Source organism: Onychomys torridus, chromosome 4 (genome assembly GCF_903995425.1).
Source record: "Onychomys torridus chromosome 4, mOncTor1.1, whole genome shotgun sequence".
NCBI lineage: Eukaryota > Metazoa > Chordata > Mammalia > Rodentia > Cricetidae > Onychomys > Onychomys torridus.
The window spans coordinates 85,889,743-85,961,831 of record NC_050446.1 but is presented as its reverse complement, the minus strand read 5'-3'; the positions used below and the strand labels follow the sequence as shown (position 1 = coordinate 85,961,831).

Genomic DNA, 72,089 nt, shown 5'->3' with positions numbered 1-72,089 from the left:
AAAAAATGAGCCCAGTTAAACCACGAATGTTTCTAAATTCTGAGAAATACATTCAAGTCAAGTCTCAATTTGTGCTTCTTGTCCACCATGTGGTCTGGTTTCTTTTGAAGGATTCAGGCCTCATCTTCTTCCTGAACCCTGCAGCTTGGGAGCTGGCACATTATATAAGCTTTTAGACCTTGGTGGTATATAAGTCTCCTGAAATTTTAAAGTCTCCTGAAAATTAAAGAGTGTATGTCTTTTTCTGTAAATTATGAACTTTGAGGATGACTCCCAGGGCAAGAAAATTATTCTATTATAATAGAAGGATAAGCCATGGGATGGTCTTTTTGTATACTGTGACTATGTGTTGATATGATTGGTTAATAAAGAAGCTGCTCTGGGCTTATGGCAATTCAGGTTGTAGCTAGGCAGGAAATCCAAGAGAGAGACAGGAAGAAGAAAGGCAGAGGTGGGAGCAACATGCAAGCAGACTGGTAATGCCACAGTCATGTGGCAAAACATGTATGAATAGAAATGGGTTAATTTAAGATGACAGAGCTAGCTAGCAAGAAACCTAAGCCATTGGCCATACAGTTTGTTGTAGTTGGAGTTTTCCTCCCTGGCCCAGTCAGGACAAATCTCTCTTACCTGCCAGTCTCACAGTCGCTCAGACCCAACCAAGAAAGCACACAGAAACTTACATTGTTTACAAACTGTATGGCCGTGGCAGGCGTCTTCTTATCTACTTCTTCTATCTTAAATTAACCCATTTCTGTTAGTCTATACTTTGCCACATGGCTTGTGGCTTACCAGTGTCTTTACACGTTGCTTCTCATGGCGGCAGCTGGCAGTCTCTCTCTCCAGCCTTCTACTTCCCAGAATTCTCTTCTCTCTTATCCCGCCTATACTTCCTGCCTAGCCACTGGCCAATCAGAATTTTATTTACACAGAGCGATATCCACAGCACTTCCCCTTTTCTTTTTTTTTTTTAAGGAAGGTTTTAACTTTTACATAGTACAATTACATATAACAAAACAATTATCAAGCAAGAATTATAGTTACATTATTAAAGAAGATATACTATCTATCTTATATTTGTGAGTCCACGGTTTTATATCTAATTTATCTTTTATCATAACTGAGAAAATTATAACTATCTAGTCTTCAACCACATCAAAGACCTCAGAAGGATATAATATTGCCTGAGAACCGGAAGAAGGATGCAAGCATTTTTCGGGAGTCTTGTAAGAGTAGACAGAGACAGCTGGCAGCCTGGACAGTCACCTAATATTCCTTTGTAAAGTTGGGGCATTTGTCTTCAGCCCACAGGGCTAGAGTCTCTTGATCACTTCTCTCAGTGACCTGTAGAATGTCTGGCAGTTTCCTCTGCGAAGCAGGAACCTGAAGGACCATTTTGTCAAGCCAAGTTCAGTGGTCACCTTTCTATGGGTTCTGCATGTCCAGTTGATCAAGCAGTCCAGGCAAGAACAGTTTCTTGCCCAAATGGCTATTTTTGCAAAGGTGAAGATAAGATATGAAATGTCTTCAATGCCCATTCTCCTCTCTGAAGTAAATTGGTGCTGCCAGGAGCAGACATGTCTCACTGTCCAGAAAAAATCTAAATTTTAAAAATATTTTAAATGCCATATTCTGAAGGTCTTTGAAGTATTTGAAGATTACCTATCTATCTGAAATATCTCTATGTATACCTAGAAGACTTAACTAACATGGCTATGAGTATGATTATCACAGATGATTAATTATTAATCTATTTTTAATTATCCATTACAATTTTAAATGAGCTATACAAACACAATACCTTAAACAGGAGTAGAAATATACACACAGTATAACAAAATTAACTTTAAGTTTGTATCAATAAACTAAAATCTATACCAATGTAAAACATTTTAAACAAGTTGTTGCTCTTTAGAAGTAAGTTCCTTAATCTACCCTTTCATCCTATTATATCTGTATCATATCCCCTTTTTTTTTTTAGAAAGAGATCTCATTTATAATTAACCCAATTTAAATAAAAATATTGGTTTTTCTCTGTCTCACATCAGAGGGCTCTTTTGATTTGGGACACGAGAATCTCTTAACCTTTTATTTTAGCAATATGTCTGGGTTTACAGAAGGAGTGAGCCAATTTCATCTCCAAAGCCAGCTTGATAATTTTGGGAATGTGGGCGTAGTTTTTCTTACTACTTCCTGCTGGAGGAGGGCGCTGTATCTTATGGGGATACAAAGAAAATTTTAGGATTATAGAGTAGTCTATTAGGGTGAACCTCTGAGCCAGTTGTCTTGAAACCATTCTGGATGTCAGATCATCTGGGCCATGGTGTCATCGGAGACCTTTCAGGTGGTCTTGGCTGATCAAACCTGATATATCTTAATCTGGAACAAATCCATAGCCTCTGGCTTTCTGTGGAAATAAAAGCAGAGACTCCTTTCTAAATCAACATATCCTTATATCCAAATTTTAAAGTCAAGGTATCTTTAAAATTTACATTTTTGTTTAACTCAACAGCTTTTATGATCAAATATTTTTCTGTGGTTAAAAATCCCAAAGACAACATAAACCAGATTCTCTGTGTAATATCCATCTTTGTAAGACTGAAACGCTGCTGTGGCTGCTGGCTCTGCCCACCTCAGCTTTTCAACATGACGGTGGCACTGTTTACCGCCAGCTCTGTGTCTGGAGCCATGTGTACCATCAGCTATCAGAAGCAGTTCTATCAAAGCAGTGCATAGCCCAGAAACTTTTTTTTTTTTTTAAACTACCAAAGGCTAAATCCACCACGCAGCAGAGTAAAGTGCTGCTTGTAGATTCCTCATTCCCGCCGCAGTACAGGTCAGACGCACACGCCAGGAACCCGCCAGAGTAGCTCAAACTGGCAGGCTGCCGCTAACTTGAGAGAGACAACCAGGAAGCTGTTTTTAGCTCCGTTTAGAATCTTTTTTCTCAGGTTTTAGGTGGAAACTCTTGCCAATACGTTGGGCGCCATTTGTAGTTGGAGTTTTCCTGCCTGGCCCAGTCAGGACAAATCTCTCTTACCTGCCAGTCTCACAGTCGCTCAGACCCAACCAAGAAAGCACACAGAAACTTACATTGTTTACAAACTGTATGGCCGTGGCAGGCGTCTTCTTATCTACTTCTTCTATCTTAAATTAACCCATTTCTGTTAGTCTATACTTTGCCACATGGCTTGTGGCTTACCAGTGTCTTTACACGTTGCTTCTCATGGCGGCAGCTGGCAGTCTCTCTCTCCAGCCTTCTACTTCCCAGAATTCTCTTCTCTCTTATCCCGCCTATACTTCCTGCCTAGCCACTGGCCAATCAGAATTTTATTTACACAGAGCGATATCCACAGCAGTTTGTAATTAATATAAGACTCTGAGTGATTATTTTATAAGTGGCCACAGGACCGCAGGGGGGGGGGCAGGACCTGAAAAAACTTATGGCTACAGGGATTTAAATAGGCATTTCATGATTCAAACTACTACAGTCTATGTCTAAAATGACAATATATAGTATCATAGAAAACCTATGCTAGAAGGGACACATGTAAGTTTTAATATAATTGACTTTCTTACTTAATCTACATTAGTATACGTTTAAGAATATGTTTTTGTCAGTTTCCAAAATTATTGGTTTCCATAAACACATATTTTATGCATTGGATTCACTTAATTTTTATAAGAAATATCTACAAATATTCAGTGTTGTCTCATTTGGATAAGGATGCTGATAAAGTTACACTATGCATATTTTATATATTTTTACAAGCAAAATAATAATAGCTTGTGCAGTAATTGCTGATAATTACAATTTAGGTATGACAATCAGGAAAAAAAAACTATGTAGCACTTTTATTTTGTGATTAGCAGAATTTACTGCAACTCCATCTCAAGTGAAATTGTTTGAAAGATATTCTTCCTAGTTTTCTAAAGCAATAGAAGAAATGTTTGTATTGCATGTAGTTAATATTTGTGAGATCCACTTCATACCTGCCAGTATCACATACAGTTACAGAGCACACTGAACATCCATCATCAGTCATGTGACCAAGATTTGACCCAGTTTATTATGCATTTGAAAATAATTTTCACAGCATGGGTTTTGTTCTGGTCATATTTTACATTTTTATAGTATATGGTTGCATAACTACAAAAAATGATCCATTTTGATTACATTCATACAGTAAGAGACCAGGCAGAAGAAAGCTTCTCCTTAGTCTTTATCTGAAAAGTGAATAATTTTGAAAAGTTGTCTAATTCTAATCATTGCTGGGATGACTAACAGGAGGTTAGTCTCCTCCTGTTTCAATAATTATGTAGCACTCGGTATCACCTTCAATGGAGAAATCCCTAAGAGATGTCCAAAGTAATTATCTCCACCATTCTCATTTGGGTCAGAACACACAACAAGTGAATTTCACCCATGGGGAAATTTCAGGAAGCAAATATAGGTCTAAAAGAGGGAAAGACTGTCTCTACACAACACGGAAATCTTCATAAGCACACATCAGATATGTTTTCTTTCTGATCCAAAAGAAAATTTTGTGTTTGGTAAGTCATTTCATCTCTCTGATATTCTTCTGTAAGGAATTCTTAAAATATTTCTGGTTATCTTTTTTTAACCTAGACCCATTATGTGTGGAATTGAGAATGATTTCTTTGTCCTCTGTCATTATTAAAGGCCAATTAATGTATTTTCCCTACCTCTCTTATTTCATGTGCTCTCATGTCTACACTAGAATGTCATCATTCTCTATCTGATAGTCCATAAAAGTAATATAGAGCTAACAATATTCCTTCCCACTTAACTGAATATAATATTTTTTAAATAAAAGAGTACATAGTAATAAGATAACTTTCAGATTAGAAATAGGAGTAAAACAAGTTAACTGGGGACTGTGAAAATCAGATTAAAGAATTCTGCCAACTATTGTCTTCTAGGAAAAGAAGAATTAGTCTCTACAGGGATGAGCTCCCTCATTTTTTGTCAAATGGGCAGTGATCAGTCCTGACACCATATGTAACAACAAAAATGGACTCAACAGATTGTACTTATATGCATTTGTACATACAGATACGTACATAAGCTATATATGTAGCAATAAAAATAAAAGAAAAATGGGCTAGCCACTTGAGGAGCAGCATGGCAAGAAAATGTTGGGCACTTAGGAGAGGTTTGAGGAATGAAGGAGAAGAGAGAAAATTTTGAGATTACACTTTAATTAAAACATATTCAAAAAGTTGTATATATATACATACATATATATGTATATATGTATATATCTATATCTATATCTATATATACAAACAAAAGAAAACACATACAGAAAAAAAACCCAAAAACCACAACACAACAATCAATCTGCCAGATAATTAAGCTATTAGAAGCTACTAGGATATGTAAAATGTACAAAACATACTGAATAACATCATTAAAACTGGTCTGTTTACACTTTGTCATTCCTATGTATCAGAAAGTAGTTTTTAGCAAACTTTCCATCCACAGAGGTCTGATACAGTAGTATCTTACATCTACAATACTAGAGGACATAATTTAAAAGGCATTACTTTTTTTTTTTTTTTTTTTTTTGAGCTGAAGATGGAACCCAGGGCTTTGCACTTGCTAGGCAAGTGCTCTACCACTGAGCTAAATCTCCAACTTGCTGGGTGGTGGTGGCCCACATCTGTAATCCCAGCACTTCGGTGGCAGAGGCAGGCAGATCTCTATGAGTTTGAGGCCAGCCTGGTCTCCAAAGCGAGTTCCAGGAAAGGCACAAAGCTACACAGAGAAACCCTGTCTCGAAAAAAAAACAAAAAAGAAACAAACAAACAAACAAACAAACAAACAAAAAAAGGCATTACTTGAGACTTGGTTTATTTGCGGCAGAGATCCCAAAGAACAGTCTGACACAGCTCTGTAAATGATTAGTCTCTCTTAGTAAAACCTTTTATGAGTGGCACAGTTCTATCATGATTGCCAAAATTGAGGTCAACAAACCCAACACTAATAGACATGCTGCAATGGATGGTGTAAGCCCAAGAGGCCTCAACAAAGAAGCACTGCCAACCTTAGGAATACTGAGAGTTGGAGAAGTAGACTTCCCATGGAAAAAGCACACTAATTGGTTCTCTAACTCCACATGGTCAACCCTGAAATCATATGTATAAGAAACATAATACACACTGAACAGTTTATATATAGGAACATGTATATATACATACATACACATATAATCACAGTTTTATGAAAAACACACATGCACACACACATATATATTTGTGTGTATGTATGTTAAAATAATCAATGAAAAAAGAAGCCATGAAGAAGCAGGGTGGTGGTGGTGCACGCCTGTAATCCCAGCACTTGGGAGACAGAGCAAGGCAGATCTCTGTGAGTTTGAGGCCAGCCTGGGCTACCAAATGAGTTCCAGGAAAAAGGCGCAAAGCTACAGAGATACCCCGTTTCAAAAAACAAACAAACAAACAAAAGAGAAGCCATGGATATGAAGTAGAACAAAGAAGAGTATTTGGAAGGATCTGAAGAGAAGGAAGAGACAGGAAGGGAAGGGAGAAATGTTGTAATTATATATTAAAAATAAAAAAATAATAAAAAACAAAACCAATTAATTCAGGTTGACCAGAAACTTTTGAAATGTTGAAAAATAAAAAATTTCAAGGAACACAAGAAAATTTCTTTGCTGTATAATCAGTATGTTTTCCTTAGATATTTGTTAAGTCTCTGTAAGTCACATGTGTTTACTTATCTGCCATCATGCTCCTATAGCAGATGGATGTGTTACCTGATACCTTCAGAATATTCTTGGTTTTCATCTTTATTCCACCCTTCTCAGGAAAACAGAAAAGTAAAGTAATTCTGATGATGACTTCAAGGATTTCATTGTTCACCTGACCTAGGATAAAATAAAGTTGAAAAGCACCAAGAGAATAACTGTTGTGAGTTGAAATGTCTGGCTTGAGTATTGTCCATTAGATCAGTATAAGCACCCTGTCTGGGCTTTAATGTGAATAATAGTTGTTTACAGAAAAACATAACATCACACTCATTCAAGGCTGATGGTCAATTAACAGCTATGTTGACATGCGTATGTAATTTATTCTGTTCTTTATAACAACAAAGATGATCAGTAGACAAATGATGTAATAAGGAGATATACTGGTCACAGATTGATGAATATGATATACTAATCTTGTCAGGAAATATAATATTTCAACCTCTACGGGCTCTCTAGATTAGTTTATGCAATTAAGATCAATATTTTCTCTTGCTAAGATTGAACTAATTGTGAGTTTTTAGAGTTTAGGTCTTAATATGCTTTGCTATGTTCTTTATTTTCAGTGGTATGTTGTTAATCAGTTTAGTTGAATAAATAAATTCTGTAATACACATTTGTTTATGAATAACTGTGTACCTGATTTGTACATTTCACTCTGGTACCTATCTATATTTTGTATGATAGTCTGTTTTGTTTGCTTCATACTGAGATTTTCCCATTATTTTCTTTATAATTTTAAGCTAAAATTTTAACTATCTGATGTCACAGAAATAATTCTACTGATGCCCAGTGAAATCATTAAGCATTCTGCCAAAAATGGTAGCATTCTATCAGACCATTTGCACTGATATTCAAATGCAACTCCTCACCAGTTTCCAAATTTAACCCTCATTTCCATCGTGGAATGTTATGATTGCTAATGACAAATTCAGACCACTTATTTAAGAAACCACACACATTTTTTTGTTTTCATAATGCTGTCTTGCCTCCTCATTGCTCTCTTATAAGAGAAATTTGCTGACAGAGCATGCATATAACAGTATAATATCTGATGCTTCTCTTTATGGGGAGTTGCTCTTGGATCATTAGCTTTCACGTGGGCAGCAGTGTCACTTACTGTAGCATGAATCTTAGAAGGTCTTATTGATAAGAACCAACTTAGAGCCAGGTTTTGGTGTGAATGCTGGAAGATCAGAGAGACAGAACAAGCCACAGCTACCTCACCTCATGAGTTCTTCAGCTGATCCTGTTTCCTCAGACTGGAAGCCTCTGAGTCCTTATCCAAATGAATCTCAGCTGAACTGTGTTGCTCAAAGCCTAAAAGCTTAACCAGCTCAAAGCTTCTAGTTTCTGGTCCTCACACCTTATATACCTTTCTGATTACTGTCATCATTTCCTGGGATTAAAGGCTCACTTTCTGGGATTAAAGGCGTGTGTCACCATGCCTGGCTGTTTCCAATGTGTCCTTGAACCCACAGAGATCCAGAGGGATTTCTGCCTCTGGAATACTAGGATTAAAGGTGTGAGTGCCACCATTTTCTAGGCTCTCTATCTAGTGGCTGTTCTGTACCTAGACCCCAGATAAGTTTATTAGGGTGCACAATATTTTAGGGAACACAATACCACTATAACTTACATTTACCTTAGATTTCTCTTTATATTTATGCATTTCTATTCAGGTAAGTTTCAAAGGGAATGTCAAGTTCTACAAAGGAAGTAGAATTCCTTATACTACTAATTCATAGTCTTTCTTCCTTTGCAGGTTACTTTGGAGGACACACTGAGTAAAATGGATGGAGGCAATCAGTCTGTGGTGTCAGAATTTATACTTTGGGGACTTGCTCACTCAAAGAATCTTCAGATCTTACTCTTTGTGATGTTTTTGATACTTTATCTGCTCATTGTGTCTGGAAATATTGTCATCCTTGTTTTAATCACCACTGACCGCCATCTCCACTCTCCTATGTACTTCTTACTGGCCAACCTGTCCTTTGTTGATATGTGGCTTTCCTCTATCACTACTCCTAAGATGATATCAGACTTTCTCAGGGAAAACAAGACCATTTCCTTTGCAGGCTGCATGTCCCAGGTCTTCTTTGCCCATTGCATTGCTGCAGGAGAGATGGTGCTGTTGGTGGTAATGGCTTATGACCGCTATGTGGCCATCTGCAAACCACTCCACTACTTCACCATTATGAACCTGAAAAGATGCACTGGGTTGGTGTTGACTTCCTGGATCACTGGTTTTATACATGGTATAAGTTACGTGGTAGTGATTGTGCAGTTGCCATTTTGTGGCCCCAAAGAAATTGATAGTTTTTTCTGTGACATGCCTTTGGTAATCAAGCTTGCCTGTATGAATTCTCATGATTTAAATACTTTAATGAATGCTGACTGTGGGACTGTGGCTGTTACCTGCTTTATTCTGTTGCTCATTTCCTACACATATATCCTTATTACTGTTCACCAGAGCTCTAAAGCTGGTGCATCAAAGGCTCTGTCCACGTGCAGTGCCCACATCACAGTGGTGATGATCTTTTTTGTACCCTGCTTCTTCATCTATGTGTGGCCCCTCAATATCACCTGGTTGGACAAATTTTTTGCTATATTTTACTCTGTTCTTACACCTCTCCTAAATCCAGCCATTTATACACTGAGAAATAAAGAGATGAAAAATGCTATGAAAAGGTTCATAAGCAGTTTTCTGTATCCCAAATTAAATTCCTTATAGGTGGCCTCTTCTTTTTCACCTGCCAGTTGCCAAATAACCAACCTGGAGATCTAATATTAATTATAAATGCTTGGCTGATAGGTCAGGCTTATTCCTATATAGTTCCTATAACTTAAATTAAATCATTTTTATTAATCTAAATTATGCCACCTTGGGGTCAGAATTTTCACATAGACCTGACAAAGCTTAATAAAGGATTCTAAACATACAAAAGCTGAGTCAAGCACAGCTTCTTGGTACCTGCCTTTTCTTGGGTAGGCTCTATTTGCTAGTGGCAAGCTAAGGTGTGGATCCTTTAAGAGAGGGCTTCCTTGCTGAGTGCTAGCCACAAAAATGGGCATAGCTCGTTTAGGAGGCCCTGCTACCAAACACTTAAACGGGTTTCCGAGCAGCAGGCAGTGCACTATTTGGTGGCGGCGGATCACCAAACTCTCCAGAGTTGGAGTGGTAAAGCGGCTCTTGCTGTTATCTCCACAGCTAGGCTTTCAGGGAACCAAGCAGAGTGGAGCTAGCTGCTACAATAGAGATAGAGGTACTCACCACATTGCTTAGTAGTCTAAAGCCTCATGTGGTCAGACAAAGATTTCAGATATGCAATATCAGATTCAGACAGACAAAAAAAAACACCAAAAAACAAAAACAAAAAAACAAACAAACAAACAAACAAAAAACCAACCCATAAATGGGTTACAATGTGTTTAAAAATGTAGAAAGGCTTGGGAGGGAAAAGAAAAATGTTATAGAAAGTCATAAAAAAACTGTAGTTTTAAAATAATGAAATAAAATCCTTTTTTTAAAAAATATTTTTATTTTATAATTAACTTAATCTCACATATCAGCCACAGATTCCCCTGTCCTCCCTCCTCCCAGCCCCCAGCCCTTCCCCCAATCCACCTCCCATTCCCACCTCTTCCAAGGCAAGGTCTCCCCTGGGGAGTCAGCCCAGCCTGATAGACTCAACCAAGGCAGGTCCACTCCCCTCCTCCCTACACCAAGGCTCAGCAAAGTGTTCCAGCATAGGCCCCAGGTTCCAAAAAGCCAGCCCATGCACCAAGGCAGGTACCGGCTCCACTGCCTGGGGGCCTCCCAAACAGTTCAAGCTAATCAATTGTCTCACTTATCCAGAGGGCCTAGTCTAGTTCCATAGGGGACTAGGAAGAAGCAGATTGCTAGAGAGATCCCCAGAAATCCACGAAGATACCTCCACGGTAGTCTACGGGCAATGGTTGAGGGAGTGTCTGAGCTGACCTGCTCTGGCGATCGGATGACTGAACGAACACCTTGACTGTCATGATAGAACTCTCATCTAGTGTCTGATGGAAGTGGGTGCAGAGATCCAAGCCCAAGCCCCAGGTGGAGTTCTGGGAGTCCAATCGCTGAGCGAGAGGAGGGATTTTTTGAGGAGACCATGATTAAAAAAAGCACAGGGACAAATAAAGTCCTTACAAAGGGACTAAAATAATATAAAAGAAACAAGCCACATAAAGATGGGAAATACACAGAGATTATGGATCCTGTATGTTATTGTATTGCCTTTGAATTTTTGGCTGCGAAGAGACACTGGATTATAAAACCTACTAGATTAAACCAACCTATATATTTTAAGAATATCTTGTTTTCAAAATTTAAGTCAAAATGTGTATTGCTTTGGGAGAGAGGTTATGCTTTTATTTCCATAGGAATGAGAAGCTGTGGGTTCATTCCAGGTTAAAGATGATCAGGTTTGATCAGGAAAGACCCTCTGAAGTCCTGGCTACAGACACTAAAAAAAAAACAACCTTGAAGAACTACAAGATATGTAACCTATATTTTACCTGCTAGAACACAAAACAAAAAAGTAATCATCTTTAACTGACTTGTGCCAACACATATTCCATATTTATAATATATGTTACCTTTAAATTTTTATATGTTTTCAGGACAAGGGGCCAAACACCAATAAAAACAGGTGGCCTAGGTAATCCAGCATTTCAAAATGCTTCTATTACAGTCTCCTCAAAATATCTGCATCCAAAACAGCCTCTAGGCTGCTAGCTGAGATGGAGCAACCTCATGGACTACTTCAGCTCATATTTTATTATTATCCTAATTTTTTCAAGGTTCCCCCCAAAGATACCAGCACTTCCAGACAATAGGAGGTAGTCTAGAGAAAACAACACTCACATTCCCAAAAGAAGGGTTATGAATGTTTATTTTCATTGAAGGGGGTTGGTTATAAATTGTTATTGGTCATAGTCAGGAAAAGGGCTTAACAAAAGAGTTAAATTCAAAGATCTTTTTCTAAAGGAAAAAAGGGAGATATGATATTGAAATACTGAGATGAAAGGGTAGATTATTGAATCTACTTTAGTATAAAAACAACTCTTAATTTCAAAATAGTCTACACTGTTATGGATTTTGGTTTATTAATACAAATATAAAGTTAATTTTGTTTTACTGTATGTATGCTTATACTCTTGTTTGGTGTATTGTTCTTATGCAGCTCATTTAAACATGTAATGTATAATAAAAAATACAGGTTGTAGTTAGTCATCTATAATAAACTTGTCATATTATGTATGTTTTCAAGGTTAAACAGATATATTTAGATAGATATATGGTCTTCAACAACTGCAAAGACCTACAGAATATGGCAATTAAAATATTTTAATAACATAAGGCTTTCCTTGACAGTGAGATACATCTCCTCCTGGCAACACCAATTTATTTCAAAAGATGATGATGGTCATCAAAGAACATCCACATGTAGTTTGCTGTTTTTTTTTTTTTTTTAAATGGCAAAAGCTAACCATTTGGGCAAAGAAACTGCCCTTGCTTCAATTGCTGGCAGTATACTGTCCAAACTAGACCATCAGGATGGAAAAGAAAGTAACTGCCAGACTTTGCTATGACAAGGTAGGATAGGCCAAAATTCCCTGCTTCTCAGAAATGTCTGTCAAATATATCAGGCCTGTAGGCCAAAGTTGGATGCTCCAACATTAAAAAAGAACCTAGAGTAATTGATCAGGCAGCCAGATGTCCCTGTCATTAGGTAGCATTTTACCCTTCTGGGGTCTTTAATGGAGTTAAAGACTAAATAATTAAACTTTAAGTTTTCCTTAGTTATGTTAAAAAGGTAAAATAGACTCTCAAAGATAAGTAATATAATATTTTCTCTGATTTTGCCAAATACCAATGGACTGGATATTGTAACTGTAATTCTTACTTGATAACTGTTTTGTTGTTTATCATTTTGCTATGTCAATGTTAAAACCTTCCTTTTTATTTAGACAAAAAGGGGGAAATGCTGTGGCATAATCTTTCTGAACATTGCACAAATTACACTGTGATTGGTTTAATAAAAAAAATTTGACTGGCCAATAGCTGGACAGGATAAGGTTAGGCAGGAAAATCAAACTAAGGATCCTAGGAAGAAGAAGCAGGGAGTCTGAGGAGTTGCCAGCCAGATATGGAGAGGAAATAGGAGGTGCAAACTGAAAGAGAGGTAATGCCATGCGGCAGAACATAGAATAATATACATAGGCTAATTTGAGTTGAAAGAGCTAGCTAGTAATAAGCCTGAACTATCAGCTGAGCATTTAAGTCTGTTTTGGTTATTTGGGAAATGGCGGGCAGGAAAGAAAAGTCTGTCTACACTTCCTAGTACCCAGCAATGTGAACTAATTATTTCAAATAATGAGACTGACTGTATAAAATAGATTAAAAAAAATCAGGAAATATAGTTAATCTTTTAATATAGAAATAATGTTTTATTTTAAAAGAATATGACATGTACTGATCACACAACTAAGCATTGTGAATCCTTTCTCTTATAATCTAAATGTGAATGATCTGTCCATACAGAAAAGTCATTAAACTATGCTTCTATGTTTTTAATAAAGTTTAACTTACCATTTATTGACAAAACTCATATGTTTATCTTTGTGGGTAACATCTTAGGAGATTTTACTTGAATATTATTCTGTACATCACTAAATACCCCAAGTCATTAACTCCCTTTGCCAAATGTCCAACATCATCATTTTTGCCTTATCATAATTATCTATTAAGACACTAATGGGGTGGACATAAAAAAATTAAGAAAAGATGAAACAAAATCATAAACTACACAAAGAACAGCAGTGAACCTTTCTTAGTTATTTTAATTAGATAAAGTATCATAATAAAATGTATAGATAAAGATTAATTAGATTTCTAATTTATCTCAATCAAGCACCAAAATTTAGCCTTTACATAATTATTTAATACTGTATAATATACTGAAATTTAATCTCTATGAAGACTATGTCCATAAGTCCACTGATTAATTATTTAAACTACTATATTTTATTTTATAAACTCTAGATCCCGATAGGAAAATACAAACTTACCTGGCAAGATGTATCTACTACTGTAATAATGGCATTACTCTGATAGTGTAACTAACTATATTTTGGATGCTTTTCCATGGAAGAGAATTTGTGTTTGATACTGTAATGCTGATTAAACTTAGCCATTTCAACAGTTTAAGAATTTTGGATCTTAGCTAAGTGGTTTGTTTTTTTTTAATTTGGAGTTTTTTTTGTTTTTGTTTTTTTTTTTTCTAGGATGAGATATAAGGTTTTAATATCATTCTTCCTCATGTAGGCATCTAGTTTTCCCAACAATATTTGTTTGATATTCTATCTTTTGTCCACTATACATTTTTGATGAAAATCAGGTCACTGTAATTTTTTGAGTGTATTAAACATCTTATTTTATATTTTCTTTATTGACATCTTGGCAAGCATTTATGCTGTTATTACGGTGCTTTGATCACCATGGCTCTGCAGTGTGATTTGAGCTCATGTCTAATAACCCAAAGAGAATTTTCTTTTTGCCCAAGGAAGCTTCAACTACCTTTTGCTTCCAAATTGTTCTTGTTGGGGACCATTGCTACGTGATTGGTTATTTCTTGGGAAGTATTATTCTAATATTGTTTATGGTTTTATGATAGATTTTGGCTTCTAGAGTTAGGCTGCTGGTTGGATTTTTTAAAGATAAGTTTTTAGACCATTTGGCTGAAGTCCCAAGTAAGGACAGTAGGGTTGGAGGTTTAATGAGATTTTTGGAGCAAACTGAACAGAATAATAAGAGAGGTACAACTGCATCCAGGTCTTGTCATCTGTACTTAAGGCTTAGCAGAGAGGGTCCTGGTGCAGGGTGGGTTGAGCATTGATGGGGCATATGGGACAGACAATTGATGGAGAGTGTCTTGGGTGAAGTCTGTAGAACTTCAAGAGTAAGATTTCTTACCACTTCTGGTCATGTGGGTTGGGGTCTGGAAGAGTTTATTATATAATAGGTATCACTGCAGGAGTCCCATTTCCGTCACATTTAAATAATGCTGTACATTTCAAAATTACTTGAACAGGGGTGGGTTCCAATGAGTTTTCCCTGAATACATATACACAAAATCACTGGTAACTTTAAAAAGTCCAATATGTTCATTAGCTTGATTATGGAGATTATTTCATGGAGCATAAACATATCAAATCATTGTTCTTCTCCTTAAATATACACAATTTAAGTTCACTAATTGTATTTCAATAAAGGTATAAAATTGACTAGAAGAAGAGACAATTCAAATAAACAAACATAAAGAGTCTAACTTTTATCAATAGAAATAAATAAAATGAAAAGTAGATGAGTGAAATAAGGGAACAATATAATAGGGATTTCCCAGAGACAGAAAAACTCTCTCTCTCTTTTCCTGTCTTTCTTTGTCTGTCACTCTCCACCCTACCTCCTGTTATTATTTATTTATTTATTTATTTATTTATTTATTTATTTATTTGTGTGTGTGTGTGTGTGTGTGTGTGTGTGTGTGTGTGTGTGTGTGTATGTGTATTTATTGTTGAAGAACTGGCTCAACTAGTCATGTCAGTTGTGGAAGATGCCACAAATCAGTTGTCAGTTTGAGTAATTGACATAGTTGATGTTTGGAGCTCATGAGTTCCAAGAATATCTCAATGCTGAATTCCACTTTTTTTTTCTCTTAACAAATTCAAGTGACAGACTAAAGATTTTGCTTTATAGATGGTAATGAATTTTATTAAAAAATCTACTGACCAAAATGCTAATTTCACCTAAAAAATCCCAGAGAAATACCAAGGCAAGCATTACAAAATAGACCATTACTGGGGTTTAAAAATATACACACGTAAAATTAGCCAAGTCAAATTTGAATCTTTCCAGAGTTTGATTCAATCAAGAATTTTATTTATAATGGCCAGAAACTGGAAACAATCTAGATGTCCCTCCACTGAATAATGGATAAAGACAATGTGATACATTTACATAATGGAGTATTACTAAGCTGTTAAAAACACGGACATCATGAAATTTGCAAGCAAATAGATGGACCTATAAAAAAATCATCATGAGTGAGGTAACCAGATCAAGAAAGAAAAACATAGTATGTACTCATTTATAAATGGATATTAATTGTACAGTAAAGGGTAATCATGCTATGGTCCACAGACCCAGAGAAGTTAAAAAGGAGGGCTTAAGAGTGGACAAAACAATCTCCCTAGGAAGGGGAAATAGAATAGATTTCAAGTGTGGGCTGGGGGCAGGTGAGGTTCGAAACAGGAGGGATCAATTGAGGGGTGAGGGAGAGAGAAAATACTGGAAGAAATGACTAGAATTGGGGGACATTCCAGGGGCAAGGTGGAAGCCTAGTGTAATGGAAACTCCATGGAATCTATGAGAGTAACCCTAGCAAAGAATCCTAGTAATGCTGGGCACAGAGCCTGAACCAGCTGTCTTCCATAACTAGGCAAGGCCTCAACTGGAGGTATTGAGACACCAAGCCAGCCACAAAACCTTTGTCCTATAGTTTGTCCTGCCTGCACAATATTCTGGGACCAGAGACTAGAGAACTCTCATCAAAGAGACCAGAGAGACTTCATCCAGCAACTGATGGGAGAAGATGCAGTCCCACCAAAAATATTAGGCAGAGCTTGGGAAGTCCTGTGGAAGAGGGGGAGGAAAGATTTGAGAAGCCAGAGGCATCTGGGACACCAAAAGAACAGGGCCCACAGAGTCAACTGACTGGACTCATGGGGTCTCAAAGAGATCAGGGAGCCTCTAGGTCTTCTGCATATATATTATGACTGAGCAGCTTGGTATTCTTGTGAGATTCCTAACAGTGGGAAAGGGGGCTGTTTCTGACTCTTTTGCCTACTTATGGGATACTTTTTCCCTTACTCGATTGCCTTGTCCAGTCTTGATGTGATGGTGTGTGCCTAGTCTTATTGTGTCTTGTTACATGGTATTTGGTTGATGTCTCTGGGAGGCCTACTCTTCTCTGAGCAGTGGTAGAGGGGGAGTAGATCTAGTGGAAAGAGAAGGTTAGAGGAGAGAGATTGGGGGAGGGGAGGAAGGGAAAAATAGAAATCCTGCCTTTATAATACTTTTGACAATAAAAATACCTGTACTTTTGTAAAATCATAAAAACAAAATCTCCATAGGAGAATATGTTAAGTAAGATGTTAGGTCCATCTCAATCTCAATCATTTTTCTCTAAAATCTTCATTCTGTAATTCACTTCTTTCCTCCCTCTTCTTCTTCCTGTCTTTAACTTCTTTCCTTCTACCCCTCTACCATTTGTTTGCTGCTATCTCTGTCTGTCTACATTTGTTGTAATCAAATACTTGTCAGTTACTCAAATTTTATTGATTGTCTAAAAATTTCATTTAAATTGACTTGCACAAATAAGGATCATGATAATGCTCAGTATTGCAGTAGTTTGTCATCAGATTTTTCTTTTGGCCACTAGCTCACAAATAATGAAAAGGAGACTTATTAATTATGAAAGCTCAGCCTTAGCTTAGGCTTTTCCCAACGGCTCTTATAGCTTAAATTAACCCATGTTTTTATTTTGTGTGTGTGTCTGACTTGTTCTGTGTCTTGATGGTATCTCGTGTGCACCTTGATTATCTCCTCTTCCTCTCTCTGCCTGGAACTCCTGCCTATCTCTCTTGCCTAGCTAATGGTTGCTCAGCTTTTTATTACATCAATCACAGCATCTTCACACAGTGTACAACTATTCCACAACATTTCCCCCTTTTTGTCTAAATAAAAAGAAAAGTTTTTTAACTTTAACATAGTAAAACTACATATGATAAGAACAATTATCAGGTAAGAATTACATTCACAATATTTTATCCATTTATATTTGGCATATTCAGAGAAAATACTCTATTATTTATCTCATCTTGATGAATTTATAGTTTTGTACATAAACCATTTTCTATCGTAACTTAAATTACCATTCTAAAAATCTTTCTCAACCTTAAAACATCTTTTTAGATAAACTACTTAAGCTTTTATGTTTTTCAACCTTATAAATTTCACATCTATTATGTAAGATACCTTTCTGAATTTGGTAACAAGGAAAACTACAACTATAACTACCTAGTCTTCAACCCCATCAAAGATATGAGAAGGATATAATATTGCTTGAGTAAGCAGGAAGTGCAGAGAAAACAACTTTGAAAATTATAGGAATGACAGAGACATCTAGCTGCCTGGACAGTCATCCAAGCGTCCTTTGCCAGCAACAAGAAGTGGTCCATATGAGGATTGGTAAGGTAATGATGAGTATAATAAGGTGATGCATCAGTACATAAAAATATCTGATCTCTATTAACTTTGAAGGAATCCACAGCTTTTCTTCATTTCCTATGGAAACAAAGGCAAAAACTCATCCCCAGTGTAATACATATCCTGGCTTCCATTCTGAGGTCAACACGTCTTTAAAGGATATAGACTTGTTTATCAGTAGTTTTTTTTTTCTATTATCCAATGTCTCTTCACAGCTTTTGTTCCTTTCTCATCAACATTTAAAAATTTAAAGTCAACAAAGTAGGATCCAGATGCCCCATGTATTTCCCATTCTTATGAAGCTTTTTCTTTTTCTCTTACTTTACTCTTTAATTAAAAACTTTACCATTATTTTTTAATGATTTATTTTTTTCTATGACTGTCTATACTCATTTTTTACTGTATCTGTTTAAAGTGTTTTCTCAGTTTGGACCATTTTACTGCTTACCTGCAGCCTTCTCTCACAAAATGAATCAAGCCTTAAACCCACCAAGGGGCTCAGGGGCTCCACATATAGTACTAGCTGGTTCAAGCCTACAGGCAGCAGCTGGGAATTGCATTTCTGTATATCATGACCTGCGTGAGAGACTGTAGGACTAGGAAGTTGTGTCTGGCTCCGTGTGTGTTTGGAACTAAAAAAAAAAAAACACTTTCTCAGGTCCTATCTGGAAATATGTGCCCCCACATTGGATGCCATATGTAATTGGACTTTTCTTTGGCCTGCCAGCTTACAAAGGATGACATAGAGACTTATTATTAATTATGAAAGCTCAGCCTTAACTTAGGCATGTCCTACTAGCTCTCATAACTTAAATTAACCCATATGTGTTAATTTAGCTATCTTCTATTATATGGCTTTTATCTTGCTCCTATTTTGTGTGTCTAACTTATTCTACATCTTGATGGTGTCTTCTGTAAATCATAACAGTGGTTAATGACCTTTCAGTCTGTACCAATTCTTCACAACTGCTTTTTCACTCCTTGAATTTGATGAATATTCCAAATTATTTGCCCCTATGACCATTCAACTTCAATGATATGTTATTGAATCTATCTAGTATTTTTCACTTCTCTTTTGTGCATAATTTCTATAGAAGGTCATTAGATAGAGAATCAAAATTCAATATGCTAATTAATACTTACTTTATATATTTTCCTCACATGATAAAGATCATGATCCATGTGTTCAGTTGCCTGCTTATCTATGTCTTGCAAATTTTATTGTAAAACTGTTATCTAATAATTTTAGTTCATATTTTTTAATAGTTATTAATTTTCTAATCTCATGATTACAAATTTGAATTAGGAACTTGAATTTTCCTAAAATATTTATTTCTGAACTATGTAATTACCTCTTCTCAAACTGAAAATATGAAAGAATATATACTTGATTCTTTCTTCCTTTTTAATAATCACATTACAGAATATTTGGGTTATGTTATATTTATTTCAATAACCCAAGAAGTTTCAGAATATTTAATAAGCTTACTAGTTACATTAAAGGAAAGGAAAATGTCATTTTTAACTATTTTTATTATTTTTCTTTAACTTTTATTTATTTATTATTTTATTTTATTGAGACAGGGTCTCTCTGCGTAGCCTTGGCTGTTCTCGAACCCCCTCAGTAGACCAGATTGGCCTGAAACTCACAGAGATCCATTTGCTCTGCCTCCTGAATTCTGAGATTAAAGGTGCATGCCACCACTGCCTGGCTTTCATTGTTTTATTTTGACAATCATTTTGTGAATATTATTATGTACTAATGCTTCAAATTATGTTCATCATTGCCTCACTGATCCTCATATGGATCACTCCTTAGCAGAGTATTTTAGTTCTTTTTCCAGTGTTATTTTAGTTTTATAGTAGGAATTAGTTTCCTTTAACTGTGATAGGAAAAATTGTTTGGATTTTTGCATGGTGGTATATGCCTATGTTCAGCACTTGGGAGTGTGAACTAGGTATATTTTCATAAATTTGAGGCAGCATGGGCTACATGATAAGTTGTAGGCCAGTCTTGATTACATGTTATAATACTCTGTTTCAAAGAGTAAAATACAGAAGTTACAGATTAATCTTGCATGTTTATGCTGCAGACCTAGATTCAATGATTCACCCAAGAATTGAAGTTTTTTTCAGTGATGAATAGTGCTTGATAACAACACAAGGACATTAGATATGATTTTCTTTTATTCAGACTCAATAAATTTTTTGGAGGACACAATTGAGAACTTATATTTTATTAAGATAAAACGATATAATTATAGTTAAAGAAAATTGTTTCATTATTTTAGTTCTGAATATTTTTACTATTAGTATTAATGTATTTACTTATTTATCTTATTCAAATAAGTGTTTTTAGAAAAGCAAACGTAATATTATCAACTTATAGACAGTTTAACTCAGCATGTTTTTTATACATTGAATTGCTACTTTTCATTGATATTGAATCACTTAAGTGAAATATCATTAAATCATGTATTTTTGTTGAAACTTGGTCTTTTAGAGATTGCAAAATGCTTTATATTTTACTTTGAATATTAATTTTTGGAGAATTTCATACAATGATCATTCATAGCCCTTTCTACATGAATACCCCCAGATCCACTCTCCTTTTCTAATCTACCCAAGAAATTGTAGGGTTTTGGTTTTCATATTTTTAAATTATGTGCATGTATATATGACTGTATGTCATTATGTGCTCATGTGGGCAGGTGCATGCAGAGGGCAGAAAAGTATCAAATGGCTGGAGTTGCAGGCCATGAGCTGCCTGACATCAGTTCTGCTATGTGAATCCAGTTCTTCTGGAAAGGAAAAAGCATCCTTAACTTCTGAGCCATCTCTGCATGAGTGAACTTTGTAGTTTTTCAATTGATTTAATTCTGTAGTGGTGTGTGTGTGTGTGTGTGTGTGTGTGTGTGTGTGTGTGTGTGTGTGTGTGTGTGTGCTCAATACAGAGGCTGATGTGTGTGGAACCGTGTATGCATATGTGCATAAGTATGTAGGGGTCATAGGACACATCTGGAGGTATTCAGCTTGGTTTTTAAAACAGTGTCTATTACTCAACTTAGGTTGTCTGGCTAGTGATCTCCAGAGCTGAGAATAGATGCATATACCATTAGGTTCAACCTTTCCACATGGGCTATAGGAGTTGAATTCAGGTAGTTGTGCTTGCTTGGCCAGCATCTCCCTAGTGCCAATCACTATATTTATAATTATGTAAAACAGCTTTGATTCTCAAGTCAAATTATAAAATAAGTTTAGTTAAGACTAGTTTATAAACTCCCTTTTTCTTGCTGATGAAAACAATTTAATCATTTAAAATACTTTATTAAATATTCATGAAATCACACATGTATGTATCTCTGTTTTAACATAAACTATAGAGACCCTTTGACACCTTATTAACATCACCTAATCTATGTCTTGTAGATTGATCCAGTGTAGTATTTGGAGAAAAAAAAATTTGTTTTGTAGTTGTTTACTATTCTATGATTGTAACTTAAGCAAAGAATTGTTACTGATCTTTATTTCAGTATTATTTCATCATTTTTCATTTATTAGTTTATCATTTGATGTGATACTTTTGATATCTGTACTTTTGTAAAGATAGCTTTTGGATAGAAGTAAAACTGCATTACAATGCCAGGCAGTGGTGGAGCACGCCTTTAGTCCCAGCACTCGGGAGGCAGAGGCAGGTGGATCTCTGTGAGTTTGAGGCCAGCCTGTTCTACAAAGCAAGTGCCAGGATAGCCTCCAAAGCTACAGAGAAACCCTGTCTCAAAAAACCAAAATAACAAAACAAAACAAAAAACTACATTACAGATTAGTCACATGTTATTTTTTGGCCATAGACATGAGTTGCTCCATTGTATGTTCTCACCAAGAGTATAATTAGCAATTTTTCTTTCTCTATGGCTCCATCCTTAGTTTGTACTATTAAATATTGAGACCATGTATCTTATAAGCTAGGACTAATATTAACATATAATTTTAGCATGCATATATTTTTAGCATGAAACAATTTAATCATTTTTCTTGTAAATATGGTTTTCATCTTATACACAAACTGTAAGATTATATCTTCATCCAATTTTCTATTAGATTGTTGAGTTCATGAAAGTTTTTTATATATATATATATATAAAATGGCTGTTCTTTAAATAAATTAATTCTCTCATTTATCTTTTTTAGGTATTTTAATCTAACTTTAAAATTAATTATATATATATATATATTGTTATTAGAAAACTATTATATTTATGAATTATAAAGATATTAACTCAATTAAAAATATTTGAACCACTTTTAAACAGATTCATGTCTTGAGCTCATTTAGAAATTATTCTCTGAAAAGAAGACTAGATTTAATAACTCATGTTCCATATTACCCCAGTTATTGCACTAATTTATAAATAGCTCCTTTATTTTACCACTGATTAAGTCATAGGTAAGTCTTTTGATGTGATTAGTATCTTGATGAATATTTGTACTATTGTTTCACTCAAGTAGACATTTTTTCAAACATTTTATTATCTTAAATTCCATTTCTATTCATTCATTCAGATTACAAATCATCCAGCTATGTTGCTAGTTCCACAGAATATGTGACATTCAACTTTAGCCTGCTTCCATGACAACCACTGGAAAGGTAAATGAGTTGGCAGAAACATTTGTTATTTTTTAAAAAACTTACAGTTTCCTTTACTTTTGTCCTGGCCTTTAGAATTCTTCATGAGAATGGAAGAGTATGTGCACATAACTATGCACACAACTATACATATTTGCACATAAAATGTACACATTTTAATTGTAAATACAATGCTCCAAATAAACATCTGCTAAGATCAGAATGTGTAATGTCCCTGGAGAGAGTTGTAAAATACCAAAGTTTGAAAACTCTTGGATATGTTAACATAAAGCAATATTAACATGGATATTATATTCACAAAAATTAACAAAATTCATAAAATTCACATGGATATTATATTCAACAAAATATTAACTTAGTGGTGAATATATAAACATGTTTATATTGTCTTATGCATCTGTATTATGTCATTACTTCTCATAATAACTGCATGTAATACATATCATGATCTCTTTTTTACTAATGTGAAAACCAAGCATTACAAAAGGAAAATCAGTAACCATACTAATGTTTAGTAAGGCTTAAGTGGAAATGAACCTGTGTGTTCTCACTTTAAAATGGAAAATGAAAAATGTAGATAAGTGATATACTTTGTGTCAACATGGTAAGAGGCTGGAAGATTCTTAATTCTTTTTACTGCTTTACAACCAGTTGTATCACAGGTTTTTGAATAACTTGAAGGCAAACAATATTGGGAAGTTCAGTCTTCCTAACATACCTGATAACGAGCTAATAGATTATGGTTTTTTATAGTAGTAGGAGCTATGGTTACTAAGTAGGTATATCATTTATGAATCTCAATAGTTGGTATATAAACACTTGTAACTGAACACCTTGTTTCAGTAAGGTGAGTAATAATTCTTTTTGAATGTTTTTATGGAAAATGAGACAAATAAAATTTTCTTTGTAAAATAGTCTAGCTTATATCTTTTGTTATTTCAAATCCCAAAGTATTCAGAAAGTCTCAGTTGTGCAAAGATAATAACATGATATCTTCAATTGTTCTAAAAATTAGTGAAATGGTAATTTGAATTAGTGTAACTAATTTGGAAACTATATAAAAAATAAGGTATGATCACATAAAATAAATTGAGGCAATATTAAAACCTTCTTTATCAATTATTAAGTGAGGTAAAAGTGGAATGTTAAATCATCACAAGGTTTGCTGAAGAATTTAATAACTTACTTCTCTCATTATCTCAGTCTCATAGCTACAGAGGATCTAAGACTTTACCCAAAGGTTTAAATTCCATTGTCTCAGACGTCTCATTGCAACTTTCATCTCTGTGTTCCTCAATGTGTATATAATGGGGTTCAAGAGAGGAGTGACCACAGAGTAAAACACAGCAAGGAATTTATCTAAGGACTTGATGGGAAAGGGCCAGGCATAAATAAAGATACAGGGCCCAAAAAACAAAAGAACTACTGTGATGTGAGCAGTCAGTGTGGACAGAGCCTTAGACGATCTATCAGAAGGGCGGCGCTGGATGGTCATTAGGATGATAGTATAGGAGATGATTAGGAGAACAAAAGAACACACAGTGAGTATACCACTGTTGGCAACGACCATGATGTCTAACCTGTATGTGTCTGCACAGGCAAGTTTGATTACTCTAGGAAGGTCACAATAAAAGCTGTCAACTTTATTGGGACCACAAAAGGGTAAATTCACTGCAAAGGCCAATTGACTCACTGAGTGTAGGAAGCCGGTTCCCCATGCAGCAGCCACAATGCCAACACATACATTGCCACACATAATTGTAGTATAGCGTAGAGGCTTACAAATTGCTATATATCTGTCAAAGGCCATGGCTATGAGGATCACCAGCTCACTCCCTCCAAAGAAGTGAAGGAGAAATATCTGTGCAAAACAGCCTTTGACAGAGATGACTTTGCGTTTGCTGAAAAAGTCAGCAATCATCTTGGGAGCTGTGACAGATGACAGAGACAGATCAATTAGTGAAAGGTTGGCTAACAGGAAGTACATAGGAGAGTGGAGGTGGGAATCAAAAGTCACTGTTATGACAATAAGGAGGTTGCCAAACACAATTCCTACATAGAAAACAAAAAAGAGTGCAAACAGGAAGATCTGAAGTTCTTGAGAATCGGAGAGTCCAATAAAAATAAATTCAGCCACCACAGAATGATTTGTTTCCTTTGATGATTCATTCCAGAAGAGAGTTTCTGCACTTGCCTTGGAAAAGACAATGAAAGGAAGTCAGAGTTGTTATATGCAAATTTACCCTGGGCTCACTCATTAAGAACTTGCTATGAGCTCTTGCACAAAAGTTCCCAAACTAAAAATCACAAGTCATAATATATACTATGCTGCATCTTTGCTTGTCCTGTTCTTCAGGTAGCCAAGGCTCCCATGTCTCCATGTTTCTAGACTCCATCCTTACACAATGCTACTCTCCTTTCTGCTCTATGTATCTGCATTCTTATCCTAGACTGACTTTCTTTTCCTCTGAAGGTCAAAACACTATGGTGCATAGAATACTCCTTATATTTTTAATGTTAAAATGGTTAGGATAAAAAAGAAATTTGCCAAAATGAAGCAAAAGGTAGAAAATGTAAAGGATAAAAATACAAGATTTAAAAAGATTCTGTGACACAGCAGACATGCATAATATAAAAGACAGATGGATATGATGAATAATGTCTTATGGGAGATATGAGGACATAATGAGTTATATTTCTTCCATTTCTTGGGAAAATGCTGTTATTTGTTTGGATATTTATTTCATCACAACCCATTGTGCTTAAATTTATGTTTATTTCTATACTCTTCCAGATCTTTCTTTACCCCTGCCCACCTATGAATCAAATTACTGTTTACAAAGTCCTATGAAAGTTAGTAACTTTATTTTTACAGATCTAGTTATAAAATAATTTATGAAACTTTTTTCAGTTCTTGTCTTCTTTACCCAGTAAAATATAATTATCCCAGCACTGACAGTACTCAGGGATAGGTTTCCTATTGTGAGATACATTATGGTGTGATTAGTTCGTTAAAGCCATTCTTTAGAATCATACTATGCAAATTAAAGTTGCTTTGAGTGTTTGTTTTAAAATGTTGAAGCATTTGGTCTCACTGATAGAGAAGGAAAAATTCCAGGTTATATTTCCATGAGAAATACGCTTTGGATAAAGATGGTTCAAGGCTTCTCATATGCAGAAAACCAAAATCTATTATAGTGGATAATAAGAATTTAAGAATGTTACTTTTCAGGAAAAAGGAATTTTGATGTTCACTATGGGACATACCTTCAGAATTTATGTTGCTAAAAGGAGAATGATAAAATAGAGTCTTAATCTAGGGTCCTTTGACCAGTGTAACCTCCTCCAAATTCATTTGGGATTCTGAAAAAGACCCAAGAAGTTTTATAAGTTGTAATGATTTTATTATTAAATTTTCATTGCTGCAGGGGTTCTTCTGCATATTATACACTGCTCATATTATAATAATTAAGGGCCAAGTGTGATTAAAGAGAAAGTACTTCTATCTCATTAACTTTGAATTCAATCATCAAAATGTTGTGAATTTCATAAACAATGTTTACCTTGACTTTTTTCTTTCTTTCTTTCTTTTTAAAGAAAACATCTTTGTACTCATAGGGATGCAAATCAAGGCTTTGGGCTTAAGCACAGATCCACTGCTTGATCCTGGATGTATTAAGAAAAAATTCTGGGCTTCATTTTTCTGTTTTCAAGGTGGTACAACCCAATTAATAATCATCAGAATTTCTACAGTTCTAACAATATATTTTGCAACTTCCATGTGGGAGAAATATACAAAACTAGGTTTCACTGGGATTACATAAAAACAAATCAAACAACAAACCAACCAAACATACAAAAAACACACAGAGGAAAAAAAAATGCTAGATTTTTGAGGGACAGAAGATTTGTATTAAACCAATAAATAGGGAGGGGGAATATGTTTACTAAGTAAAATTAGTTTTATTGGGCAATAATTATTGTCACTAGAACACACCTAACAAGTGTCATACTTTTAATATCAACTCATGTAATAATTGTAAGCATTTAAGGCAACCGTTCAGGGTTTTCCATTTGTTTTCTGAAGAAAAAAACTTAACTGAATCCTAAACAATGAAGTTCTACTGAGAGAAGCATTTAACTACTAATCAAAATCTAACCTGCAGTTGCCTGTACTGATGAATTTTCAATTTTATCATTCCACTTACCTCTTTCATAACTGGGAGAGACAACAGTAATTTTAAGAGAAAGAATAGTACAGAGTCTGTGTTATACTTTCTTTCAAAGTATTAACATTTGTTGGAGATTGGTTTTTATGTGACTTGTCCTGCTGAGCAAACTGATTGGCTAATGATAAGCATCATGTGTTAACTAGAAGTCCTTGGAGGATCTAGAAACAGCCTGAGGTTGACTGGGGATAGGAACTCTTAGAGTGTCACAGGTTTTCCTTGGCCATTGGAGGAAACATGGTCTACTACTGACTTAAATGACATTGTTACAAGTACTTGGATTATTAGGTAATATTACCAACTCACTCAATCTAAGTGTGATTGCCAAAAAAGAAAAATTAATAAACTAACATTCAGAAATTAAAATCTAGACATATTAATCAAGCAATGAATGGTAATATTTAGATTTTGTAAGAAGAGCCTAGCTTAAGACACTGATGTCTAGTATGTGGAGGACATAAAAAAATTCCTTGACTAATATTAAAAGTGTCAGTTGTTATGAGTTCTGTGAAGACCCACAGAGGTTTCCTAGTGAGAATTTACTCAAAGTCTGAGAATCTGAGCTTGCTTTACCCAGCAGGGCTGCATAAGGAGATGATTGGACCACAGGTGTGTTTACCAGGATCTACACTTGGCTGTATGGTGTGCTTTGATCTAGCAACAGGGAGAGGGTTTTTTTTTTGTTTTGTTTTTTTGTTTTTTTGTTTTTGTTGTTTTGTTTTGTTTTGTTTTGTTTTTGGCCTCTCCCTGTGGCATGTTATAAAAAGCCTTTTGAATAAATCTTCAAGGCCACTGGATAGTGATCCAGGCCCCCCTGAAGCTATCCCATGTTTCTGTCTTTCTTCTCATCAACTAGGTCTCTTTTTCTAGCTAATATTTTCTTATCCCTCTTTCATAAGAACTCTTCAAAAGGTGGGAACTGACCTCCCACACAGTTTGTTTTATTTTGCAGTGTTAGTTAGCATAAAGACAGTTAAATGTGCTGAGATAAACAACTAAGATTTCTAAATTCTATCTAACTTCAAAAAGTAAGTCTTCTGAAATACTTTAAATTTTACATGAATTTCTGTAAATCACTAAATTATTTGAGGAAGACTACCAGGGTAACAAATTTGTGCTGTTTTACAAGAGGAATATACGAAAGTATTGCATACATCAAAGTACATCTAAAATGACAATTTACATAATACATTGCAAACCCAGCTGAAAGAACACATACAAGTTTTATAGTGTTTCTTTTCCTACTATTTTAATCTTAATGTACATAAGACTATTTTCTCTTTGATTTATGTATTTATATATTTTATTCATTGGATTCACATAATTTTTTTTTGTTTCTCAGTGTATTTATTACCAAAAGGCTGCAACATTGTTGAAGTTATTTTGTTTGTTTGTTTTGTTTTGTTTCTGAGACAGGGTTTCTCTGTGTAGCTTTGAGCCTTTCCTGGATCTCACTCTGTAAACCAGGCTGGCCTCGAACTCACAGAGATCCATTTGCCTCTGCCTCTGCCTCCCGAGTGCTGGGATTAAAGGCGTGTGCCACCACCGCCCAGCTGAAGTTATTTTGTAAAGAAAAGGATTGGTGCATCTATGAGTTTGCATTCCTGTTTCTACAAGTATTTCAATTTTTAATTCTAATGTTTAGGAAAGCAGCTATCAGAAAAAACTGAGTTTTTTTTCAGTTTTTAATTTTTAAATTATTTTTTATATAAGAGATTTTCTAGGCATTTTACATATCACCCAAGGATTCCCCTGTCCTCCCTCCTCCCACCCCCCAGCTTTCCCCTTCCCTCATTCCACCCCCTATTCCCACCTCCTCCAAGGCAAGGTCTCCCCTGGGGAGTCAGCCCAGCCTGGTACATTCAGTTGAGGCAGGTCCAGTCCCCTCCTCCCTACACCAAAGCTGAGCAAATTGTCTCAGCATAGGCACTAGGTTCCAAAAAGCCGGCTCATGCACCAAGGACAAATCCAGGTCACACTACCTGGGGGCCTCTTAAACAGTTCAAGCTCTTCAACTGTTTCTCTTATCCAGAGGGTCCGGTCCAGTTCCATGGGGGCTCCTCAGCTATTGGTTCACAGTTCATGTGTTTCCATTAGTTTGGCTATTTGTCCATGTGATTTTTCCAATCATGGACTTGATATCTCTTGATCATATAATCCCCCCTCTCTCTTGTCAACTGGACTCCTGGAGCTCCACCTGGGGCTTGGCCATGGATCTTTGCATCTGCTTCCACCAGTCACTGGATGAGAGTTCTATCATAACTGGTGTGTTTTCTGCTATCCAATCACGAGAGTAATTAAACTCAGTCACTCTCACGATCATTGCATCTACAGTGGAGTCATCTTTGTGGATTTCTGGAGACCTCTCTAGCACCTGCTTCTTCCTATTCCCATGGAGCCTTCATTTATCATGGTATCTCTTTCCTTGTTCTCCCACTCTGTTCCTGATCCAGCTGGGACCTCCAGCTCCCCTAAGCCTGTTTCCACGACCCTTTTCCTCCATTACTCCTCCTAATCCCCAGTTTGCTCATGTAGATCTCATCCATTTCCCTTTCACTGAGTGATCCCTGTGTCTTTTTTAGACTCCTCTTTACTAGGTAGCCTCCATGGAGTTGTGAGTTGCAGTCTGGTTATCCTTTGCTTTACAAATAGTATTCACTTATAAGTCAGTACATACCATGTTTGTCTTTCTGAGTATAAATTACCTCATTCAGGATCATATTTTCTAGTTCTGTCCATTTGCCTGCAAACCTCATGATGTCATTGTTTTTCTTTGCTGAGTAGTACTCCATTGTCTATATGTACCACATTTTCTTTATCCATTCTTCAGTTGAAGTGCATCCAGGTTGTTTCCAGGTTCTGGCTATTACAAACAATGCTGCTACTATGAACATAGTTGAGCATATGTCCTTGTGGTATGATTGAGCATTCCTTGGGTATATTCTCAAGACTGGTATAGCTGGGTCTTGAGGAGGGTTGATTCCCAATTTTCTAAGAAAGCACCATATTTATTTCCAAAGTGGCTGTACAAGTTTGCATTCCCACCAACAGTGTAGGAGTGTTCCCCTTGCTCCACAACCTCTCCAACATAAGCAGTCTTCAGTGTTTTTGATCATTAGCTATTCTGATGGGTGTAAGATGGTATCTCAGAGTCATTTTAATTTGCATTTCCCTGATAATTAATGATATTGAGCAATTCTTTAAATGTCTTTCTGTAGTTGGAGACCTTCTCTCCAGCCCCTGCCAAGCTCTGTTAGTCCAACAACCCACTTGTAAAATAAACACATAGACATTTATATTATTTAAACTGCTTGGTCATTAGCTCAGGCCTACCATTGTCTAGCTCTTACTCTTATATTTAGCCCATGTCTATTAATCTATACTTTGCCATGTGGCTTGTGGCTTACCAGTACCTTACATCTTTCTTGTCATGGCACAGGCTGGCAGTGTCTCTCCCCCAGCCTTGAACCTCCCAGAATTCTCTTCTCTCTTGTCCCACCGCCTATACTTCCTGACTGGCCACTGGCCAAACAGCATTTCATTTATACAGAGTGATACCCACAATACTTCCCCTTTTCTTTCTTTCTTTCTTTTTTTTTTAAAAGGAAGGTTTTAACTTTTACATAGTAAAATTACACATAACAAAACAATTATCAAGCAAGAATTACAGTTACAATATTAGAGAAGATATCCTATCTGTCTTATATTTGTGAATCTAAGGTTTTATATCTAACTTATCTTTTATCGTAATTGAGGAAATTATAACTATCTAGTCTTCAACCACATCAAAGACCTCAGAAGGATATAATATTACCTGAGAACTGGGAGAAGGATGCAAGCAACTTTCAGGAGTCTTGCATGGTAGACAGAGACAGCTGGCAGCCTGCACAGTCACCTAATGTTCTTTTGTAAAGTTGGGGCATATGTCTTCAGCCCACAGGGGTGGAGTCTCTGGGTCATTTCTCTCAGTGTCCTGTGGAATGTCTGGCAGTTTCCTCTGTGAAGCAGGAACCTGAAGGACCGTTTTGTCAAGCAAAATTTAGTGGTCACCTTTCTATGGGTCCTGCATGTCCAGTTGATCAAGCAGTCCAGGCAAGAACAGTTTCTTGCCCAAATGGCTATTTTTGCCAAGGTGAAGATAAGATATGAAGTGTCTTCAATGCCCATCCTCCTCTCTGAAGTAAATCGGTGTTGCCAGGAGCAGACATGTCTCACTGTCCAGAAAGTCTAAATTTTAAAAATATTTTAAATGCCATATTCTGAAGGTCTTTGAAGTATTTGAAGATTACCTGTCTATCTGAAATATCTCTATGTATATCTAGAAGACTTAACTAACATGGCTACGAGTATGATTATAGATGACTAATTATTAATCTACTTTTAATTATCCATTATAATTTAAAATGAGCTATACAAACATAATACCTTAAACACGAGTAGAAATATACACACAGTATATCAAAATTAACTTTAAGTTTGTATCAATAGACTAAAATCTATACCAATTTAAAACATTTTAAACAAGTTGTTGCTCTTTAGAAGTAAGTTCCTTAAACTACCTTTTCATCCTATTATATCTCTTTCTTTAGAAAGAGATCACATTTATAATCAACCTACTTTAAATAAAAATATTGTTTTTATTTTGTCCCACACCAGATGATATCTCAGAGTCATTTTAATTTGCATTTCCCTGATGATTAAGGATATTGAGCAATTCTTTAAATGTCTTTTGATCATTTGCACTTCTTCTGTTGAGAATTCTGTTTAGCTTGGTACCCCATTTTTAAAAATTGTACTGTTAGGTATTTTGATGTCTAGTTTCTTGAGTTCTTTATACATTCTGGAGATCAATCCTCTGTCAGATGTGGGGTTGATGAAGATCTTTTCCCATCCTGTAGGTTGTCGTTTTGTCTTATTGACCATGTCCTTTGCCTTACAAAAGCTTCTCAGTTTCAAGAGGTCCCATTTATTAATTGTTTCTCTCAGTGTCTGTGCTACTGGTGTTATATTTGGAAAGTGATCTCTGGTGCCAGTGCATTCAAGAGTACTTCCTACTTTCTCTTCTATCAGGTTCAGAGTAACTGGATTTATGTTGAGGTTTTTGATCCACTTCACTTAAGTTTTGTGCAGTGTGACAGATGTGGATCTATTTGCAGTCTTCTACATGTTGACATCCATTATGCCCTCACCATTTGTTGAAGATGCTTTCTTTTTTTCCATTGTATAGCTTTGGCCTCTTTGTTAAAAATTGTATGTTCATAGGTGTGTGGATTAATGTCAGGGTCTTCAGTTTGGTTCCATTTGTCCACATGTCAGTCTTTATGCCAGTGCCAAGCTGTTTTTATTACTGAAGCTCTATAGTAGAGCTTGAAGTCGGGGATCGTGATTCCTCTAGAGGTTGTTTTATTGTACAGGATTCTTTTGGCTATCCTGGGTTCTTTTATATCCATATGAAGTTGAGTATTGTTCTTTCCAGGCCTGTGAAGAGTTGCGCTCGGATTTGATGGGGATTGCATTGAATCTGTAGATTGCCTTTGGTAAGATTGCCATTTTTTACTATGTTAATCCTACCTATCCATGAGCATGGGAGAGCTTTCCATTTTCTGGCACCTTCAATTTCTTTCTTTGGGGACTTAAAGTTCTTGTCATACAGGTCTTTCGTTTGCTTAGTTAGAGTTATCCCAAGGTATTTTTATATCATTTGTGGCTATTATAAAGGGTGATTTTACTCTGATTTCTTTCTCAGCCCATTTGTCATTTATATATATGAGGGATACTGATTTTTTTTACTTAATCTTGTATCCTGCTACATTGCTGAAGGTGTTTATAAGCTGGATGCATTCCTTGGTTGAAATTTTGAGGTCACTTATGTATACTATCATGTCATCTGGAAATAGTGAAAGCTTGACTTCTTCCTTTCGAATTTGTATCTCCTTGATCTCCTTATGTTGTCTTATTGCTCTGGTAGAAATTTAAGTACAATTTGAATAAATATGGGGAGAGCAGACAGTCTTGTCTTGTTCCTGATTTTAGTGGTATTGCTTTGAGTTTCTCTCCATTCACTTTGATGTTGGCTGTTGGCTTGCTGTAAATTGCCTTTATTATGTTTAGGTATGCTCCCTGTCTTCCTGATCTCTCCAAGACCTTTATCATAAAGTGGTATTAGATTTTGTCAAGTACCTTTTCAGCATCTAGTGAGATGATCATGTGTTTTTTTTTCAGTTTTTTAAAAAATATTGTGTATTACATTGACAGACTTTCATATGGTGAACCAACCTTGTATCCCTTGGATGAAGCCTACTTGATCATGGTGGATAATTGTTTTGATGTGTTCTTGGAGTATGTTTGCCAATATTTTGTTGAGTATTTTTGCATCAATGTTCATGAAGCAGACTGGTCTGTAATTCTCTTTCTTTGTTGCATCTTTGTTTAGATTGGGAATCAGAATAATTGTAGCCTCCTAGAAGGAGTTTGGTAAGGTTCCTTCTGTTTCTATTATGTGGAACAATTTAAAGAGTATTGGTACTAACTCTTCTTTGAAGATCTGGTGGAATTCCATGTTGAAACCATCTGGTCCTGAGCTTTTTCTGGTTGGGAGACTTTTAATGACTGTTTCTATTTCCTTAGGTGTTATTGGTTTATTTAAATTGCTTATCTGGACTTGATTTAACTTAGGTATGTGGTACCTATCCATAAAATTATCCATTTCTTTTAGATTTTCCAGTTTTGTGGAGTACAGCTTTTTGAAGTATGACCTGATGATTCTCCAGATTTCCTCATTGTCAGTTGTTATGTCCCCCTTTTCACTTCTGATTTTGCTAGTTTAGATGCTCTCTCTCTCTCAGCCTTTTGGTCAGTCTGGATAAGGGCTTGTCTATCTTGCTGATGTTCTCAAAGAACCAACTCTTTGTTTCTTTGATTCTTTGTATTCTTCTCTTTGTTTCTATTTTATTGAGTTCAGGTCTCAATTTGAGTATTTCCTGGTGTCTGTTCCTCCTGGGTGACTTTGGTTCTTCTTGTTCTAGACCTTTAAGGTACGTGTTTAAGTCACTATTGTGAGATTTCCCCAACTTCTTTATGTGGGCATTCAGTGCTATGAATTTTCCTCTTAGCACTGCTTTCATAGTGTCCCATATGTTTGGATATGTGGTACATTCGTTTTCATTGATCTCTATGAAGTCTTTAATTTCTTTATTTCTTCCTTAATCCATTGGTGATTCAGTTGAGCATTATTCAGTTTCCATGAGATTGTAGGCTTTCTGTAATTTTTTTTGTTGGAATCTAATTTTAAACCATGGTGGTCCCATAGAATACAGGAGGTTATTCCAATTTTTTGTATCTTTTGAGATTTGCTCTGTGACTGAATATATGGTTGATTTTAGAGAAGGTCCTATGGGGTGCTGAGAAGAAGGTGTATTCTTCTTTATTAGGATGAAATGTTCTGTAGATATCAATTAAATCCATTTGAGGCATAACATCAGTTAAAACCCTTATTTCTCTGTTAAGTTTTGATTTGGCAGATCTATCCAGAGGTGAGAGTGGGTGTTGAAGTCTCCCACTATTAATGTGTGGGGTTTTATGTGTGATTTAAGCTTTAGTCATATTTGTTTTACATATGTGGGTGCCCTTGTGTTTGGGGCATAACTGTTCAGAATTGAAACGTCATCTTGGTGGATCTTGCCTGTGATGAGTATGTAATGTCCTTCATCATCTCTTTTGATTGATTTTAGTTTGAAGTCTGTTTTGCTGGATATTAGGATGGCTACACCAGCTTGCTTCTTAAGACTGTTTGATGGGAACTCTTTCCCCAGCCTTTTATTCTTAGGTAGTGTCTATCTTTGAATTTGAGGTGTGTTTCTTGTATGCAGCAGAAAGATTTAATCTGCTGTTGTATCCATTCTGTTAGTCTGTGTCTTTTTATAGGTGAATTAAGTCCATTGATATTATGGGATATTCATGACCAGTGATTGTTCATTCCTATTATCTTTTAGTGGTAGTGTTTGTATACTTAACTCCTTTGGGATTTACTGCTGTAGTGTTATTTATTGCCTTTGTTTTAGTAGGTGTATCTGACTTCCTTAGGTTGGAATTTTCCTTCTAGTGCTTTCTGTAGGGCTGTATTTGTGTTTAGGTATTCTTTAAATCTGGTTTTGTCTTGGAATGTCTTGTTCACTCCATCTATGGTGATTGAAAGTTTTGCTGGGTATATTATTCTAGGCTGGCATCCATGGTCTCTTTGCGTTTGCATTACATCTGTCCATGTACTTCTGTCTTTCAAATTCTCCATGAGAAATCGGGTATTTTTCTGATGGGTTTGCCTTTATAAGTCACTTGGCCTTTTTCCTTTGCTGCTCTTAATATTTTTCCTTTATTCTGTAGGTTTAGTTGTTTAGTTATTATATGGTGAGGGGACTTTTTTTGGGAGGTCTAGTCTGTTTGGTATTCTATAGGCTTCTTGTATCTTCATAGGTATTTCATTCTTTAAGTTGGGAAAGTTTTCTTCTATGATCTTGTTGAATATATTTTCTGTGCCTTTGAATTGGTATTCTTCTCCTTCCTCTATCCCTATTATTCTTAGGTTTGGTCTTTTCATGGTGTACCACAATTCTTGGACATTTTGTGTTATGACTTTTTGGGCTTTGGTATTTTTTTTTTGACTGATGAATCCCTTTCCTCTATTGTATCCTCTACACCAGAGATCATCTCTTCCATCTCTTGTATTCTGTTGGTTATGCTTGCATCTGTGTTTCCTGTTCCTTTACTCAGATTTTCTGTTTCCAGAATTCCATCTGTTTGTATCCTCTTCATTGTTTCTATTTCCCTTTTCAAGTCTTGAACTATTTCCCTCACATGTTTAATTGCTTTTTTTATGGTTTTCTTTAAGGGATTTGTTGCTTTATTCCAAATTTTTTATTTATCTTTTCCTCTATTTCTTTATAGATTACTTCCATTTTTTTGTTTGCATTTTCTCAATTTCTTACACTTTTTTGTTTTTTTCTTCCACAATTTCAGTTTTCATTTTTTCTTGAAAGGCCTCTAGTATGTTCATGATGCTATTCTTAACATCAACTCTTCTGCTTCTTCTATCTTGTGATGTACAAGTCTTGCTGTTGGAGGAGGCCTAGTTTCTAGTGATGCTGTATTGCTCTTTATGTTGTTGTATGTACTTCTGCCTTGATGTCTGCCCATCTCCTTCTTTAATAGGTATAAGAGGTGCCTGTGTCTGAGTGAGTTGCTGTTGGTCCACTCTGTGCTTGTTGTATCTGTGTCCCAGAGGGTCCTTCTGGGTCTAATCTTAGCTTTTAGTCTAATTGGAGTAGGCAGATTCTGCGTCTCAGGGAGCTTCTCTTGGGTCAACCCAAGCTAGTTGATTCTGTGACTCATGGAGCTGCTCTTGGTCTTATCAGGGCTTTGGTACAGTCAGAACTTACAGATTCCGTGTTTCAGGAAGCCTATCTTGGTCCAATAAGAGGTGGCAGATTCTATTTCTCAGAAAGCCACTCTTGGTCTAATGAGTGCTGGCAGATTCCTTGTCTCCTGAGGTTACTCTTGGTCCAATGATAGCTCTTTGTCCAATGCGAGCTGGCAGTTTGGTGTCCAAGCCTCAGGAAGTGGTTGGGGTCTTGGGTGGTTGGGTCTGTGGGCAGGGCTTGTAGATTGCAGAGTCCACTGTGGGGTCTTATTGAGGTGGGGCCTTCATGAAGTTGCCCTACCTGCTGGCTGGCCATTGGGCCATAATTTTTATAAGAGATATTATATTCAATGTTGTCTCATCTGTGAAAAGATTGCTGATAATTATAATTTAGTTATGCTGGGACTGGAGAGATGGCTCAGTGGTTAAGAGCACTGGCTGCTCTTCCAGAGGACCTGAGGATCTGATGTCAGTTCCCACCAACCACATGATGGCTCACAACCATCTACAATAGATGCCCTCTTCTGGCATGCAGGTGTAGTTAGAGTTTTCCTGCCTGGCACACAGTCAGGACAAATCTCTCTCACCCGCCAGTCCCACAGTCGCTCAGACCCAACCAAGAAAGCACACAGAAACTTACATTGTTTAGAAACTGTATGGCTGTGGCAGGCTTCTTGTTATCTACTTCTCCTATCTTAAATTAACCCATTTCTGTTAGTCTATACTTTGCCACATGGCTTGTGGCTTACCGGTGTCTTTACGTGTTGCTTCTCATGGCGGCGGCTGGCGGTGTCTCTCTCCAACCTTCTACTTCCCAGAATTCTCTTCTCTCTTGTCCCGCCTATACTTCCTGCCTGGCCACTGGCCAATCAGAACTTTATTTACACAGAGCGATATCCACAGCACTTCCCCTTTTCTTTTTTTTTTTTTTTTTTTTAGGAAGGTTTTAACTTTTACATACTACAATTACATATAACAAAATAATTATCAAGCAAGAATTACAATTACAATATTAAAGAAGATATCCTATCTATCTTATATTTGTGAGTCTAAGGTTTTATATCTAACTTATTTTTTATCATAATTGAGGAAATTATAACTATCTAGTCTTCAATCACATCAAAGACCTCAGAAGGATATAATATTACCTGAGAACCGGGAGAAGGATATAAGCAATTTTTAGGAGTCTTGCAAGAGTAGACAGAGACAGCTCGCAGCCTGGACAGTCATCTAATGTTTCTTTGTAAAGTTGGGGCATTTGTCTTTAGCCCACAGGGCTAGAGTCTCTCAGTCACTTCTCTCAGTGTTCTGTAGAATGTCTGGTAGTTTCCTCTGTGAAGCAGGAACCTGAAGGACCATTTTGTCAAGCAAAGTTTAGTGGTCACCTTTTTATGGGTCCTGCATGTCCAGTCGATCAAGCAGTTCAGGCAAGAACAGTTTCTTGTCCAAATGGCTATTTTTGTCAAGGTGAAGATAAACTCCATATGAAGTGTCTTCAATGCCCATCCTCCTCTCTGAAGTAAATAGGTGCTGCCAGGAGCAGACATGTCTCATTGTCCAGAAAGTCTAAATTTTAAAAGTATTTTAAATGCCATATTCTGTAGGTCTTTGAAGTATTTGAAGATTACCTATCTACCTGAAATATCTCTGTGTATACCTAGAAGACTTAACTAACATGGCTACAAGTATGATTATCCTAGATGATTAATTATTAATCTATTTTTATTATCCATTTCAATTTAAAATGAGCTATGCAAACATAATACCTTAAACATGAGTAGAAATATACACACAGTATAATAAAATTAACTTTAAGTTCGTATCAATAGACTAAAATCTATACCAATGTAAAACATTTTAAACAAGTTGTTGCTCTTTAGAAGTAAGTTCCTTAATCTACCCTTTTATCCTATTATATCTATATCATATCCCCTTTTCTTCTTTAGAAAAAGATCGTGTCTATAATAAATCTACTTTAAAGAAAAATATTGGTTTTTCTCTGTCCCACACCAGAGGGCTTTTCTGATTTGGGACACAAGAATCTCTTAACCTTTTCTTTTAGCAATATGTTTAGAGAAGGAGTGAGCCAATTCCATCTCCAAAGCCAGCTTGATAATTTTGGGAATGTGGACGTAGTTTCTCTTACTACTTCCTGCTGGAGGGGGGCGCTGCATCTTATGGGGACACAAAGAAAATTTTAGGATTATGGAGTAGTCCATTAAGGTGAACCTCTGAGCCAGTTGCCTTGAAAACATTCTGGATGTCGGATCATCTGGGCCATGGTGTCATCGGAGACCTTTCAGGTGATCTTGGCTGATCAAACCTGATGTATCTTAATCTGGAACAAATCCATAGCCTCTGGCTTTCTGTGGAAACAAAAGCAGAGACTCCTTTCCAAAGCAACATATCCTTATATCCAAATTTTGAAGTCAAGATACCTTTAAAATTTACATATTTTTTAACTCAACAGCTTTTACGATCAAATCTTTTTCTGCAGTTAAAAGTCCCAAAGACAAGACAAACCAGATTCTCTGTGTAATATCATCTTTGTAAGATTGAAACACCGCTGTGGCTTCTGGCTCCACCCACCTCAGCTTCCTAACATGGCGGTGGTACAGTTTACCGCCAGCTCTGGGTCTGGAGCCATGTGTACCATCAACTATCAGAAGCAGTTCTATCAAAGCAGCGCGTAGCCCAGAAATCTTTTTTTTTTTTTTTTAACTAGCAAAGGCTAAATCCACCACGCAGCAGAGTAAAGTGTCGCTTGTAGATTCCTCATTCCTGCCACACTGCAGGTTAGAAGAACACGCCAGGAACCCGCCACAGTAGCTCAAACCAGCAGGCTGCCGCTAACTTGTGAGAGACAATTAGGAAGCTGTTTTTAGCTCCGTCTTAGAATCTTTTTTCTCAGGTTTTAGGTGGAAACTCTTGCCAACACGTTGGACGCCATTTGTAGTTAGAGTTTTCCTGCCTGGCACACAGTCAGGACAAATCTCTCTCACCCGCCAGTCCCACAGTCGCTCAGACCCAACCAAGAAAGCACACAGAAACTTACATTGTTTAGAAACTGTATGGCTGTGGCAGGCTTCTCGTTATCTACTTCTTCTATCTTAAATTAACCCATTTCTGTTAGTCTATACTTTGCCACATGGCTTGTGGCTTACCGGTGTCTTTACGTGTTGCTTCTCATGGCGGCGGCTGGCGGTGTCTCTCTCCAACCTTCTACTTCCCAGAATTCTCTTCTCTCTTGTCCCGCCTATACTTTCTGCCTGGCCACTGGCCAATCAGAACTTTATTTACACAGAGCGATATCCACAGCATGCAGGCATACATGCAAAACATTCATACATAAAATATAAATAAATAAATAATAGACTTTAGGTATGCTATTAAAAATCAGATATGTAGCAATTATATTTTGTGATGGGCAGAATTTTTTGCAACTCCATTTCAAGTAAATTTACATAGAGGTTTATACACCCTAATTTTCTAAAATTAACAAAAGAAATTTTTGTATTCTGTAGAGGTAATAGTCATTGCATTAAATCCATACTTGATCAATTCAGCCATATGACCAAGATTTAACTCAGATTTGCCATGCATTAGGGTATTATAGTCAGAGAATGTTTTCTTTTTGTTCTATTTTTATTTTTGTTCTCCTCATATCTCACATTTTATAGCAGATGGTCTCATAACTACAAAAAATTGACAACTTTGATTATATACACTCAGTAAAACATGAGACATCAGAAAGTTTCTTTTCAGTCCTTATTAGTGAAGTGAATTATTTTGAAAAGTTCTTTGGTATTATCAATGCTGGCATAACATACAGAAGGTTTTACTTGTTTCTCCTTCTATTTCCACAAATGTGCAACACTCAATATCAGTTTTATCAGATAAATCCCTAGGGGATTTCTAAGATAATTATTTCCAGGGTCCTCATTTTGGTCAGAACACACAGGCTAATTTCACCCATGGGGCAATTTCAGGAAGTAAATATAGGGTAAGCCAAAGGGAAGGCTGTCTTTACACAAGGATAGCTTCATAAGGACACATCACTTGGAAGAAAATATGACCCAAAAGAAAACCATGAGTTTGATAAGTCATCACTCTGATATTATTCTGTAAGTTAATTCTTGGTTTTAGTTGAACAGTTTCTTTTACTTCTGTCACCTTTAGAATCCAATTAATGTGTTTTCTCTAAATCTTCTATTCCGTATATGCTCATGTCCACAAAATCATTGTTCTTTATCTGATAATCCATGAGTAGTATCCTGCTAACATTGTATAAATATTTCCTTTAATTTAACCAGACACAATCTTTTTAATCCTAAGAGAGCATAGTAGATAAAATAACATTCAAAATAGAAATGGGAGAAAAAAAATGAAGAAAGTTAAGTGATTATTGTGGAAATAAGGTCAAAATTTCCTACCAACTATTGTCTGCTAGAAGAGAAATTAGCCTTTCCCAGGGATGAGCCCCTAATTAATAATTAAATGTAGAATGTTCACTACTGTAACCATGTTTAACAACAAAAATGTGTTCAGCAAATTGAATTTATGTGCATTTGTGCATACATATACATACATACGCCTAGATATGTAGCAATAATTATCAAGGAAAAGAGGCTAGCCACTTGAGGGGTGGCATGGGAACAGTATGTAAGGATGGTCTTTGTTAGTGGTTTGAGGAAGAAGAGGGTAGGAGTAAAGTGATTGAATTCTACTTCAATTAAATACATATTTAAATCATAAAATACACATACAACCAAAAACTCAAAATCATTTAAAAAAACAAAGCAAGTAGCAACATAGAAACTATCAATCTGGTAGCAAAGCAAGCTATTAGAAACTACTGGAATACTACTCTTTAGTCATCAGTGTCTGTTACATGGTAGCTCTTAAGTTGTGTAATTATGACCAAAACTATAGATGCTTACAGAAATGCAAATACTGAGACTAATACAAGTTTCAACACTTTGATAGAAGGGCAATCAAAACAGAAGAAATTTAAAAAATAGAAGAAAATTACTAGTTTGTTTCTACACTCATAAAAAGGTTATTTGGTTTGTTTCTTTTCATTTAGTTTTTATATTTATCATATAGAAGCCAACATTAGATTTTCTAGGAGAATTGTTACTAAGATAGATGCAAGAATTACAGTGATGCTTTAATAGATTAGTGTATTTCATTAGGTCTTTGAAAATACTGATAGATCTTGGGCAAGAGAAAAGAAGGGTGAAATGGTTTTTATGTTCCTAAAAGCAATTTGCATGTTGAATATGCTTTTTCAATTTGCATATTTCACAGATAAAGAATAAGTATATGCCAACTTGGAGAAATTCTAAGTAACAATTATTTTATAGAAATGTGATTTTATATATCTATATCAACACACATACATGTTATGCATGTATAAAATATATTGTATAAATATATAAATGTATTCAGATATAAATACACACATCCAAATACATACATACATACACACACACACACATCAATGTGCATATCTTAAACAAAAAGTTCATATGAATATTAAAATCATTAGCCATATCTTTACAAACAGTATTGTTTCAAGATATACTAGGAAATATGATTTTAGGAAACAACTCATGTTTCATTCTACTCTGGATATTTGAAGGGTTTAATACTTCCTGTGTGCATATTTAATTCTATATAGTCACAACACAGTATTAAATTGAGAATATAACATTCTTTAAGCTATTGTAAGATCTGGCATGATTTTTCCTAGCTCTTCAATCATCATGTGAAAAAAAAACATGCTGAGTAGTAATGCAATTAAATCACTATCAATCTAGGAATCAGCTTAATGACTGATAGAATTTATTTGGTGGTTAACTCACAAGACAGAGATTAAGTATTGTAGAAGGATATTGGAAGGGTGAGGCAAGGTCCAAATTGTTTTCTGGTAAGCTCTGCCTTGGTCTGTCTCAGCCTCCAAAATCAATGAGGTAGAGAGAGTGCATATGTGCATCCCAGGTCTTAAGAATCCCTGCCAGCCATGCCCAAGATTCAGGTACCGAGCAGCTGCCTGCTGCCTCACTAGTGGCAGTGCATCAGGGCACGGCACAAACAACCACTCACTACAGAGTAGCATCATAAAAATAGGCCTATTAAATCATGGTCACTCCCATGTATCAGAAAGTAATTGTAAGATACTTTACATTCACAGAGGTCTGACACAGTAGTGTCCTACGTCTATAATACTAGAGAAGACAATTTAAAAGGCATTACTTGAGACTTAGTTCTACTTTGCAGCAGAGGTCCCAAAGACAGTCTGACACAAATGAAAGCACTCTCTGAGTAATTTCTTTTATTAGTGGCACAGTTCTATGGTGATTGTCAAAAATTGAGCCCAACAAATCCAGTGCCAATAGACATGCTACAGTGAATGGGGAAAGCCTAGGAATCCTCAGTCCTATGCAAGGAACCATAGCCAACTAAGGAATCCTGGGAGTGGAAGAAGAAGGATACCCTAAGGAAAAGCACACCAACTGGTTATCCAACACCAAATAGTCAATTCTGAAAATATATTTGCAATAACATTATACAGAATAGTTTGTATATATAAACAATGAAGAAAGAGCAAATGAATTTCTTTTCTACTTCTTTTTTAGTAAATGTAGATTTTCTTCGAATACAATATAGTCCCATCCCTCTACTTCTCACAACGCCCTCTCACCTTTTTTTCCTCATTTGGATCTATTCTCTTAATGTCTGTCATTAGAAGAGAACAGGCTTCTAAGATATAACAAAAAACATAATGAAATAAAATATAATAAGGTAAAACAAAAACCATCATATCAATGTTGGACAAGCCAAGCCAATAGAAAAATCAAAGATCTGCAAGAGAATGCACAAGAATCCAAGACACACTCATTTATACATTCGAAAGTCTCTTAAAAGTACTAATCCAAAAGCTCTAGTATATGTGCAGAAACCTGGTGCAGACCCATGTAGGCCCTTGCTTGTTGCTTCAGTCTCTCTGAGTTCATGTGAGATTTGTTTAGTTTATTTAGAGGGCTTTGTTCTCCGCATGAAATGGAAAGAAAACAAGGAATAGTATATGGGAGAATTTGGAGGGAGGAAATAAAGATAGAAATGCTGTAATTAATATTGTAATCTTAAAAATTAAAAGAAATAATACAGAAAAAAACCAAAAAGTTTGGGTTGGCCTGAAACTTTTTGATATGTGAAATAATAAAAAAAAAAATCAAGGAAAACAAACTCTATGCTATATAATCAGTGTATTTTCCTTACATATTTGGTAAACCTCTGTAAGACACATGTGTTTTCTTATCTGCCATCACACTTTTTTTTTTTTTTAAGCTGAGGATCGAAGCCAGAGCCTTGCGCTTGCTAGGCAAATGCTCTACCACTGAGCTAACTCCCCAACCCATCTGCCATCACTCTCTTAAAGCAGATGGATGTGTTACCAGATGTCTTCAGAACTTTCTTGTTTTTCAACCTTTCTCCACCCTTCTCAGTTCTTAGAAAACAAGAATGTAAAATAATCCTGATTATATCATCAATTTTTTCATTGTTCACCTGCTTTAGGTTAAAACCAATTAAGACCCATACGTTGAAAAGCATCAAGAGAGTTACTGAAGGGAGCAGAAAATGGGCAATGATTATCCACCATCTGGCTTGAGTATTGTCCATTAGATCAGTATAAGCTCCCCACTTGTGCTTTGAGGTGAATAATTGCTTCTCACTGAAAGTGTAATGTCACACTCCTCTAAGGCTGACAGGACAACTTTGCTTACACGTTTATGTAATTTAGTCTGTTCTTTAAAACAACAAAGATGATCAACATTTAAGTGATATAATGAAAAAACATGCTGATGATAGATTGGTGACAGATAATATGTTATTAATGTCAGGAAACTACAATATTTTAAAATCTAGGGGCTCTCAAGATTGGTTTATGCAATTTAAGATCAATATTATCTACCACTAAGACTAAACTAATTGTGGTTTTTAGCGCTTAGGTCTGAATATGCTTTGCTGTGTTCTTTGGTCAATCCTTCCCTACAGGTATTTACAGTGGTATTTTGTTAATCAGTTTAGTTGAATAAATAAGTTCTGTTATATATATATATATATTTTTTTTTTCCTTCTTCTTCTTTTTTTAGAGCTTCGAATCGAACCCAGGGCCTTGAGCTTGCTAGGCAAGCTCTCTACCACTGAGCTAAATCTCCAACCCCTGGAGATACAAACTTGAATCTGGTTTGTATATTTTGATCTGGTATCTGTGTATATCTTATATGGCATTCTGTTCTGTATGCTTCCTCACTGAGGTTTTCCCATCATTTACTTTATAGCTTAAGCTAGTATTTTACTTTTCCAATGTCACAAAACAATTCTACTGATGCCAAATAAAATCATTATGCATGCTGTCCAAAATGGTAGCATCCTTGTAGACCATTTTACTGATATTCAGTACAATTCCTCATCTGTTTCCAAATTTAACCCTCATTTTCACTGTGGAATATCATGACCGCTAGTGACAAATTTAGACATTTTTAAAAAAAAGAAATAACACACATTTTAAGGTTTCCACATTGTTGTCCTGCTTCCTCACTACTCTCTGACAGAGGAATTTCCTGATAGAGCATGTGGATGACAGTCACAACTAACGCTTCTCTTTATGGGAAGTTGCTCTTGGCTTTCACTTGGGCAGCAGTGTCGCTCCCATTTACCTTAGATTTCTCTTTACATTTATGCATTTCTGTTCAGGTAAGTTTCAAAGGGAATGCCAGGTTCTACAAAGGAAGTAGAATTCCTCATACTACTAATTCATAATCTTTCTTTCTTTGTAGGTTACTTCTGGAGACACACTGAGCCAAATGGATGGAGGCAATCAGTCTGTGGTGTCAGAATTTATACTTTGTGGACTTGCACACTCACAGAGTATTCAAGTCTTACTCTTCTTGATGTTTTTGATACTTTATCTGCTCATTGTGTCTGGAAATATTGTCATCATGCTCTTAATCACCACTGACCGCCATCTCCACTCTCCCATGTACTTCTTGTTGGCCAACCTGTCCTTTGTTGATATGTGGCTTTCCTCAGTCACCACTCCTAAGATGATATCAGACTTTCTCAGGGAAAATAAGACCATTTCCTTTGCAGGCTGCATATCCCAGGTCTTCTTTGCCCATTGCATTGCTGCAGGAGAGATGGTGCTGTTGGTGGTAATGGCTTATGATCGCTATGTGGCCATCTGCAAACCACTCCACTACTTCACCATTATGAATCTGAAAAGATGCACTGGGTTGGTGTTGATTTCTTGGACTACTGGCTTTGTGCATGCCATGAGTCACCTGGTAGTGATTGTGGAGCTGCCTTTTTGTGGCCCCAAGGAAATAGATAGCTTTTTCTGTGATATGCCATTGGTGATCAAACTAGCTTGCACGGATTCCCATGATTTGGATATTCTAATGAATGCTGACTGTGGGCTTGTGGCTGTAACCTGCTTCATTCTCTTGCTCATTTCCTACACATATATCCTTATTACTGTTCGCCAGAGTTCCAAAGCTGGTGCATCTAAGGCTCTGTCCACATGTACTGCCCACATCACAGTGGTGATGATCTTTTTTGTGCCCTGCATCTTTATTTATGTGTGGCCACTAAATATTATTTGGTTGGATAAATTTCTTGCTGTATTTTACTCTGTTTTTACACCTCTCCTAAACCCAGCTATTTATACACTGAGAAATAAGGAGATGAAAAATGCTATGAAAAGATTTGTAAGCAACTACCTTGGTCCCAAAGGAAATTCCTAATACCAAGAAATGTAAACTTATCACTTCAAATAATGAGAATAACAGTATGAAATTGATTTAAAATCAGGAAATAAAATTTGTACCAATTTACCCAAATAGGTATAATTTAACATTTTAAAGAAAATGTGACATTCATTGACCAACCATGAAAACATTGTAGATCCTTCACCTTAAATCTAAACACGAATGCTTTTTATATACAGGAATGCCATGAAACTATTATTCTATGTCTTTAATAAAGTTTAGCTTAACATTTATTGAGCAGACTCATATGTTTACCTTTGTGGATAACACGTTATTAAGTTTTACCTGAATATGATTCTGAACACTACCACATGCTCCAAATTGTTCAATATCTTTGCCAATTAGCCAAAGTCATCCCTTTTTCTTTATCACAGCTATCTAGCAATACACTAATCTGGTAGACAGGATAAATTAAGCAAAGTAGAAACAAAATTTATTGCTTCACAAAAATAACAGTAGACTATACTCTGTGTTTTTAAAATTTTAAATCAGATAAAGTATAATAATAAAACATACCAATATAGTTTAATGAGATTTCTAAATTATCTCAATCTGAGACTAACTTTTGTTCTTTAAATTACTTTTTGTTATTGTATAATATTCTAAAATATAATATCCTTGAAGACTGTTTCCATAGATTGACTGATTAGTTATTAGAATATTTTACTTAATTCAGTGGTCAACACACTTGGGACATTTAACAAACACACTGTTAAGTACAATACAGTTCTCTTGGTCAGCATATCTACAGATATCTCTTAAAACAATCCAAAATTGCTTATCAGCAAAGAGACTCCAGCTGGCCCGAGCATGGCAAACACGGCTCTGCCTTTTTAAAAATCATTAGATTGCATTCCTAAAGCTAGCCACCAAGGTCTATTCTGTTATTTGTCCATCTCGTCCTCCTGAGGTTGAGGACAAGGTTCAGCTATCAAAGTATTGGAGTCCTACAGTCAAAAGCACCCCTCAGCTGCCCTGATTTCCATGCCCAATTAAACACCTCACCCTATCTAGAGGTTTCTGCTTTTCCATTTGTGAACTGCCATTTTCCTGTAGACCATGCCTGTGTCCTCTATCCAGAGGCCTTCCTTTGTCCCCCAGGACAAACATCTCTTTCCCCTCTCCCTTGTTCCTTTCTTCTTTCTCCCATATCCTCTATCTCCTGTCTTTGTCTCTTATTCCCTGCCCTTTCTCCATCCATAAATCTCTTTTGTGCTGAGAACTTGGTCTCTAGGTTTCTTGTGCTGATACTGGTCCCTTCAATAAGGCTCAGTAGACAATGAGAAGTTTGAGTTAAAAGACTCTATTCTTCATATCCTTGCTTCAGCAATCTCTGAGGTGTGGTCTGTTGGTCTGATGCCAAGTTTTGTCTTTTAGAGGCTGCTCTGTGGCTGGATTTTCAGCCTTAGATTTTGTTAAGAATTTCTCCATGAGAGAAAAGGTTATACAATATGCTATTCTCATCTCAACGAGTACTTCATTTCTGTGTAATCTTTTTTAAATTTTCTTAAATTTTTTAAATTTTTAATTTTTTATTATATTTGTGTTTTAACTTTACACATCAATTATGGGTTCCCCTCTCCTCCCCTCCCCGCACCCACCCCCACCTTCCCCCCAGGCCCTCCCCTCCATTCCCTTTTCCTCCAGGGCCAAGACTCCTCTGGGGATTCAATTCAACCTGGTGTATTCAGTACAGGCAGCTCCAGTCTGCTCCTTCCAGGCTGAGCAAAGTGTCTCTGTGTAAGCCCAAGGTTCCAAACAGCCAGCTCATGCACTAAGGACAGGTCCTGGTCTCACAGCCTGGGTGCCTCCCAAGCATTTCTGTGTAATCTTGGCTCTTCAATTTCCTTCTCTCCCTGACTCTTATCCTCCCTTTCTTATCCCCCCTCATTCCTCTCTATCACTTATCTGCTGCTACCTCTGGCTATCTATATTTGTCATAAACACACACTTGGTTGTTACTCAAGTTTTGTTAATTATCTTAAAATCATTAATGACAATGGACTTGATCAAATCAGGTTCTTAATCAAACTCATTGTTGCAGTGGTTAATGTCTTTCCCGTCTCTCAGTCTGTACCAAGTCTTTACACATGCTTTTTATTCTTTGAATTTGATGAATATTCCAAACAATTTGTCTAATTAAACATTACATATTTGGTTTTATTTTATTGAATCTTTGTAGTTTTTTTGCACATTTCTCTCTTTCCTGTAGAATGTCATTAGGCAAATAATCTTTCTTAATTAACATCACTATTAGTTAATTTATATTTCATTTCTCCACATGATATGAATCATGATCTCTGTTTTCAAGTTGTCTGCCTATCTATCTATTGTAAATTTTATGGCAAAACTCTTATATGCTAATATTAGCTTACTAGGTCCATTCCCAGAGAAAAATACCTCATTTTTATTTAATGATCACTTTGTGGATGCTTTTATGTACTTACGCTTAAATTTTTTATACTCATTGTTATGATTGGAGTATATCACTGATCCTCATGTGGTCCAGCTCTTGTAACTGGCAGATTATTCATTTTTTTTCTGTGTTTTTTTTGGCTTTATCATAATAGTAATTATTTGGTCACCTTTAAGTTTGACATTGTATGGTTCTTTCTCTACATCTTCACTCTCTGGTTCAATTACTAAATATTGAAATCAGGTACCTTATATTCCAGAGATGATATTTAAATGAAATTTCAGCTTACATTTATTTTAGTATGAACAAATTTGAAAATATTTATTGTAAATATGGTTTTCATCTTATGTATAATCTGTAAGTTTAAAACTTTTGCTAGTTTCTATTAGGTTACTGAGTTCATGAAAGCTAATTAACTCATGTATAATAACTGTTGTTATTTAAGTATTAAAATTATTAATTAGGAGTGATATTAATTCACTTTTTATTACCTTATTTTTAAATAGTTAAATATAATATTAAAATTAATTTTATATATAACATTTTAAAGAAATATTTACTAAATTTATGAATTATGAAGAAATTAACACACACTTTAAAATGTTTACATTTTTAAACTAATTCTCACCTTCAGTTCATTTATAAATTGTCCTGTGATACAATGAATAAATATATATCCTTTTTGACACCACACAGTGATTCCACAGCTTTATTAACAGCTCCTTTATTTTACCACTGATTAGAGATGCTGTCAGATAACAGGCAAATCTTTTTTTGTGTTTTAATATCTTTGTGGCTTTTTGTACTAGTTTTTTTTCACTTAGGCACAATTTTAACCCTTTTGCTTTCTGAATTTCCATTTTTATTCATACATTCAGATCATAATTTATTCAGCTAAATAGCTTATTACTCAGAGTATGTGATATCCAAGTTTAGCCTGCTTCCATGACAAGCATGGGAAAGATTAAAAGTTGGCAAAATCACTGCTGTGTTTAAAAACTTATAGTCTCCTCTACTTCTGTCCTGAAATGTAGAATTCCTCAGTATAATGACAGTATATGTACACATTAGTATGCACACAAATATACATGTTTGCACATGAATGTACACATTCCAGTTGTATCTACAATGCCCCAAATGAACATCTACTAAGATTGAAACATATCATGTTATTGAAACAAGCTGTGAAATACCAAAGGCTTTAATACTCTTGACGACATTGACATAGATGATTAGTATGGCTATTATCATACTAGGTATCATTCATTGAGTGGTGGATATGTCATATGTTTATATTGTCTGATGTGTCTCTGTTATTTCATTACTTGTCATAATAGCTACATGCAATACATATTGTGATCTCCTTTTTATTAATGTGGGAATATAATCTTACAAAATTGATTAAATACCCGTAATTATGTTTAGTAAGGTCAAGTGGAATTGAATTCAACATCTTTTAACTTTAAAGTTCTGCTAATGTACCTGGGTTGTGGTGGTGCACACCCTTAATCCCAGCACTTGGAAGTCAGAGGGAGGAGGATCTCTGTGAGTTCACAGCCAGCCTGGTCTACAGAGCAAGTTCCAGGACAGGCTCCAAAGCAACATAGAGAAATCCTATCTTGAAACACCAAAAATAAATAAATAGTTCTGCTAATAGAAAATGATAAAAATATGTAATTGATATACTACTCTGCATAAACATGGTAAGAGGCTGGGAAACTCTTATTTACTATCTTATAACTAATTGCTGTATGTCACAGGATGTCAAGCACCTTGAAGGCAAATCATTTTTGCAAGTTCAGTTTTTTTAATCATGCTTGATAATGAACTAATAGATAATTATTTTATAGTAGTAGGAGACAAATCATAGATGCTTACCAGGTAGGAATATCCTTTATGGATCTCAGTAGGTAGCATATAAACACTTAAAACTGAACACATTGTTTTAGTGAGGTGGGTAGTAATTCTTTTACTATGCTTTTATAAAAATGAGTCAAGTAAAATTTTCTTTAGTGTAAAATAGTCCAGCTTATATCTTTTGTTATTTCAAACTCAAAGGTATCCAGAGATTCCCAGTTGTACAAAAATAATCATAACAACACCTTTAATTGTTCTGAAATTAAACAAATGATATTTTAAGTCAGTGTTATTAATTTGGAAACTATATTAAAATAAGGTATGATCACATTGAATAAATTGTGGCAATATTAAAACCTTCTTCATCAATTATTAAGTGAGGTAAAAGTGGAATGTTAAATCATCACAAGGTTTGCTGAAGAATTTAATAACTTACTTCTCTCATTATCTTAGTCTCATAGCTACAGAGGATCTAAGACTTTACCCAAAGGTTTAAATTCCATTGTCTCAGACGTCTCATTGCAACTTTCATCTCTGTGTTCCTCAATGTGTATATAATGGGGTTCAAGAGAGGAGTGACCACAGAGTAAAACACAGCAAGGAATTTATCTAAGGACTTGATGGGAAAGGGCCAGGCATAAATAAAGATACAGGGCCCAAAAAACAAAAGAACTACTGTGATGTGAGCAGTCAGTGTGGACAGAGCCTTAGACGATCTATCAGAAGGGCGGCGCTGGATGGTCATTAGGATGATAGTGTAGGAGATGATTAGGAGAACAAAAGAACACACAGTGAGTATACCACTGTTGGCAACGACCATGATGTCTAACCTGTATGTGTCTGCACAGGCAAGTTTGATTACTCTAGGAAGGTCACAATAAAAGCTGTCAACTTTATTGGGACCACAAAAGGGTAAGTTCACTGCAAAGGCCAATTGACTCACTGAGTGTAGGAAGCCGGTTCCCCATGCAGCAGCCACAATGCCAACACATACATTGCCACACATAATTGTAGTATAGCGTAGAGGCTTACAAATTGCTATATATCTGTCAAAGGCCATGGCTATGAGGGTTACCATCTCACTCCCCCCAAAGAAATGAAGGAGAAATATCTGTGCAAAACAGCCTTTGACAGAGATGACTTTGCGTTTGCTGAAAAAGTCAGCAATCATCTTGGGAGCTGTGACAGAGGACAAAGAGAGATCTATGAACGATAGGTTGGCTAACAGGAAGTACATAGGAGAGTGGAGGCGGGAATCAGAAGTCACAGTTATGACAATAAGAAGGTTGCCAAACACAATTCCTACATAGAAAACAAAAAAGAATGCAAACAGAAAGATTCTAAGTTCCAAAGAATCAGAGAGTCCAATAAAAATAAATTCAGTCACCACAGAATGATTTGTTTCCTTTGATGATTCATTCCAGAAGAGAGTTTCTGCACTTGCCTTGGAAAAGACAATGAAAGGAAGTCAGAGTTGTTATATGCAAATTCTACCCTGGGCTCACTGATTTTGTACTTGGTATGAGCTACTTCACAAAAGCTCCCAAATTAGAAATCAGAACTCATAATTTTTCCTACAGTGCATCCTTGGTTGTCTTGTTCTTCAGGTAGCCAAGGCTCCCATTTCTCCATAGTGCTAGACTACACCCTCACGCCATGTTATTATCTGTGCTGCCTGTCTGCAGTCTCATCCTCCACTCACTTCCTTTTCCTCTGATGGTCAAAACACTGTGGGATATAGAACATTCCTTACATTATTTGATGTTAAAGTATTTAGAGGGAAAACAAATCCCCAAAATGAAACAAATGAAAAAAGAAATACTTGATTTAAAAAGATTATGTGACACAGCAGACATGTATAACATAAAAGACAAAGATAGACATTGATGAATAATGTCCATATATCTTTTTTTCTCAGCAGAAGAAAAAAAAAACTTGTCAAAAAGAAATAAAGGTTGGAAAACAGATAGGATAAAAATAAGGAAAAATGTTTGATTTAAAAATGGGAGGATGAAAGATTCCTAGTGGAGATGTCTAAGGTAACTTTAGGAAAATTCAGTAAATATTTTGTGAGTAATAACACAAAGTAGTTTAATGGAAGATTAATTTGGAGGCAGATTCTGGAATTAGTAAATGTGATTATTTTTGTCATGAATATGAGGCACTGGGGAAAAAGATTTAATTTGTTGACTCTAGCCTTAAAGTGTTTTTAAGAGGGAGAAATTTGAAGTAAAACTAAGAAACTGTTTGAAGCCCAACAGTAGGTAGTAACTACAAATTGTGGTTGTGTGAGCTGAAAAGAGGAATCTTTCAAGTGAGCCCATCCAGCAGTCCTCTCTATTGCTTGAGAAGTGAGTTTGTGAGCTGCAAGTCTGCACAGTTGAATATGTACCTGAATGACCTTGAAGACACCACTGAAATTTGTGGCCACATTGGATGAACAGTGCGGGAAGCATTGGGTGTAACTATGAAAAAATGTTTTCTAGTTGATAACATGAGGCATATATACCTAATAATTTATAGCTGTTACTAGAGTCGTAAAAACAATTAACAGGAGGCAAGGATTAAACAATTTTTCAAATGTTTTAAGTATTTTTATTCTGAGTAAGCAGGAACAATGTAACATGTTTATTTCTGATACCAGTTATAGTGAACACAAGGGGGACAATATTCTAATATTCTAATTACTTTTAAGAATATGACTATATAGAAGGAACCAATGGAAAGTGGACATTTCCTGAATATGTAGAGGCATTGTTGGGACAATCTTTCAATTTGCTCGGTAGCAAGTTAGGGACTGAACAATTACTGTTTTTCATGGCTTGGAGAAAACACTTTAATTTTGTTTCTAGAAAAGAAAATAAATATTGTTTGAAGTAATTTTCTAGTGAATGAAGTAGCAGATGAAGTATACAAAGGGCCGGTGGAGGCACATGCCTTTATCCTAGCATCCTAGAAGCAGAAGCAGATGGATATCTGAATTCAAGTTCAGCCTAATCTACAGAGTAAGTTCCAGGACAGCCAGGACTACACAGAGTAATCCTGTCTCAAAAAACGAAAACAAACAAACAAACAAGGAAATAATTTCCTGACTAGGAAACAGAATTGATGATAAGTCACAGAATAGGTGACACAGCAGATATAATGCAAAATACAGAGGTGGACATTGATGAATACTATCTTCATCATAAGGGCATAGAGAGTCATATGTGCCAAATCTGATGGGAGAATGCTATTTGTTATGGAGATTTATTATATCACAACGCATTATGCTTAAAATTGATGTTAATCAATCTCTTTCCTTACCCCTGCCTAGTTAAGCATCATATTACTGTTTACAAAGTCATATTCAAACTTACTGGTTCTATTTTTCCAAACATAAGGACAGTTTTAATGATAAAATAATGCTTGGGACTTCTTTTAGTTCATGTTTTCTTAACCCAAGAAAAATATACTCATCCCAGCACTGCTAGTACTCAACTCAGGTATAGGATTTCTGTTGTGAGATACATTATGGTGTGATTAGTCCATTAAAGTTTTCTTTCCAATCATACTATGCAAATTAAAGTTGTTTCGAGTGGGTTTTTTTTTTTTTTGCTTCAAAATGTCGATACATTTTGTTTCACTGATATTGAATGAAAAGCTCCAAATCATATCTCCATGAGAAATATGCCATGGATGAAGATAGTTCAAGGGTTCTCATGTAAAGAAAACCATAATCTATCACAGTAGAAAATAAGATTTTAACAGTGCTACTTTTCACAAAAAAATGAAACCTGTGGTTCAATATGGATCACATCTTCTGAATTATGTTGCTAAGAGGAGAATAATAAAATTGAATCTTCATCTAGGGTCCTTTTACCACCACAACCTCCTCAAAGTTCATTTGAGATTCTAAAAATGACTAAAAAAGTTTTGGAGAATATAATAATTCTATTATTCACTGAAGGAGTTTTGCCTCTTATACACTGTATTTATTATAATAACCAAGGACCAAGTGTGAGTGAATGGAAATTCTTCTGGCATATTCACTTTGAATTCAATCATGAAAATATTGAACTTTTCATAAGCACCTTTTACCTTGTTTTTTAAATATATTTATAATCATAGTGATGGGAATCAGGGCTTTGGGTTTAAGCACAAATCTACTACTTGATCCTGGATGTAGTAAGAAAAATTCTTGGGCTTTTAATTTTTGTGATTTCAAAATGGTACAACCCAATCGATAGTTCTCAGAATCTCTACAGTTGTAACAATAAAGTTTGCAGCATCTGTGTGAAAAAATGTCCCTAACTAGGTTTCCCTAGGGTTATTAAAAAAAAAATAAAGACATGGAACAAGAAAATATTAGGCTTTTGGGAAACAAGAACTGTATAGAACTACAGCACAGAGAGGAAAGAATACATTAACTCAGTAAATTCAGGTGTAGGAGTCAATAATTATTGCATCTAGAACACTGATAATGAGGGTTAGCCTTTTCAATATTACTCATGTTAACTCAGTTATATAAGGCAGGATTTTCTCTTTGTTTTCCTGAAGAAAAAGTATCATAACTGTATAATTGAATATTTCTACTGACAGATGCATTTAGCTATCAATAAAATTCTATACTATATTTGCTTCTACTGATGAATTTCAGTTTTGTCATTCTGCTTACCTGTTTCACAGTTAGAAGAGTTGACATCAATTTTAAGAGAAAGAGTAGTACATTGTCCCTCTCAAACATATTGTCAAATCATTAATATTTCTGGGAGAGTGGTTTTGAATGTGAATTGTTCTTCTGAGTAAACTGCTTGGCTAATGATAAGTCATTCATGAAGTTACCAGAAGCCCATGAAAAATCCAGAAACAGCCTGAGGTTGACTGGGGAGACTGACTCTTATAGTGTCACAGGTTTTCCCTTGGCCATTGGAGGAAACATGAACTTTTCCTGAGTTAAGGAACATCGTCACAATTTCTTAGATCATAGGATCATTTTACCATCTCACTCAATCTAACTGGGATTGCAAAAACAAACAAACAAAAAACCCATGGTAAACCAAATAAAGTAATATTACAAAATTAAAATTTAGACAGGTTAACAGGCAATGAATGATAATATTTCAATTTTATAAAGAGGGTATAGTTTAAGACTTGGTAGCCAGTATCTGAAGAATGAATCAAACATTTCCTTGACTACTATTAGATGTTTCCAATCTTATCAGCTTATTTTTCAGTTTTAATTATCATGAAGACATTTAAAATGAGCTGAGATAAACAATTAAGTTTCTAAAATTGTATCTGATAATCACATTCAAGACTTGTCATTCCAGGTATTGTTTGAAGGAACCAGCAGATTCTTCTTCATAAGCACAGTAGCTTGGGAGCTGGTACATTAAATAATGTTTTGAGATCTTGGTAGTATAACTTTAGAAAATAAGTCAGCTGAAATAATTTAAATTGTACAACTATTTTTACATCAATCATGAAATTCTTTGAGGAAGACTACCATAGAAACCAAGTTATGCTATTTAAAGAGGGATATACACAAGTATTGCATGATTCAAAGTACTACAGTCTATGTCTAAAAGAACATTGCACATTGTCATTGAAAACCAAGCAAGACAGAACATACACCTTTAATAGTTTTTATTTACCTACTTACCTAACTTAAAGCACATTTAAGAATTATTTTCATTTCATTTTCCATAATTGTTGGTTTATATAAACCCACATTTTATCCATTGGATCCACATAATTTCCATAAGAAATATATACTAATAACCAGTATTCTTATCTGCATAAAAATACTGATAGTTATATTGTACACAAGTATGTACATTTATATAAAAATAATATGAAAGTTTGTGGAATGATTGTTGATTATAATAGCTTAAATACAATGAAAATACTTAAATACAATACAATGCAAAAACTTAAAAACAATAAAACATTTAGCTAATTGGAAAAATATATAACTCTTTTATTTTGTATCCAGCAGAACTTATTGTAACTTCCATTTGAAGTGACATCCCTTGATAGATATACTCCAAGAATTTCTAAAAAAATAATAAAAGTGTTTTTATTCTATAGACTTTATAGTAATGGATGTCTTGATAGTGCATAGCACTATTCTATGCTTTTATTAATAAAATTTACTATGTAATTTCTCTAGAACTTAAAACCTGTCTATGTAGCCTTCTGATGGCCAACTTCATATCTTTATTCCTTAAAGTATAGATAGCTGGATTTAAGACAGGAGTGACAACAAAGTCAACAATAGCAAAGAAATTATCCAGCGACTTGGTTGGGAAAGGCCACACATAAAGAAACATGCATGGTGTAAAAAACAAAACCACTACAGTGATGTGAGCTGATAAGGTGAAGAATGCTTTGGATAAATCAGTTGAAGAATGTTGCCGGACAGTGACCAGGATAAAAATGTATGATACAATCAAGAAAAAGAAGGTACACATAGATATGAAACCACTGTTGGCAGTGACCACAAATTCTAGTTTATAAGTGTCCATGCATGCAAGTTTAATGACCCTTGGAAAATCACAGTAAAAGCTTCCTACATTATAGGGGCCACAGAAGGGCAAATTTATGACAAAAATAAACTGAGACATGGCGTGAAACATGCCTATGGTCCAAGCAGCTATTACCAAAATCATGCACATTCTGGGGTTCATAATCGTCAGATAGTGAAGAGGCTTACAGATGGCTGTGTACCTGTCATATGCCATGGCTATGAGCAACACCATCTCAACTCCACCCATCACATGAATGAAGAACATTTGGATCATGCAGCTGTGGAAGGAAATGACTTTACAACCAGTTAAAAGATCAGATATTGTCCTAGGAACTGTTGTAGATGAAAGCCCCAAGTCGATGAGTGACAAGTTGGCCAGTAGAATATACATGGGGAAGTGTAAACGAGAATCAAAAATCACTGTGAATACAATGAAGAGGTTTCCAAAAATAATCCCCACATAAAATAAGGAGAAGAAGAAGAAAAAGAAGAACTGCATTCCAAATGTTTGTGCAAGTCCCAGCAAAACAAATTCATGTACAATAGAGGTATTCACTTGGCCCATTGGTTCAAAAAGCAAGGAAAATCCTGAAAAATCCTGAAAGATAAGATGAATTATAATTAAAGGCATCAGAAACAAGATTAAATGTTAGTAATTTAAAATCTATCACTGTGCCAGAGATGTAGCTCAACAGTAGGGTATTTTTTTTTTAGTTGGTGTAGACAATTTACAAAATACTAGGAACTGGAGAACAAGAGATTTATGGAGGTTGGAAAGAGTTCCTCTCAGAATGATGCAATACATTAAATTGTATTAATTATTAAAACATTTATGAGATAATTTATGAAGTTAGATAAAATACATTAAATGAATTCAAGAAATTCAGGTGAACTAAAAAAGATATTGAGAACAACCATAAGTGAATACAGTATTCCAGAGAATCAAAAGACTGTAAGACCATTAAAATGGTTTTCAAATTTAGAGATAATTTTAAAACTGTAATCTAAAATAATTAGAATTTAAGTGAATATCATTAATTAGAATGTAATGTGGGTAAAGACACTTAAAAAACTTACTTATTATATGTGTCAGCTGAAAAAGTGACTCAATGATATAATGCTTTCTTGGTGTGTGTGGAGTTTGATCTTCTGTACTGAAAAAAAGAAGAAATGAAAATTTATTTTCTATACATGCTTTTGACTCTGCTAGAACTAACAAGTAAGTTATCTTGTTCTTGAATTTCAATATTCTAGAGAGAATAAGACTGATTTCCTTATAATGTTAAAATGATTAAACTACACAGGATGATACAAAAAAACAGGCAGGTAAAGTGAACTATGATATAGAAAATGGCGAAATGTAACTATGTATCTCTCTCTCTTTGTATCTTAGAAATCAATGAAATATGATAAAATATTATTTTCTTCTTAAATTAGAAAATAATAATTATAATTAGTAAAATTTATTATTATTACAAATTCATTCATAGTGGCCAATGTTATGTGGTATTTTGATCGTGTTCTGACAAATAAAGTTTGCTTGGAGTCAGGGGGTGGAGCTAGCCACTAGCTGACCATATAAGTTTGGAGGACTAAAGAGAGAGGAGACAGGGAGTAGTAAGGCAGGGTTGAGAGAGGATCTCAGCGATTTTGTTCAGAGGAACTGTAGATGTGGGAAGCACCTGGCAGCTGCTTCCTGTTCTCTGATCTTTCAGGTTCTTACCCCAATATTTGACTCCTGATTTTTATTGATAAGATTAATTGGAATAATGGTTCAGGCCAATGCTGGTCAATACAAATCATATATTAATGAAATAGGTTTATTTATACATCACAAAATGGAAGAAAGAGTTTAACCCTTAAAGTAAATTTGAAATCATATAGCAAGAATTTTATCTCCATACCTTTTGGAGAAGTACTTCCCCTTTTGGAATTCTACTTGTATAGATTCTATCTTCAGCCACAAATACATCATCACATTTTAATGACCATGATATGGCTTTAAAACAATTTTAATAAGAATCATTAGGTATAAGTATATTGAATATGCATAGTTGTCTGTAACACAAATCTAAAAAGGTTTTATTAATTAAAAAAAAAAAACAAACCCAGAGCCAGATATTGGGGTGAAAGCTGAAAGATCAGAGAAGCAGAGCAAGCCAGCCACATTCTTACCTCTATGAAATCCTCAGCCTCAAGAGAGTGAGTTCCTGTTTCCTTTGCCTTATATACTTTTTTCTGCCTTGCCATCTAATTTCCTGGGATTAAAGGCATGTGTGCTTCCCAAACAAAGGCATAAGATCTCAACTGTTGGGATTAAAGATGTGTGCTACCATGCCTGATTCTGTTCACAGTGTGGCCTTGAACTCACAGAGATCTGGATCTCTGTCTCCAGAGTGATAGGATTAGGGTGTGTGCCATTACTGTCTGGCCTCCATGTCTAATCTAATGGCTGGCTCTGTCCTCTGATCCCCAGATAATTTTTTATTGGGGTGCACAACATATCACCACAGTTGTCTATAATAATAAAATAGAAATTGATGATGGAACTTAAAACAACATTAAGATTTTTCTTTAAAATATTGAGGGGAAGTAAGTTGCATAGTCCATCATTTTTACAATGATAGTTTTTCATTTATCTGAGCTTCTAATTCCATTTTTGAGTTTGAAGGAATCTTTCAATGCACATGTGATATGCATATCTGTTTTCCCCTCAAATGTCAAATTGTCTAGCCATTTAAGGGAATGACAGGTTTATAAAGATGTTTGAAAACCAGTATTGACTGATAACTGATAAAATATAGAATGTTAATAATTTTTTTTTGCACATTTTCATGTCATAAATGATATTAGGGAGTAGGTACAGTGAAATCAGTAAAGGGCTTTGTTTAAATTTCTTGGGCTTTGTATAAGGCTATCCTAAGACAGAAATTTCCTAAGGCATTCCACCCAGGCAGTGACAATGCTTTCTGCTTTGTGTTGACTAGGGTTGGCCATTTGGAGTGAATTTTGGTAATACAGTAACCATAGGAAAAACAGATATTCTGGTGCCCTCATTAGGCTCAGTGAGAGCAAGGGTAGTGTCACGTTGTATTACAACAGGAAAGGTACAATGTGCTCAGTCTCTATAATGGGACTTGTATGTATGTTTTCAGAGATGAACATTTGGTAAGGGATAACCATTGGTGTGCTTTTCCCTGGGAAAGGTTATTTCCCTCTCTCAGCGTTCCTTAGTTATTGTAATTCTTTGTGTAAGATTGAGGTTTTCCCACATCCATGTTAGCATGTCTATTGGTTTTATCCATGTTCACCAATTAATGAAATAAATACTTTTTTTTTTGAGCTGAGGATTGAACCCAGGGCCTTGTGCTTGCCAGGCAAGCGGTCTACCACTGAGCTAAATCTCTGGCACACACCTTTAATCCCAGCCCTGGGAGGCAGAGGCAGGTGGATCTCTGTGAGTTAGAGTCCAGCCTGGGCTACAGAGTGAGTTCCAGGACAGGCTCCAAAGCTACACAGAGAAACCCTGTCTCAAAAAACCAAAAAAAAAAAAATATTAAAAGAAGAAAGATACAATGAACTGTCAAATAAGCAGAAGCATTAAAATGCAGCAGAACAGGAAGAGATAATACTTTGGTAAGAATCCAGAGAATAATCATTTGGATTCCTTTCCCATTTCTATGATTTGCAAAAATTTTGGTTAACTCTCAATTTCTTCATTGTTTCCTACATTAGCCTATATAAAAAAATCATTCAAGTCCTTTTGGTAATGTACCATATACATTGTAAAACCATTTTTTTGCCACACTAGTACATTCATACTTTTGTCACTAGACTTCTAGTTCATATGTAGATCACTCAGTCTTCCAGGATAGGAGGGGAAATATTTGGGGAGAGGAATTGAACCTGAGAAGTATTATAGAGTTAATAAAATAACCCTTGAAAGGTTTCTTGGTAGTGCTCTGTACTGGACTGAAAAGACTGTGGTTGGTGACTTACTAAACTTGTCTGTGTCATTGGAAAAATAACACTGAAGTGGAAGAATTATTTGTAGTGCCTATGGTGAAATATTTCATAGTTCTTTTTTTCCAAGACAGGGTTTCTCTGTGTAGTTTTGGTGCCTGTCCTGGATCTTGCTCTGTAAACCAGGCTGGCCTTGAACTTCGCCTGGCTCTGCCTCTGGGATTAAAGGCATGTGTCACCACTGCCCGCCCGGCTCACAGTTTTAAAGTAGGATAAAATATATAACACATTTCAGCTTATAAAATCAACCACATTCCAATTAAGAATTAACCTTTGAATTACATTGACAAATTTAGAAATCACATTACTATTAATTTAATGATGTTGAAATGGTAGGTGAGAGTTACATTTTTTGAAGAACAAGATCCTAAGCTGTGTGAACTTATTTGCCTGAAGATTGCTTTCATTTATAGTGTGTATTTTATTTTACTGATAATATTTAATTTTTGTAAAATGTGGTGTTTACATTTAAAATATTTGGAACTGCTTGGTGCATAAAGAATGTGATCCTGCCAGAGACAATAGAATGTTTTGAAGAACAGGAAGAAGAGAAGGCATACAAAAAAAAAAAGAAATAAAAACAGGTTGGAAAGATAGAGAAAAGCAGTGGCAGGCAAAAAAGGAGAGATTCTTGAGGCAGGAACAAGGAGAATAAAGTGATGTCAGAAGGAGACACACTGTACAACTTCACATTGCCCATCCTGTTTTAAAACAGTACACATTATCAATTGTGAACTTCTCACTGAGTGGATTACTAGGGTTTCCGTGCACTATTACTCTATATGTTTCATGGAAAGATGTAGAGCAATAGAGTAGCTGTGGAGTAAGTAACTACTGATGCCAAGAGAAGATAAAAGAATGTAAATGAATGGATGTGGCAGTGAAATATGAAGGGACAAACTGGGTGTTTGATGGCTTTGGGGGTGGTTCAGCTAACTTATAGATGATTCACCTTCCAAAAAATCTAGGAAGTCATTGATCAAAATAAGGCTTTATCTTTCAGAAAGAGTTTTGTTTATCCTGGTTCTAATATTGATAGTTTTTTTTTATGAGGGTAAACTAAAGCTTAGAAGTCCAGGAAACTGTCTTTGTCCAACAAAGTAAAACCTCTATAAAACTATGACTAGAACACGTGGGAAAACTTCAACAAAATATTTCTCAAATGTATTTGTAAAAATAGGTACAAAACTGCTCACATGAAAAGCAAAATTATAATTCCTCCTAAAGTACAGGAAAATTGCATTTCATATATGTTTATATTTGTTGTTTTCTAGTTATGGGCTAATTATAAAATGTTAATGTTTAAATAAATGAAGGAAGTCTCACGCTTTTACAAACATCTTAGATTACTATTATATATTATTGTTAAATCAAGATGGATCCAAATAGCTTGTTTGCAAAAATAGTAAAAATGCAGCAAAACAACCACCTAGTTTTATACCAAAAGATGAAAACAAAAGCAAAAGCAAAAAAAAACCATTGCTTTATTTCTCTTCCTTCAGTACTGTCGATGATGGCATAAAGCTCTTAGGAGTTCATAAGAAGCCAAGTCCCCATTGTATTTGATGTTTTCCCTTGTGGTGGTGACTTAAAATTTGTCAGTCATTGGAAATCTAGGAATAGGTACCTTTTCAAACAAGAAATGAAGATACATGTTAATCAAAGAATACTAATAGAATAATGGCTTTACATGAAAGTAGGAAAGGACTGTTAAAGAACTCATCTAACCACTTGATTTTACATGATGCAGCCAAGTGTAATTAATAGCTCATCCACAGTAAAATGTTCAGAATTCCATATTGGTCTTCATCAATAATAGTCTACAAATGCTTATGAGAAATAGTTATGAAATCTCAGAATAACATATTTTATAGGATCACTTTAACCTGTTTAAAGGACCCTTTAGTCTTTGAACTCACATTCAGTTTGACATAAAACTGTCCCCCTTCCTAAAGGAATAGTACCCTCCCTACCCTATTCCTTGATGGGCTTTTCCAAGTTTTCTGTTTCTTTTTTTATTTCTTCAAGCATCCTGGCTAGTGCTTCATCAGTTCCAGTGATGAAGAATGCACATCTACTGCTTTTCTGCAGAAATCCTTGCCATGGGCCAGAATTTTTCTAAGTCTGAGCATAGTCCCTCAGTTTATGCATTGCCTAGAGCACACAAATGTTGAAGAATGAGGGAACTGCACCAGAACATTGGAAGTCAAAGCTTGAGAATATTCTGTTTTAAAATATAATCTGATTTTTAGATGTACAGGAAACAGCTGAGACCAGACGACTGCTTGGCACAGTTGAACATGAATTTTATAATTATTTGAGGGCCACTAAAAGCAGAAACACATGTATCTTGAAAAGTCCTTACACCAAAGAAGCAAAGTGAAAAATATCAAAAGGTTGTGAGCATGGGATTAATTATATAAGGCAATAAAATTAAGTTAAATCTCAAAACAAGAAATAATAATGAGAAATAAAAGGATAAACATGCTTTTGATAGGGGACATGTCTGAAATAATTATTGTACAGATGAAAACAACTATTATGGGAAGGATTTAAATGTAAAATATCCCTTACCTTCTGTCAAGGACTAGTGGTGCACTTTTAGGAGGAGGAAAACTCAAGTAGCTTATTCTTCATTTCTATAAGCAATGCCCCAAATACAAAGGTATATATATGATTTTTTTATATTGGCAAAGAAGATAATTAGTTGCTCAAGAGAGTGACCGACTGATGATGTGGAGGCGGCCAATACTCAGCTCATTAGTAGTTTCTTTGGGGAATTGGATTTTGAGTCACTGGTTTCCCCAAGAGAGAAATATCAAAAGAATTGCCTGCTTATCTAAGAGGAAAGCAAGAAGATTATGAAGTAATATATTAGCAATTATAAAACAACGTCTTTTATGAGTGATAATCTTACTGTATGCATTGTTGAGAAGAAGTAAAAATATTGCAAAGGTAGACAGCTGTACCTGTACCTTAAATTTCTATATTAAATTGAAAACAATCTAAAACTCTTTATCTGAAAATATATTTCCTAGAATTGTTAGTAAGTCAGAATATAAGTCCTTATTCTTTCATTTTGTCAGATTTTTGCCTATGAAAGCCTACATGTGCTGCAAAACCAGAAGATGAAGATCTATTTGAAAGTCATTACTTTTATCATTTGAGCTGATTGACTATAAATAAAATTTGTAAGTCATTAGTTCAATTTGTTCAGAGCTTTTGGAAGATATAGGTAGCTTTCTTGGCTGTTTAAAGAAGAGTCTGTGGTTGATATACTGGAGATTCATGCTACAAGAGTCTAGTTAATGGAGAAGATCATCATTCAACAGTGTATGAATAAAGCCATGAGGGAAATCTCAGTGGGTCTTGTCAGAGAAGCTTGTCTTTGTCTTGGATGTAAAGTCAGAATCTGATATTATTGAGGTTTTATTGAAATAATGATGTCTTTTTGCCTTTGTTTATAAAGTGTGTTTTTCAAGAATGTGTTTGTTTAGATCTATACTTCATTTTCTCTTACTAAAAAGAAAAAAGAATAGGTCAGTAGAAAAATGAGGAATGCTAGTTGATCTAAAAATTAATTTTTAGAAAATAATATAATATACATATGAGATTAAAACTGGAGAATACTTCTGTCAGATAGATCTTAAAATTAAAAGGTTTCTTACACACATACACACACACACACACACACACACACACACACACACACACACACACACAATTGTAGTCCTTTAACCATAATAGAATGAGCTTGTGAAAACCCTTTGTGATGGTTTGAATAGGTATGGCTCCCATAGACTCATGTGTGTGAATGCTCAGCCCATAGGAATGGCACTATTAGGAGGTGTGGCCTTGTTGGTGTAGCTGTGGCCATGTTTGAGAAAGTGTGTCACTGTGGATGCAGGCTTTGAGGTCATATTCTCAAGCCATGCCTAGTGTGACAGTTCACCTCCTGCTGCCTGAGGATCAAGAAACAGAATTCTCAGCTCCTTCTCCAGCACCTTGTCTGCCTGTATTCCATCTGCCATGATGATAATGGACTAAACCTTTGAACTTTAAGCTAGCCCTAATTAAATGTTTTCCTTTGTAAGAGTTGCCATGAGCCTAAAGCTCATGGACGGGTAGGAGGTGCCTGATCAATAAGTGCATTCAACCTTCCTAGAGCTCTAAAATGCTGGTGCTTGCACTATGGCAGTCATTTTTACTTAGTTTTTTGTTCCTGCTTAACATACTGGCTTGTTAAGGGCTCACCAGAAAGTAGAAACTCTTAAAGGAGCTGTATCCCCTCTTCTTCTTTTTCTTGTTGTTGTTGTTGTTCTCCTCCTTCACCTCCTCCTCCTCCTCCTCCTCCTCCTTCTATTTTTGGTTGTGAACATAGCCTTTAACAGCTGAGCCATCTCTCCAGTTCTCCTCCTCCTCCTCCTCCTCCTCCTCCTCCTCCTCCTCCTCCTTCTCCTGCTCCTCCTCCTCCTTCTCCTGCTCCTCCTCCTCCTTCTCCTCCTCCTCAGCTTTCTTAAGCCCTATGTGGAAACACAGACTCATGCATTTGGAATGCCAAAATGTTGTCGGTTGTTTCTTGCTCTTTACTCTTTTAGCTCTTTGAGGATCCCACCACCCAGCTCCTAAATAAGTCACATAGGAAATTTTTTTCTTACTTATGAATGTCCAGCTTTAGCTTGGTTTGTTGCTAGCTAGCTTTTCTTAAATCATCCCATCTAGCTTTTGCCTCTGCCCTTTTTCCTTTTCTTACTTCTGTAATCTTACTTTCATTCCTACTTTGTGGCTGGCTGTGTGGCTGTGTTGCTGTGTGGTTGTATGGCTGGCCCTTTTAATCCTCTCCTCTATTGAGAGCCACTGGTAGCAAAAGACCATGGGAGGGTACAGCAGTGACAACTAGAGTTCAGAAGGTTTACCTATCAGAACTAAGGCTTCTATTAGAGAAAACCACCATCGAAGGCATTATGGAATTACTGCCTATTGAATAAATTAGCTGTTTCTTGTTGTAAACTTCTTGAGCAATAATAGCTATGATTCTCTCTATTTACCATACATTTCCATGTTATGTGTATATGTCATCTCATGATTGATATGGGCCATTGGAAAATATTATAAGAACTTAGCTGGTTATGGCAAAGCTGCTACCTGAAGAGCTTCAGATGAAGCCAAATTCCAAGGAGCTTTTGGTGTTATTTGGCTTGTTATAATCAGGTATCTTTTGTCATGAAAATCATGTGTGCCTTCATAGTTTTCCCAATTGATTTCCCTCTAAGAAGTGCTAACATTGTGGTCTGATCACTCTCTGAACATACACATTCAAGTTATTTGGAGAACAGGCCCAGGAAAGGCTTCATTCCCCCCAGGCCACCCATTTCTCCCCTTTCAACACTGGAATCAGATATATCCCTTAGCCACTTTTAAGGACTAACAGAAATAACAGTACAGACCACCACATAGTTTCCTGATTTAAGGTAAATTCCACAAGGAGATACCACCTAGGTCAGGTGGACCTTAAGTTATAGATTTATACAATTTAGCTCAAATTATAATTTGAGCAAAATAAAGTGTATGGAGTAAGGAGTTTTGTGTATATAGATTAATTATCAGCTGGTTGTAGATTCTTCCTGGACCCTGGGAGGGGACTATCAAGGGGCTGGTGCTCCATAGTCCTCTATACATGATTGCATCTCAATCTTGGTCACAACTCTCCTTATACATTTGGGGTAATTGGATAACTGTCTCCAGCTGTGTTTATTTTTTCATTAACATAAATCTGGCCATAGCCATTGTCCAGACAAAAATATTTCAGCTAAGATAACTTTTTCCAAGGACAAATGCACAGAAATAAACATTAGCTCATCTCACTCACAGATAGAGAAAATAACCACTAGCAATTAAATCCTCAGCTCCCTACCTTCACCCTGGGTTATTTACACAATACCCTAATTTTTTAAACTTTATTATTATTATTTATTATTATGTGTTTTAATTTTATACATCAGCCATGGGTTCCCCTGTCCTCCCCCCCTCCCGCCCCTATCCGCACCTTCCTCCCAGCCCCAATTTAAGAGATTTACTGCTCACATTCCTGGGATGATGTTTTAGCAACTTGCTAGTTACTGATTTAAGGTAGTTATTTCCCACTGACCAAAGGAGATTTCTAACAATGCCAGGCAGATGATAGGTGCCAAGCTTTGTTTCTTGTACAAATTAAGTTCTAATCCTCTCCACTTTTTATCTCAACCAGGTGATATTCCTAAATTTCTTCCTCAGCAGTTACTCCAAGCTAATGTGCTTTTACTAACCAAATGCTACATGCTTGTAGGTTGCTTAGCAATCAAACATATATCCCCCTCCCTACCCGAAAGCAGCTGCAGCTGGGATGAGTGGTGGTGGGGGGTTGGAAGTGACACTAAAGATAGTTTTACTTTTCTAGTGATCATTGACATTTATAGACCCCTAACATTCTACCTAGCCACTTCTAGACTATAACTTGAGCACATAAATTACTTTTTAGAATTCTCTAATTGATCTTAGCTTTCAGTTGACCATACCAGAAAAATCCCCTTTAGTCACTCTTCCCTTTTGGGTTGTTAATCTGAGCTGACAATTATTGATTTATGTATGGATATTTATCACCTCTCTCTGTGACCCTGAAATCTTCAAATCTTGCATTGCATTGCCAAAGAATTATTGCTTATGTATATATACCGCGTTCCACACAGCACTTGGGGAATTGATTTAGAACAAAGATGAGGATGAAAATGAAAAGAAGTAGGTAGAATAATGAGAAAGCAGAAGAAGGGACAGAGAAGAGCTAAGTATGACAACAGAAAAGAAGCTGTGTAAATAGAATTGATTTAGAAGAATGAAGTGAATGGACTAAAGGATTAAGTGTGCTTAGATTCATTTGATATCAATCAGATTGGAATCCTCAGCTGGTTGTTAGACTCTTCCACAGACCCTGGGAGAAAACAATGTTCCTCTCTTGCTCTTTCTCTTCTCTTGTTTCTCCTCTTCCCAGATTTCTCCTTCTATTTATTCACTCTGTTTTTTGGCCTCACCTATTTCTTTCTCCTGCCTCACTATTGGCCATTTAGCTCTTTATTATACCCTCATGGGTTTTAGACATACACAGTAATACAGCATCACAGATTTTAAACAAAAGTAACACACCTTAAAATAGTATTCTACAACAGTCTAATCCTTTTCTGTGTGATTACTTCTTTTTCCTTCAAGGTCTTCAAGTGTGCTGTTAAGTTGTTGGCATAAGATCTCCCCATAGTTTTTGTTGTCTTTTAATTCTTTAACTGGCAGAGAAAAATGAATCCATGCATCTCTAGGTACCATCAAGAGCTTTATTATTCATGCTTTCATTAAATTTCCATGGGTATCACATTTCATTTTTTTTAATAGGAAAAATGTTACAGCAATTACTTTGTGATGAGAAGTTTGTTGAAATGTGGGGTATAAGAACACTTATAATAAGAAAGATGGGGATAGTAAAACACTCCAAATCACAAAGGCATCATTCAATGAACATAAAATGCTTTATGACTTTTCTCTGAGGCAAACAAGTAGTTGTATACAATGAATAACACTTCTTTGGTCATTCTCCACTTCAGTGTTTATTGAATGCATATCCCAAAATTTATTCCAGCATCATCAAAATATATTGTATCAATGACTGAATGAATGTATTTGTGTATACATTCTTAAATCATGCTGAGTTTTGACTGGGTACAAAGTATATGGAACCATGTTTAACAATTAGAAAAGTGGAAAGTGTTCAATAAAAGTTTCCTAGATAAGTTTCACAATTATGACCCAGAGATACAATTTCTATCACAAATCATTATAAGTAAAATTTCACAAATGAAAACACAACCATACTCATTTGTTTATGTATAGTCTATGACTGTTTTATTTATTCCAGAATCACAGCTATCACAGTGATAGGTACTTTGTATACTGTACAGTTTGACATATTTGTTGATATCTTACAGAAAGAATACATTGACTATGCTTTATAAAAGGCAAGCTTGGCAGAGGATGAGGGTACTACCAATGTATGTTATACATCCATCTTTGTCACCTTCAATGTGCTTGAGGGTAAAAACTCAGGTGAACATTAAGAATTTACTTCTAGTAACGAACTGCACATTATTGCAGAGCTCAATACATAGTGGATTTGTGAAGATTTTTGTTAAAATCTAAAATTCTCAAAGCAGAGCCAGTAGAACATCCAAGCACATGTGGAATCCTTTTACTTGTAGGCTCTTATATAAAAGCACAGGTCAGTTGTCCTAGAAGCTATCTGTCTTACGATTATATCCCTTACATTTTAAATTGTAAATAACTGTGATAGTGTACCTGGAGCCATGTTTTTCATTAAGATTTCAAAAAGAGAGAGAAACAAGTAAGCTGATGGCAGATCCACATCTTTCCTTCTGTTTCTCCAAATCAAATCCTTCCAGTCTTAATCCCAGCTGTGTAGCATAAAGCCATCTGTGGTCTCTCTTTCCTCTGTAACTCCATCCCCAAAGGATCACAAGGATCTACTTCCCCAATCTTCCTTCCTCAAAATAATCTCACTATTCCATCCTCCAACACAAGCAGTCATATTCTGTGAATAAACCAGCTGAGCAGGCAAGGGAAACAGGTCCACAGAAAGTTTCCTACCAGGCAGCAATAGCCAGAACACCATCCTAAAGTAGTTAGAGTTTTCCTGCCTGGCCCAGTCAGGACAAATCTCTTTTACCCGCCAGTCCCACAGTCGCTCAGACCCAACCAAGAAAGCACACAGAAAAATACATTGTTTAGAAACTGTATGGCCGTGGCAGGCTTCTTGTTATCTACTTTTTCTATCTTAAATTAACCCATTTCTGTTAATCTATACTTTGCCACATGGCTCGTGGCTTACCAATGTCTTTACATGTTGCTTTTCATGGCGGTGGCTGGCGGTGTCTCTCCCCAGCCTTCTACTTCCCAGAATTCTCTTTTCTCTTGTCCCGCCTATACTTCCTGCCTGGCCACTGGCCAATCAGAACTTTATTTACACAGAGCGATATCCACAGCACTTCCCCTTTTCTTTTTTTTTAAAGAAGGTTTTAACTTTTACATAGTACAATTACATATAACAAAACAATTATCAAGCAAGAATTACAGTTACAATATTAGAGAAGATATCCTATCTATCTTATATTTGTGAGTCTAAGGTTTTATATCTAACTTACCTTTTATCATAACTGAGGAAATTATAACTATCTAGTCTTCAACCATATCATAGTCTTCAATTATATCCTCAGAAGGATATAATATTACTTGAGAACCAGGAGAAGGATGCAAGCAACTTTCGGAGTCTTGCAAGAGTAGATAGAGACAGCTGGCAGCCTAGACAGTCACCTAATGTTCCTTTGTTAAGTTGGGGCATTTGTCTTCAGCCCACAGGGCTAGAGTCTCTCAGTCACTTCTCTCAGTGTCCTGTAGAATGTCTGGCAGTTTCCTCTGCAAAGCAGGAACCTGAAGGACCATTTTGAAAGCAAAGTTCAGTGGTCACCTTTCTATGGGTCCTTCATGTCCAGGTGATCGAGCAGTCCAGGCAAGAACAGTTTCTTGCCCAAATGGCTATTTTTGCCAAGGTGAAGATAAATTCCATATGAAGTGTCTTTAATGCCCATCCTCCTCTCTGAAGTAAATAGGTGCTTCCAGGAGCAGCCATGTCTCACTGTCCAGAAAGTCTAAATTTTAAAAATATTTTAAATGCCATATTCTGTAGGTCTTTGAAATATTTGAAGATTACCTATCTATCTGAAATATCTCTGTGTATACCTAGAAGTCTTAACTTACATGGCTACGAGTATGATTATCATAGATGACTAATTATTAATCTATTTTTAATTATCCATTACAATTTTAAATGAGCTGTACAAGCATAATACCTTAAACAAAAGTAGAAATATACACACAGTATAACAAAATTAACTTTAAGTTTGTATCAATAGACTAAAATCTATACCAATGTAAAACATTTTAAACAAGTTGTTGCTCTTTAGAAATAAGTTCATTAATCTATTCTTTCATCGTATTATATCTATATCCTACCCCCTTTTCTTCTTTAGAAAGAGATCGCATTCATAATCAACCTGATTTAAAGAAAAATATTGGTTTTTCTCTGCCCCACACCAGAGGGCTCTTCTGATTTGGGACACAAGAATCTCTTAACCTTTACTTTTAACAATACGTCTGGGTTTAGAGAAGGAGTGAGCCAATTCCATCTCCAAAGTCAGCTTGATAATTTTGGGAATGTGGGTGTAGTTTTTCTTACTACTTCCTGCTGGAGGGGGGCGCTGTATCTTATGGGGACACAAAGAAAATTTTAGGATTATAGAGTAGTCCATTAGGGTGAACCTCTGAGCCAGTTACCTTGAAACCATTCTCAATGTTGGATCATCTGGGCCATGGTGTCATTGGAGACCTTTCAGGTGGTCTTGGCTGATCAAACCTGATGTATCTTAATCTGGAACAAATCCATAGCCTCTGGCTTTCTGTGGAAACAAAAGCAGAGACTCCTTTCCAAAGCAACATATCTTTATATCCAAATTTTGAAGTCAAGGTACCTTTAAAATTTACATATTTGTTTAACTCAACAGCTTTTATGATCAAATCTTTTTCTGTGGTTAAAAATCCCAAAGACAAGACAAACCAGATTATCTGTGTAATATCCATCTTTGTAACACTGAAACACTGCTGTGGCTGCTGGCTCTGCCCACCTCAGCTTCCCAACATGGCGGTGATACAGTTTGCCGCCAGCTCTGTGTCTGGAGCCATGTGTACCATCAACTATCAGAAGCAGTTCTACCAAAGTAGTGCATAGCCCAGAAACTTTTTTTTTTTTTTTTTTTTTTTTTTTTTTTTTTTAACTAGCAAAGGCTAAATCCACCATGCAACAGAGTAAAGTGCTGCTTGTAGATTCCTCATTCCCGCCACACTGCAGGTCAG

At 35.7% G+C, this 72,089-nt stretch overlaps 5 protein-coding genes across 5 annotated transcripts; 2 read left to right on the top strand and 3 right to left on the bottom strand.

Annotated features, from left to right (window-relative positions):
- The first annotated feature begins 8,583 nt into the window (after positions 1-8,583).
- On the top strand, positions 8,584-9,528 carry LOC118581856 (olfactory receptor 4K3-like). Its single transcript, XM_036184272.1, has one exon. The coding sequence runs from the start codon at positions 8,587-8,589 to the stop codon at positions 9,526-9,528; it is 942 nt and encodes a 313-aa protein (XP_036040165.1). The 5' UTR covers positions 8,584-8,586.
- A 14,498-nt stretch (positions 9,529-24,026) lies between these two features.
- On the bottom strand, positions 24,027-27,021 carry LOC118581855 (olfactory receptor 4F4). The gene is made up of 2 exons (XM_036184271.1): positions 27,013-27,021; positions 24,027-24,998 (listed from the first exon to the last, which is right to left on the bottom strand). Exons 1-2 carry the CDS (start codon positions 27,019-27,021, stop codon positions 24,027-24,029), a joined length of 981 nt encoding a protein of 326 aa, XP_036040164.1.
- Positions 27,022-45,297: 18,276 nt separating this feature from the next.
- Positions 45,298-46,257, top strand: LOC118582822 (olfactory receptor 4K3-like). The gene has a single exon (XM_036185934.1). It carries the CDS (start codon positions 45,319-45,321, stop codon positions 46,255-46,257), a length of 939 nt encoding a protein of 312 aa, XP_036041827.1. The 5' UTR covers positions 45,298-45,318.
- Positions 46,258-51,026: 4,769 nt separating this feature from the next.
- Positions 51,027-52,186, bottom strand: LOC118581854 (olfactory receptor 4F4-like). Its single transcript, XM_036184270.1, has 2 exons — positions 52,133-52,186; positions 51,027-51,998 (listed from the first exon to the last, which is right to left on the bottom strand). Exons 1-2 carry the CDS (start codon positions 52,184-52,186, stop codon positions 51,027-51,029), a joined length of 1,026 nt encoding a protein of 341 aa, XP_036040163.1.
- A 4,505-nt stretch (positions 52,187-56,691) lies between these two features.
- On the bottom strand, positions 56,692-57,630 carry LOC118583239 (olfactory receptor 4F17-like). The gene has a single exon (XM_036186674.1). The coding sequence runs from the start codon at positions 57,628-57,630 to the stop codon at positions 56,692-56,694; it is 939 nt and encodes a 312-aa protein (XP_036042567.1).
- Between the last annotated feature and the right edge of the window lie 14,459 nt (positions 57,631-72,089).

Excerpts from the sequence above, each read along its gene's own strand:
- LOC118582822 (XM_036185934.1), top strand. The coding sequence starts at position 45,319 with ATGGATGGAGGCAATCAGTCTGTGGTGTCAGAATTTATACTTTGTGGA.
- LOC118581856 (XM_036184272.1), top strand. The coding sequence starts at position 8,587 with ATGGATGGAGGCAATCAGTCTGTGGTGTCAGAATTTATACTTTGGGGA.
- LOC118581854 (XM_036184270.1), bottom strand. The coding sequence starts at position 52,186 with ATGGAGAAATGGGAGCCTTGGCTACCTGAAGAACAAGACAACCAAGGA. Across the intron at positions 51,999-52,132 it reads AAGACAACCAAGGATGCACT|GCAAGTGCAGAAACTCTCTT; the intron begins GTAGGAAAAATT and ends GTCTTTTCCAAG.
- LOC118583239 (XM_036186674.1), bottom strand. The coding sequence starts at position 57,630 with ATGGGCCAAGTGAATACCTCTATTGTACATGAATTTGTTTTGCTGGGA.